At 47.1% G+C, this 70,422-nt stretch overlaps 3 protein-coding genes and 1 non-coding gene across 10 annotated transcripts in view; 1 reads left to right on the top strand and 3 right to left on the bottom strand.

Moving 5' to 3' along the window:
* Positions 1-2,215: 2,215 nt before the first annotated feature.
* On the bottom strand, positions 2,216-25,214 carry SNX5 (sorting nexin 5). 5 transcript variants are annotated; one of them, XM_067707307.1, is made up of 15 exons: positions 25,074-25,214; positions 24,753-24,834; positions 14,940-15,044; positions 13,713-13,823; positions 12,536-12,657; positions 11,351-11,474; positions 10,581-10,676; positions 9,263-9,368; positions 9,105-9,180; positions 8,050-8,097; positions 7,802-7,841; positions 7,626-7,712; positions 6,245-6,404; positions 3,650-3,735; positions 2,216-2,399 (listed from the first exon to the last, which is right to left on the bottom strand). In XM_067707307.1, the coding sequence occupies exons 2-15, from the start codon at positions 24,801-24,803 to the stop codon at positions 2,349-2,351; spliced, it is 1,263 nt and encodes a 420-aa protein (XP_067563408.1). In that variant the 5' UTR covers positions 24,804-24,834; positions 25,074-25,214; the 3' UTR covers positions 2,216-2,348. The 5 variants fall into 5 exon arrangements, with proteins under 5 accessions (XP_067563408.1, XP_067563409.1, XP_067563407.1 ...); XM_067707308.1 differs by lacking the exon at positions 25,074-25,214 and having other exon boundaries at positions 2,216-2,378; positions 24,753-24,973; XM_067707306.1 differs by lacking the exon at positions 25,074-25,214 and having other exon boundaries at positions 24,753-24,971.
* On the bottom strand, positions 19,597-19,833 carry LOC137208242 (small nucleolar RNA SNORD17). The gene has a single exon (XR_010935561.1). It is a non-coding gene; the product is annotated as a small nucleolar RNA SNORD17 (small nucleolar RNA).
* Positions 25,203-34,953, top strand: MGME1 (mitochondrial genome maintenance exonuclease 1). 2 transcript variants are annotated; one of them, XM_067707312.1, is made up of 5 exons: positions 25,203-25,337; positions 26,576-27,153; positions 30,289-30,508; positions 33,258-33,390; positions 33,778-34,953. In XM_067707312.1, exons 2-5 carry the CDS (start codon positions 26,643-26,645, stop codon positions 33,937-33,939), a joined length of 1,026 nt encoding a protein of 341 aa, XP_067563413.1. In that variant the 5' UTR covers positions 25,203-25,337; positions 26,576-26,642; the 3' UTR covers positions 33,940-34,953. The 2 variants fall into 2 exon arrangements, with proteins under 2 accessions (XP_067563413.1, XP_067563412.1); XM_067707311.1 differs by lacking the exon at positions 25,203-25,337 and adding an exon at positions 25,344-25,498.
* Positions 34,954-52,412: 17,459 nt separating this feature from the next.
* Positions 52,413-70,422, bottom strand: part of OVOL2 (ovo like zinc finger 2) — a 28,340-nt gene continuing 10,330 nt past the window's right edge. For both annotated transcript variants that reach the window (XM_067707314.1, XM_067707313.1), the window contains 2 exons: positions 67,031-67,223; positions 52,413-53,088 (listed from right to left, as the gene is read on the bottom strand). In XM_067707314.1, the coding sequence (XP_067563415.1) occupies positions 52,775-53,088; positions 67,031-67,145 (429 nt within the window). In that variant the 5' untranslated portion in view covers positions 67,146-67,223 and the 3' untranslated portion in view covers positions 52,413-52,774. The remainder of the gene's footprint in view (positions 53,089-67,030; positions 67,224-70,422) is intronic.

Consider the following 70,422-nt stretch of genomic DNA (forward strand, 5'->3'; position numbering starts at 1 on the left):
GAGGGCTGCTGCTCTGGGAAGAGACCATCGGAAACAACTCTGCAGACACCGGGCTGCCCCTCTGTCCCACAAGCTGAGGGCACGTGTGGGATCTGGGTGACTCTGCCCCTACAGGTGGAAGCTGACAGAGCAAGGTGACTTCCAAATGGGTCTAGGCATCACCTCAGATGAACCTCGAAGGCAGCACCTGACATGCGCTGTATGTGGTACAGAAGGGTCACTAGCTACCAGGTCTCTCAGAGCAATCCTCAACCCTACAGCACACTCACTGAAGCTTTTAGAACACCTCAACAAAAGTCTCCCACACATCACTCAGAAGTGGCCCCAATTCACCCATGGGCTTGAGGAAAAGCATTTTAGAGTGCTCTGTGCCCACCTGTGCCCCTGGAAGGTGCCTGGGCAGCTGTAAGTTTCCCACTTGGCTCTCCTCCTGCTGAGGCTGCACAAGGTAGTCCCTCCCTTGGGTCTGCACCCTCCGCCGCCCCCCAGGCGGCACATAGATGTCAGTACCCAGTCCCACACCGAGCCTTGCCTTCCTGCATCAGGGCGTTGGCTCCCTCGTAGCCAGGTTGCCTGGCTCCTCAGGAAGAGCCCAGGTTTGCAGAGGCAGCAATGGCTCCACTGGCCGACGTAGGCAGGGAAGGGGAGGACTAAAACACCCTCACCCACCCAGAACCCCGTGCAGTTTCACGAATGACCAGCAGGCCCATGAAGACTTTAGTGCAGAAGGTAAACACAAACACTCTGAGATCACTCGTATAAAATTAACTTGAGGGGCACCTAGTTTAAAGCACTGCTGCACCTTACAGATCTGTCTGGTTCAGAAGGGTGCCCCCTTAGCCACCAAGCAGGGCCGGGACTTGGACCCCAGCGTCCCAACCACCTGTTTCACATCCAGCAACAGACCTAGTCCAAAGTGGCCCCCAGTCAAGGGCTGAGGCAAGGTGAGCCATAGCCAGAACTCCTGGGACCAGCTGTGACCCAGGCACACTAGGCAGAGTCGCACACCCCAACGCCACATGACGCCTGTGTTACTGTGGGGGATCCGGGGTGACAGGTGTGCGGGAACCGAGATGTGGTTAGGAACCCAGACTGGAGCACAGCTTGTTTAAATGCACTCGCTTCCTGCACCACGCCTCCCTCCCAAACGCTTTACGTGAAGGGAGCAGGAATTACCCTGTCTAGGCTCGTTTAGTAAATTTCAGTCACTGTAACTGGCTGGGAGGGCAAGACTTCAGCATCAGTTTAACATCAGAAAAAGTCACCTATGGTGTCCAAAACCAGAGTTTTACAACCCTCACACCAGTTACAGCTGATTAAAACACAGGCTAAAAGAAGTGGGTAAACTTTTTACACAGTCTCAAAGTATCTTTCGAATAATTACAAAAGATAGACATAAACCTGGCAGGCACCACCTTAAGGCTCAGTCACACCGATGATGGGACAGATATACCCTTAAAAACAGGTCTGTAGTCTTCTAAACTGTTAAGATTAGAACAGAGGCTGGGACAACGCCTGGCAGATACCAAAGCCCTCACCACCCCCAAGGCTTAGCTGCAAGTGCAGTCTCAGGGCACACCTGGCCTTGTTTCCCACAAAAACACTCCATAGTAGAGCATGGATTATTTTATTGTACACTTTATAAAAAGTCCAAACACACATACCGCCCCCCCCATTAGGTAGGGGGTTCACATCTTTCTTAATGTAGATCTGGCCACCTTCTAAATTAGGCCTTATTACTTGTTCTTATACCCTTAAGATGCTTCTCTTCCCTCAAATATTTATCTCCCAACTACAAAAATGGAGTTGCAAAGGGTGTATATAAAGATATGAGATTTTTCTTGCTCTTGTTATAGTACAAACAACTCAAGGTGATTAAAGAACCAGGAGAGTAAGAAAGGGGGAAATTACCTAATGAAGAGATGGAATGTTCCTCATCTGTAACAAGCGGCTGACTCATCTGTTATAATTGGCACCTACCCTAAAGTAACCAGTTTGTAGGGGCATGGGCACAGGGAACAGTGAGGCAGTGTATGCCAGACCACTGCTTACACAGACTCCAGAAGGCGCAAGATTCCCGCACCCTTTCTTAATTACGAAAGACAAATTAGAGGAGAACCCAGTACTTAGATTCTACCCGCTCTGAGGTATTAAATGCATAAAGATTAGTTATGTCGAAGTAGCATGCAATAGAAATATTTTTGAACCAACATGGTTAAGTGTTAAGATCTTTAGAAATCAAAATATTTATTCACATAATTTTAAACTAAAGCCAAAGGTAATAAATCTTCCGTGGTAATGATCTGAGTGCAAGTGATGCGGGCTTTCTTCACATTCACGTCCTTCGTTCAGTTGTTCTTGAACAAGTCGATGCAGCTCTGCAGGAGGGAGACGTTGTTCTAGAAGACAGACGTCGGGGCACTGGTGAGGCATGGGCCTCAGACCTACCGACTTCACTTGTCACAAGACATCTGGCCGGGTACTTGTTTTTCATTCAATGACCCCTGAACCACAATTCCCCTCATCCCAATTTCACGTTGGGGATTTCCTCACCCTCAGAAGGGCTGGTCAGCACTTCAGCACCTCCACCCCACACCCCAGGTTTGCTCCCACTGCAATCATGCCAATCCCACTCATGTGACTTAACCTAAATGTGGTATTTGAAAGCCTTGGAAATACTGGATAAAAAGTTGTTAAAAAGTAGTTGTGGGTGAGATTATAAATGAGATTACAAATGATAAATATTCACATAGGACTTGGCAGGAAATACTGTACAAAGTACTCACTTTAAAGGAATTCAAAAAACCTAGAATACTCAGAACACTATCATAAATGACCCATAAATGATACTTTAAAACTCCAATTTAAAAGGTCATATATACAGCAGGACTTAAAAGAGGCAAGTGAGTAAGCATCTCTGTTGTGGTCAAAATAAAGAAATTCAAAATACATACAAACGTTCAGTCTTCCTGCTTTAACCAGCACAGATGGCCAGTGACAGTGACCTGACTGCCCTGGCTCAGACAGCACCCTGAGGCTCAGTATCTGCTGTACCCAGGAACCACCCAAAGAGCCCAGAAACCCTGAGTGAATGAGCCTGGGCACAAAAAAAAACAAAAACAAAAATTCCCTAAGAGCTCCCCAGTAGGATTCTAATATGCTCTAGCACTGAGAACCACTGTTCTCCATCTTTTCTGGGCTAAATTATGCTACAGACATTATGAGGAAGTTTTCCTCCCTTTTAAACCAAAAGGGAATTAATATCAGAAGACACTTAGCAAATTAGAAAACTATTTAAAAAAAAAATCTTCCATGAAAACTCCAGATAACGAAGAGCTTATAAATGCTATGATGGATGCTCACAAATTACTGGAAAAACTCCTTCAGGGTGTGGCCCGCAAGGACGTCAAGAGAGAAGCTGGGTAAACGCCACCAAGAATGCTCTTCTCAAAAAGCAGTATTTCATCAAGACATACGGAGTTTTGGTTTGCAGTGGAAAAAAATACTCTGACAAGTGGCTCCCATCCACACCTCAGGGGATTAAAACCACAAAGCAAATGCCATCTGCTTGATGACACTGGAATAGTGAATTGGTAAATAACTTGAAAAAGACCCCCCAAAGTTGACTTAGTTTGAAGATAACACTTACCCTGGCATGCTTTATTTCCAGTTCAGACATTTCAATCAGATTCTTCCTAAATGCTGCCACTCTCTTTCGTTTGAAATTGATTAGCTCTACAAAGCAAAGTTTACCAAGAAAAACAGAACAATCTTCATCTTTAACTTCCAAATACCATTTTTACAAATAAAATGATCTCCAAAGCTTTGGTACCCTACAACCACATTTTCTCATATTTTTGTTATCTCTGCCATTGGAACACACCCCCAGTCACCAAGAATGGCCCCTGAACACCTGGAGGTTTCTGAGTTGAGCTGCCTTGCCCTTTCCCTCTGGGAACCAGTGCTTGTGGAGGGTGGGCTAGGGAGGTAGTGGGCCACACATACTTGCACCAATGACCTTTTTTACGGATCATTTTTAAACTTTGAAAACTGCTTTTTTGTGGCTATTTCTACAGAACATGCCACCTTTGTGTCTATATCCATCATGAAAATTCAGGATCACTGTCCTATCAGACTCCCTCTGATTTCTTCCACACACTTGTGAACTCAGGCTCTACCCTGCAGCTCTCACCATCATTCCTGTAATCAAAATCCTCCCTTAGCTTAAGGTGGTGCTCAGAGTCCTGTATCTTGTCTACACAGCACCATCCAACAGAAATGTAATACAAGCAGCCACATTAAAAAATAAAAACTCAAAAAATGCATAGTGATGTTAACGATAGTAACTCGGATACATCAGGCTGGTTTTGTCAGATGTCAAAATAAGCTCTTCTCCTTCCCTCCAGGACCAGAACTCCAGACTGACCCATCTGTCTCCCAGGACACCTGCCCACTGCCCTGTGCTTCTGCAAGAGTTCCCATCAATTCAGCCACAACCTTAGAACCTCAACCTAAGACAAACAGGCTAGGAGCCATTTATCTCATTATTCTACAGAGTACTGCACTTTTAAATAGTGTACACCCAGGCTTACATTTTGAATGAGGAGGGTAAGATCAAACAACAAAGGGACAAACCTTGGGCAATAGAGACACGCCTAATCTGGCACCATTGTAAAGCTTTGTGGCTTCTCTTTAAAAAAATTCTCAAAGCCACTAAACTCTGGCCTATATAATAACCTAAGATTTCAACTCAGTAGTTTTGAAGTGTTCTTTTTCCTTATAAATTTAAATTAGCTGTTTTTTTTTTAAAAAAGCTAGAATTTTTATTTAAACTACAGTGCAGCGAGAAAGAGGTTCCTCTGAAAGAATACAAAGGGCAGCCATGGGAGCATGTCTGCAGGCCATTTGCAAAGACTGTACAGAGAAGTCCTGTCCCTCAGTGAGGGCACCGGAGTCCTGAACAGAGAGAAGCCGAGACAAAGGAGCAGAGCTCTTCCAGATACACCGGGACTGCAGCGCCAAAGAGGAGGGGGAAGTTCTGAGGAAACAGTCTTATAATGAGATACGGATTCCACATGGAAACCTGAGTTTTGAAGGGGGAGGGTGTTTTGAGGATGAATCAAGTGTCCACTCTAATTTACATTCACATTCTGGAGGACACAGTCTTTACTTTTTGCTCTGGCATGTTCCATGGCCCCTAAGAACTTCAGGGCAGGGAGATCCCCACTAAGGAAAAGACTACCTAGAGTACACTCATGTTCAATGGATATGGTACACCATCTCCCAATTTTATTTTATTTTTTTGGCCATGCTGCGTGGCATGCGGGATCTTAGTTCCCTGACCAGGGATTGAACCTGTGCCCCCTGCATTGGAAGCACAGGGTCTTAATCACTGGACCACCAGGGAATTCCTAAATTATATTTTAAAAGCCCCTTACTCTGGAATGGTAGAAGGCAAGAACCAACCCTGTGGAGATGGAATACAACTGAGTCATTATCACAGACTCATGATCCCTGAAGAGTATATACGTGTATGCACACATCCTGATATTTCCCCACTGTTGGCTGAAAGGTCTAGAAGCAGAGGCACCCCAGAAGAAATGAGCACACGTAGCACTCAATCTGGGCTCCTGGAAGAAATGGCGATTTTCATGGCTGGAGTAGAAAAGGTCTAAGATTAGCACAAAACATCTAATCCTCAAAAATACGGGGGTGTCATAAGGCCACGCCAGCTTTAAGGGCGCTCTCACTGGCTCAGTCTGGACAGTAGGAACACCAAAATAATTTCATATAGTCATGAATTTTAAAACTGTTTGAAAACAGGAATCCATGGGTCTAATGAAGATGATAAAAATAAAAATATGGGAGAGAAGGGAAGGCTTGTGTTAATAAAGGATAGACAGCACCAAGTGCTGACCTGGAGGAGTGGGGGAGAGGACAACTCTGTATTGTATCAAAGGTTACCAAAGTTGGTAACTGTACTGTAGGGATGTAAGAGAAACACAGCGAAGTTTTCAGGGATAAAACTACTAAGAAAGATACAACTTAATCTCAAATGGTTAAAAAAAAAAACCACCCAGATATGTTTATAAAATCACACAAGTAGGAGCACATGTACGTGTGCAAGTGACAAGGCAGAGGATGTATGGGTGTTCTCTGTACCATTTGTGCAACTTCTCTCTGTAAGCTTGAGATTATTTCCTAATAAAAAGCAAAAAGTAAATAAAAAGTGGCCCCACTCAACCTTCTTTTGCAGATTCAGAAAGCTGTTCAAATTTCTGGCAGCATTCCTGCTGGTGTGCCTCAGCCAGCTTGACATCTTTGCTTTTTAACCGGGCCTTATCCAACGCCTTGTTTGAATTCTCATAGTCAATGAGGGCTTTAGTGCGTCTGTATAAGAGATCCTGAGAAGAAAATTAACAGATATGATGCATGGTAGTTAAACCAATACCGAAAAACCTCTAGAACAGAACAGGAAGACTATCTGAAGTACTCTAAAAAACAGACAAGTACCTTGGGGCACTGCCTAAAATGTCAGACATCAACCACCTCCTGCACCGCCCCCGCTTTAAATCTCAACATTAGGCTGGTAATAGCAGTGCTTAATGCATTGCTGACAGCCTTTCCGGCATTCTTTATACGGATCAAGAGAAGGAACCAAACAGTGACAACTACAGGATTTTTTTTCTCTAAGAAAACATGTCACAAGACAAGTCACCTAAAATAAAACTAAACTATGGGGGAAAGAATGAACTTCTACTTCCTGATGACATTTTCCCATTAGGTATTTTCCCTACCTAATTTTATGCTGCCAGGTTTAGTATATTTCATATAAAAATAATTTAAACATTTTTCTTCAGGACAGTGTAGACAGTGAAGAATGCACGTTCCATTCCCAAAGGTCATTCTGCTGACCACTTCACCTTGCTTTTGGTTAAGTAATGCTCTATGACTCAAAGGCTGCAGTGACAACTGCAATTCAATAAAAGATCACAACCCCAAAGCCTTTTCTGCCTCAGAAATAGCCCCCTTGGCATGTATCCGGTTATCTCTGCATCCAACAGCATATTATCTCCCAAGCCATTACCTGTCTACTCGGCACCAGCCCTACTGCCCCTAAGTTCCTAAGCAATGCAAACTAAGGACACAATGTCACAAAAAAGGCACGGCACTGTGAGATGATTTCAATCTAAAACGGAACTGGAGGATACACACCCGCACCCTCAGAATATAACTATACAACTTAAGAACTGAGAGACTGATATACAGGAGACCCAGACTTACCTCCCGACCAGTGAACACCAGCCAATGAGCTTACTGCTGGGGACCAGCTCCCTCACGCCAACCATCTTACTGCCAAAGACTCTTCCTCTTTGCACTCCTTGCCCCAAAATACATCCCACCCCACACCCTCAATGGACTCTCCTGTGGCTTGCTACAGTGTTTCCCACACTGCATGCAACTCCTCTCCTACTCCTGAAGAAACTCGAGCTTGCCTCAGTTTACTTCTTTATTTAGGCTGACATCACTTACATGAACAATCCTGACAAATTCCCATCTTCTTTCATTTTTAACAAAGAGAATACATCGGTATCATCAGACCTCTTCTGGGAGAACTCCCTCACCTTAGCAGCCTCTATGTTGAGCATGTAGTATCGGAGGAGCTCTGTCAGCTTTAAGTCTTCATCTGAGGAGACTCGACTCTCTACTTTCTGTTAAGAAATCAAAGGCCACCATCATCTAAGCAGAAATCTACAGATTATAAAACACATACCTTGAAGACCAACATAAAAATCCTTACCCTAAGTTTTTCAAATAGCTCAGCCGCCTTCAATAGGTACCTGCAAATATACACGATTTTGGCTTACGGTCTTAAATCATGTATGAAATATGCTTATCAATGCTCTAAGACATGAATGGGCAAATTCAGGAGTCCTAGTCTGTGGCGCTTTAGAATTAACTTATCAAAGCAATGCTTTCATCACAAGTGGCCCAAACTAGCAGAGAAGATGGTTACGAAATCGAGCACATTTCCAGTGCTGCACTCACCGGCATTGGTCTCTCTTGCTGCCACTCAGCCACCTTGCTGTGCAGAACCTGTGTCCCCAAGTTTTTATCCGCTGTTAAACTTGTGTTAGTCAAGGTCAGGTTCTAAGCCATAAATACGCTACTAGTTTGTCTTGGTTCTGTCATCAGCCTGACTCCCATTTTCAAGTCTGAAATACTAACGCCCCCTAGACCAAGCCTAGGTGTAAGTAGAACACAGTCATTTGACAGTAACAGTGAGGGATGGTTCCAGGATACAGTGCCCACCCTGCACAGAGCTTAAAATCCACAGTTGATCAAGTCCCTTATCTATATGGTGTATTTGCATATAATGCACATACACACTCCTGTATATGTTAAATCATCTCTAGATTCCTTATCACGCATAAAATGTAAATACTATGTAAATAGTTGTAAGTACACCGTAAATGCTATGCAAATAGTTGCTGATGCACAGCAAATTCAAGTTTTGCTTTTCGGAACTTTCTGGAATTTAAAAACAAGTATTTTCGATCTGCAATTGTTTGAAGCTGTAGATGCAGAACCCACAGACATGGAAGGGGCCAACTATACCATCTCACACCAGAAATAACTAGAATGAAGAAACTGTGAAAAATTAATATAAAAAAATGCTCAAAATCAGACTGGGGTCATTACTTTACCCTTATGGCTACCTTAACCAAATCTCTTCAAGTCAGCCCAGGGCATTACCTAGTAAAGCGCAAGCACCATTTGCCAGAAAACACAAAGCAAACTTCTCTCAAAGACAATTCCAAAATCAAAAGAATCAACAACAGACACATGTAAGTTTGACAGAAATAAAGGCTTTGACAACAACTATCACGTTTGGTACAGAAGTGCCCTGAGTCCCCTACAAACGTCTTACAAGTTTTTATGTTCAGAGGGTGTATAGTATAAAGTGAGTGCTGGAGACTATGGTCCACCCGAGATGGGCTTGGCTCAAGAGCGGAACTGAACCTGTGTAGTCATTACCCATTTTACCACCCAACAGCTTTCAATTAGGGGATTAGAGAAAATGTTTTCCAACAAAAACTTACTTTTTGATGACCGTGGGCTCTTCTAAAGCCAGGCTATGCAAGCAGGCTGCGGTGTGGATGTAATCGTCTGCTACATCTGCAGGAATAAGGATAGCCGTTTTATGTGAGCAGAGCTGGCACATTAGCAGACTAAGGGGCTAATGGGCGAAAGTATTTACTTTTGTGAGCGCTGGTCATTCTGTCAGCCTTTGCACAGGAACCCTTGATCCTATCGTAATAGTTACTGAGGAAATGCTTCTCTTGCTCAAAGAAGTCATCTACTTCCTAAAGGGAAGGAAAAAAGAGGTCTAAGAAGCAAAACTTCTTACAAATATGTATTTTATATTAGAAAAAAACACTAAAGAAATAAGCTTATGCATAAGAAGTTTAACCTCTAAAGACTAGGGAAATAAAAATAATTTTTTTTTGAAATGCACTTTTTATACCTGGGATTAGGAAAAGCGAAATGCTAGCAGGAAATGTCAACAGAGAGAACCACTTTGAAGAGCCATTTAGCACAGCCCAGTAAAACTCAGCATCTTCTCTAACCTCCAGCAATTCCGCTAGAGCAGTGGTTCCGCCCAGTGGGTGGCTCCCTCGCCTCGGGATACCTGCACCTGCCAAATGTGTTCGGTTCCAGACTGGGAGGCAATGCTGGCATCTGGTGGGCACTGACCAGGGATGCCAAACGCCCCCGCAATGCGTGGGGACAGCACACCTTCAGCTGTGCCAGAGACAGCCCCAGAGCTTCCACATTTCTGACACCGCCCTGTCTTTCTCAGCACCTACACCCTGGGCTCCCTACTCAAGCCCTGAAGTGGCAAAGTCAGACACCAGACAGTAACTGTTATGGTAGAAGGGAGGGGCGCTGAGGAGTGAAGAAATAAACCACACCTACAAGGCTAGTGAGAAACTTGTACATTTATTTGATGTTCTAGAACAGCACTGTCCAATAGAAACATGTGAGCTACACGTGCCGCTTAAAACTTTTGTAGTAACCACATTATAAAAAGAAACAGGTAAAACCCATATTTTATGGTTCCTTCTCCCTATCAAGTCCTTGAAATCCAGCATGTAAACAAAACATAAAATTCAGTTCCTTTATTACACCAGCCAACTGCATCTGTCAAGTGCTCTACTGCCACCTGAGGCTGGGGCTACCAGGGGGCAGTGCAATTCTGGAGAATAGCATGAAATACTGGTCTTGTAGCTTATTTTTTTAAAAAAATAACTGAGTAACCTCTCCTTACAGAAAAGGAGAAAATGAAGATTTAAGTGTGGAAAGGTTCTTATCCCTTCTCCTGGGAAAGAACAGAGTATTTTTGGAAAATAAGTGAAAATTCAATGAGTAGATAAAAATAACCAAATTTGAAAAAAATTATTTACATTTTTGAGAAGCTAATACCATTTGTTTCACAAATATCTATTCTGAAGAAACAAAAGGTCACCTATTCACACAAAGAGAAGAATTTTCTCAAATAGCTAAAGGCCACTTACCTTAACTCCTGAAAAAAGAACTTCATCAGCACTTTTCACCACACTTTTGAAAAAGCCACCAAACATCTCTTTGGTATTTTTCCGCCTAACACTTAGCTAAGGAGAAATCCAAAACAGTTAACGGTACATATATTTCCCATCAAGTCCTGAACACATTCCAAGTAACTGTTTACTAGTATAAGTATACACTTAAGATACCTCTAATTCCATCGTTAACAACAGATCTAAAATATCAAATAAACAGCTAAATCTAAGCACAGGTTGTAATTCTAAAAGTGTGACTTAGGAGATATTGTGAAAAACTATCTAGGTATCAATATCAAGTCTTAGTGCCTTTAAATTCTTGATAGAATTACTGTGCTGTTATGCTGATTATTCACTGGTTAGAAGACCTGAGGAAATGTCTAGGTCAGGGCTTGCCTCATACATATTAAACAGCAAGAAATGTAACGTATTTTTGTAAAAAAGCAAGCATATGTCTCTCTTTCAATGAATAAAACAAATGTGGATCAACTTAAATTATTTTGAATAATCCCAAGCTTAACTGAGGGGAAAAAGGTCAAAATATTTACATGCAACATTTTATAAAAATGCCTTACACATTGGATCTATTGCCCTGGGGGAGGTAGGCAAGGGAAGGAGCATCTAAGAAAGGTTTCTGTTGTGTTGATAAGAAACTCAACCTTGAAAGTCAATTTTTCAGAAAATATATCAAGTATATTCTTTGTACATTTTAACTGGATCATGGAAATGGAATAAAAATGCCTTACATCTTGATCATATTCCAGGAAAATGTGAAAGTTGCGATCTTTACTGAGAACAGGGTGAGAGGAGAGCCGCTGAAGAAAGACTTCATGGGAAGACACAGTCTTCTTGAAGACCGCGAGATACTCACTGGAAGAGAAGCGCACAAGGCCTCAGCTCAGCTGACCACCCAACACTGCTCCCTGGGACCTCACTGTGCTGCTCCTGCAGCCATGCAGAACACCTCAACTGGACCCAAAGCAGCTTGGTATAATGTAGCATCCAACTAGGTAATAAGGCAGTTCTCGTTTTGGAATCTGTGGAACAGCCACCGAAAGGGGAAGCGATATAACCAGAGTTGATAGGGTACATCTGTGAAGCCCAAACCCACATGTACTTAAGCACAAAACACTGGCTTCTTTATAACCATGAAAACCCTTTAATTTTGCAGCCATGTACACAGCAGTGAGTCTAACAAAGCCTGGAACCATCAGAAACTACTAAGTGGCTTCATCTTAATCTACACACTAGAGATGACTCTAAACTTCCCAACAGTAGGAACTTGTCTGTTGTGTTCAGCGCTCTATCCTCAGAGCTGTCCACGGGGTACCAGGCTAATGGGCCTGTGGCAGCATGCTGAAGAGACTTGCTGAGATGGACCCCGAAGAAGGGAGGGAGCCAATAGAAAGAAGTGCAAGGAGGGCGTCATAAGAAACTGTATGCAAACCTCCAACTATGATACAGAATAAAGAATCCATTTTTCTTTGAAAGAATTACAACCAGATTAAAAGAGCCATAGCTGTGGCTATTCTTAGAATGCTTCTTTGTAGCAGCACTCACTGCCATCTAGTTTCAACCATACTTCCAGTAAACAAACTTCAGGGAAGAAAGTTTTGTACATTATCACAGCCTGAAGACTTGTTTATATATAAAGACAAACGTTTAGTTCTTCACTTTATGCCAGACCAACACTCCATGGCAAGCATGGTCTACAGATAGAACCACCATCTACTCAGCGTCAGCAGTCCCCAGGGAATCAATGTCTAAAGTACAAAGACCAGGCCCCTTCACCCACACTCTGCAAAATGTGGTTTGAGAAGACAATAGCCAGGTAACTAATTAACTGAAATTAGCTGTCAGATTCTCGTTTCTGCACACATCACCACTTTTATTCTCAAAGGGTAGAGCCCCCATCAAGAAAATGCACTTACGCTTCCAGCTCTTGCTTCATCTTGGCAAATTCTTCTTTGGTCATAGACCCTTCACCCTCTCCTAGTTTCTGCATCTTCTCTCGAGGGCCGTCGAAGTCAGGCTTTGCAGGCGCGGGCGGAATCTGCAGTCAAGGCAGTAACTCGTGAGGGTTCTTGCCCCCGATATGTGCAACTCAGTGCCTGTGCACAGGAGGCAGGGAGCCCAGTGGGGCTGCCTGAAAATCAACTTGCACTTTTCTCTTAACCTTATTCCTTTCGGCCATTTAAAAGAAGTGTCCCCTACAATGGGCACTCACTTTGACTGCAATCATTTGTTCGGTTAATCATTGGACAGTTGGTAGGTATGACAGTTTATCCTGCTTCAATTGTCAGTTTAATTTATATATTACAATCAATGCTAAAATGAAGCCAATGAAGTACGATGAAGATAATAATCTCTGGATTTATGAAGGAATTTATTCCAGAGGATAAAAGATTCTAATTTTGTGTGGACATTCTTAAACATAAGCTTCAGTACTGATTTTGTTTAACTATTTGGCCAGATTCTTCAGCTGGCCTGGCAGGAAAAGCCATGTTTCTCTCTCCTTTAAAATCGGCTAAGGGACTTCCCTGGCAGTCCAGCGGTTAGGACTCTGCGCTTTCACTGCCGAGGGCGCGGGTTCAATCCCTGGTTGGGGAACTAAGATCCTGCGAGCTGCACAGTGCAGCCAAAAAATAAAAATAAATAAAATCAGCTAAGTCTCTTCCCAGAGCCACGCATTAACTCTCAAGGGCCAAGCACAAAGACAACTGCCCCCTTTACGCCTTCAGCAGAACACACCTGAGAAACCCAGCACACACTACCACCAGCAGAGATCAATTCCACTTGATGGCTGAAAGGAAATGCCAGAGAAATGCTAAACCCAAAGGTAGACAAGACTTTACACCATGAAACTGCTTACTCTCTTTTATTGTACAGAATATAAGACTATGCTTCATCTTACAGCTAAAACGCTATTTTCACATACTTTAGATTTTACCAGTAATAGCTAACACATACTCTAGTTGACAAATGAAATCAGACTATTTTCACAATCTATTATAAATAAAAGTGGGTAAAAGTCTCTCAAAACAAAATGAACAGCAAGGTAGAAGAAATTGGCTTCAGTAATTATCTGATTACCCAAAATGTACTTACAATAAGCCCAGCGTAGTCTGTAGTTTCAATAAGAGTGTCATGTAGCCACACAAAGTCTTCATGTTGCCTTGTAACAGAAAACTCTGGGCTCTGAAACGTGGGCAGCGTGGTCTGTAAGGAAAAAAGAAGTGACTGTTAACTACTATTTTCAGATAAAGTGGCTTGGGTTTCATGCAGTGCACTATGGGAAAATTCTGCATAATAGAACATCCAGTTTTTTAATGAGATCCAATAAAGAACAAAGCTAAGATTCAACACGTTCTTTACGGAATTCTAGTCACAAAACTCCACCTTTCAGGTCAACTCAAACAGATATAATCACGTAGGCCTCACGCTGCCTGAGTGACAGGTATGTTAATACCACCAAGCCACCAAGGTACACAGAGAAAACCTCATGGGAGAGGACCTCATAGACAACATATTACCAATATTATGCTGGAGATGGCATAAACCAAGAGCTCTAGCTTCAAACTTCCTGACTCAAATTGTGCCTCAGCCATTTACTTCATTTAAACCTGTACCTCAGTTCCTCACCTGTAAGATGGGGATAACAGAATACCATAAGATTGTTAGAAAGAGAAAATTAAGCCCATGTAAACCCTTTACAAAAGTGCCTGGCATAAGACAAGCACTCAATATATTTTAACTAGTATGGAAGGAGAAAGGAGGCTAAAAATGTTCCTGAAAAGATCCCAAGGAATTAAACTTTCTATATTTTTCACAGATTGGCATATTGCTTTTGTCAAATGAAAAATCTGGAGAAAAATTAACACAACATTATAAATCAGTTATACTTCAAAGTAAATTTTTTAAAAAATCTGGAAGAAAAAAACCTCTTCTGAATCATAATAGGTGGGGTGACGGCCAAGAACTTAGTAAATATGGGAAAAGCAAGCACTTCCCACGCACGCAAATTACAAACAAAGGTGGAGTTCTGTGGCAGGTGGCTCCAGCTCTGTCGCTCTGCCTGGTTTGCTTCCCCACGGAGCAGAGCACAAGCCACACTAAACACCAGCAAAGCCCACAGCCCCAGGGCTCCACCACAGTAGAAAATGCTGTAAGAAGAGCACTCATCTGATGCTTACTAGGAGCAAGTGGAGGGAGGGGCCTCACTTAGCAGGAGTGCCACACTGCACTCAGGTCACTAGGTCTCTTCTCACACCCACTGTGAATAACAAGGCTGCAACCTGGCACTGTTTTTATTACTGAAGTCATTCTGTCACTTACCTTGGTGTGCACCGTAAATTTGACTTTATCCCTCTCACTGAGTGCATCAGGTATGTCAATCTGAAGCGAGGGATCAACATTCAGGTCCACTGACACAGATCTCAGCTGAAATACATTTTTTGGCTATTAGTCTCAAGTTCATTTTAGTCCTAAAAAGTATCCTTCCAAAAATGGGGAGCTAGTAATTAAAAAGCAGTCTATACAAGACTTCTATTGTTCTATTTTAGAACAAAGTTGAGATAGTATTTGAAACTGTGGGGAAACCTGCTCTTAAATGCATGGGTGGGTCCAGTGAATTCCTGTAATCTAAACAAAGCAACTATATAATTCTAATATCATGTACATTACATACTTTATGTGTACATGAAAAATACATTTAACCAAATAATTGAAGAACTGTACTAAGAATAAGAAGGCTTCAACTGGATAAAACGAAATCTTGAACTTCTTACATAAATGCCCAAATTACAAGAATATTCAAGAGGCGTTAACAGACTGTACGTATATCTGAAAGTTAGAGGCTGGGAAAACTTGGAAGTACAGAGAACAGTCAGGTGGTATGGGATCTTGCGTGGAGAGATAAAAACCCAACTCAAGAGTGGACCTATTGATATTCAGGGACTGCAAGGAGATGCGAAATCTAGACACAAGAAGTGAATTGTAAAAACCAACAAAGGCCTTAATTATCAGAATTCTACTGCGATTACACATAAGGAAGAAGTGTGAGCACTGCCCTGGAAACAAAAGTAAATGATTTTTGTTAGTTGGAAACTCAGAGGAAAATAATATCCAACTCCAGTTTTGACTGTTTAAAAAGAATTCTTGGAAGAAGTGGACTGTTAGGAAAACGTGGTTAAAATGGTCTTGCTTAAAAAAAAAGCTTTCCTACTGAGTCTAAAATATGATAATTTCTTTCATTCTTAAGACAGACAAGCTGACAGTGGATCTGAAGGCCTGACACAAATAAGAGATTGCAGGGATTAAACATCTCATCCTTCCCCCAGCCCCCAACTGTAAACTAGTGCTAAAGTTGCCAGAACCCTCTAGACTATTAAGGAAAATGCCAAGTGAAGACTGGAGTTAAGAGGATGAGAGAACAGGGAATCCTGAGTATTTCCCTTTAAATTTCCCTTTGAATTCCTTTCTTCAAAATAAAAAGACCAAAGACTGATGAACTTCTGAAAATAGAAAAACTGGTTCTATTAGGTATGAAAAGATTAAACATATTCTCTAAGAACACATGGATTACTTCTCTCTCCTTTGTAGTATCTCAGAAACTGTCAGTACTTCCCTTTTTCCTTCAGCACTGTGACCAAGAAAAAAATTTTAATTGCAAAAACCAGAGTGAGCCCTTAGAACAATGGCTTTCCTCTAAGAACTAAGGCTCACGTTCTTGCCACCAGAACTTGATTTTTAACATCAAGTATTTTAAGATCACAATATACTTAACAGTTCCTTACATATCAACCTAAATACATCTTCCAAGTGAACTCGTGATGACTCCTATGAAATATTTGCTTGTTTGGCTTAATTTTCACATGTCCATTTATGAAATCTCTGCAAAGAAAGATAAAGCTTCAAGGTCAGGGATACTTCATTTTATCACAGCTGTGACTCTCTGACATATTTCTGATAAAAGCTTCCTTCCTTCTGATAATTTACCACTGGGCAAATGCAGCATTCAAAAAGACCTCAAAATATACACTAAATTTGACTGCAGAGAATACTGGCCACCCCACTGATCTCATGTTTGTACGCGTCAAGAGTCAGTACACGAATAAAGTAGGTCAGGTTACTGGTGGAAAGATGGGGCCGGCCCAGGGACCGTGTCTAAGGTGCATTTCCCTGAGTTCAGCAACAACAGCCATGATTCCTGAGATTCCATTTCCCAACGAGGTCACAAATCCTGGTTTCCAGCAGTCTCTCAATTTCTGAACATACCGTCAATTCCATTTTAGCTCACTCCCAGCCCAGTGAGCCTGCGAGCACCACAAGGACTGCCTTGGGAATTAGGGTTAGAAGACCCAAGGGGAATGTAATCTAGTAAACGGGGCTCATTGAAGCACCAGTCAAAGCAGCAATGGACTTCACCAGCGAACATCAGATGCCACCTCTTTCCCACACCTCCAACCATACAGAAGTAACAGCCCAGGTTATTCACTGTGTTACTATCTTCTTGTCAGCAAAGATATTTTGTTTTTTAGTCTAAGAGTGTGATGAGAACACAAAATAACAAAAACCACTAGAGGTTTGGAAAGACTGTGCACTATAACAAGATGCCAAGCACCCAGCTTCTCCAGCAGTAATCACTTTTGCCTAAATATACCACCCTAGGAAGGGACTCAACAATCCCACCACCTGACATGATAAACACTCCCACCCCACCACGAAAACAAAACAATTAAAAAAAAAAAAAAGAAACCCACAACAGATAACACGAAAAAGTCTGCGTTTGGGCCTCAAAGAATTGTCTGAAAAAGGATGGTGGCAAAATTCTGAGTATGCAGACCATCACCAACTCAAATGATCCCTATTCACAAGTCAAAGGAACTTTCTTGTATTGTAGCAAGATAACCCTCCAGATAATGAAGCCCATAAATCACCAAGGAGTAAAAAGTTGTGAAACGTTTAAACCTTCTAAGTCAGCACTGTCTCCTCACTCCGGAAGCATCAACTGTGATTAAAAGCTCAGCATTCCTTTTTCTGCTTGGTCAACAGAACCAACACTCCATAGCCCCACGGCACAGTACTTGCTAAATAATCAACAGGGTGGAGGGTACAGCAAGTGAGTGACACGCCTCCATACACTTTCGCCCACTCACCATCTCTGCCCCCTAGCCTAAGTAAGTGCCCAGAGTGCTGCCTTAGCCCTGTTGGCCAACACTGTCTGACCTGGGCCACAGGTGTCAAAACGACTGGGACAGCTGTTTAAAGCAGCGAGGAGAGGCAGGCAGGAGAGGCAGGCTTCAGAACAGTCTAACCTTAGGCACGTTAACTTTCCCTTTCCCATTCCCTTAGGTCACTGGTGAGAATCAAATTTAAAACACATTTATTCTCCAATGCGCAATGTTGTTTTAAAAGAGACTTTCTTTTGTAGATTTCCACAGAAACCACTACATCACATACTCCAACTTTTAGATGGAGTTTCAGTCCCCAATATACTTCCTTATCAGACTAATCCTTACAGTAAGGATTACAGTGATCTTTGTGAGAAGAAAAGGGGGTAAACAAGCATCGCTTCATTTAGAAAACAAAATTTTAACTGTTTTAAGAAATCTGAAGGCTTGGTAAGAGAGCTGAAAAGGAGAAAAACTAAATCAATCCCTGTGCATTCCCTCACTTGTTCATCAGCCTCCCAGCTGGGGCACCTGACACTGGCCACAGGACAGATGTGCAAAGCTCTGAGCTGCTAAGGACCACTTTTGGTCCAGATCTCACTTATGACTCACTTTGGTACACAACTTTAATTTAACGCCATTGCAAAGCCTCCTCTTCAAAAGGTTAAGTGGCACACAGATGGCAAAGAGCACCTCTGTGGCTGGACGACACAGAAAGCCAGATTCAGAAATTCAGAACCCACAGAAGAAGATACGTAAAGTATAAAAAATGTTATGGCAGCTGCAGACTCCAGTTTACATTACTGCCATATAGCCAAATGACAAACACAATGGGAAGAAATCATCTCCACAGTCACTCCGATCTGCTAGAATGGCGTCTAGTTGAATAGCCACTTAAGTCTAACCAGTTTTGTATACATGCAAGAAATTGAATATGCCAGCCCCTATATTTCCATCTTAATTTGAATGTTGCAAGGAAACTACTGCAGATAGAAGAAAAGCCTGCATGTATACACTGAAATGACTTTCCATTCTCCAGTACCGAAGCAGAAATGTACTTAACCAGCACATGCTACATCAGTGTGCCTCTCCTTCAAACTGTTTCTCTCCTAAGGATTCTGCTTTGCTTTCCCTTCACCCAATGGCTAAGGTAAAAGACCCCTACCAGGGAGAGGGCCAATATGACAAATAATCTTTGAATGGTCTGTAAACAGCATGGAGTCAGAACAGGCAAGAAACAACCAGGCCATATTTCAGCTAGACAGGTACGGATACCTTGCCTAATCCAATACTCACTAGTGAGGAAATAAAACCAAAAATGCTCTGCAGCAGACACACTGGATTTGCAGTAATTTCTGAAAACTGACTCACATGATACATACTTACGAAACATATATTACTTTGTTACTGTTTCAGCTCACAGGAAGGAAGTGCTCTGTAAGAAATTCTCATACTGTATCTTTCTCCGAACCCCTCCTTATGGCTCAAATACTGTAATGGTACTGAATTATTTCTCACTATTTTCTCCCACCCTGAAGGTAACCAAAACTTGTCTGTGTTCTATCCCACTTATCCCTGAGGCACTGGTGCATGAAAAACAATTGAACTGACTGTGCAATACATGAGCTGCTTTTACAGGTATGTGTTCATCTCCCCCCCCACCACTGGCTCCCCCCTTCCTATAATTCAGGCCTGCCAGTATCATATCATAGTCCTCAAGGACAACAGAACCAAAGACTTCTAGATCTCAGTCTACTAACATAGATAATAGTTATGGAAACTAGCCACAAGCTTAACAACTAGATAAAGAGCTGCAGCAAGTGATCAGATTTCCACCACTCATCTTGGTGAGATGAGACCCACAGGGACCCATCCCTGCTGACACCAACCATTCTTACCGGCAGTCCACCAACACACAAGCTGTCCACAGTAGAACACTGCAGACTGCAGGGCATTTGGAGGCTACGCAGCCCAGAGCTCCTAGAACAGAAATCCAGGCTTCGAAGAAGGTCAGTGCAGCGCACTCAGCGAATGGATAAACTGAATCATCATTTCACAAGGCTGCAAGCCCACGAGCCAGTGGAATCCCAACGTGGAACCAGAAAGAGATTAAGTTGAATTATTGGCTAAAACAAAATTCATTGTGAAATTCATCTAATTACAATCCATCTAATTGCAAGATACCTGGATTATTTTCAGGAGTTCACAAAGTGAAACGCTTAACCACATGATCTATAATGACCTAGCACAGAAATTCTATTGGGAATCAACATACCACTGCTACAGAGGAAGAAGCTGCCACAGACAAAAAACTAATTTCCTCCATTCAAAGCTAAAGCCCTTCACCTACTACTAGATTTCATCAAGTCTCCCAAAAATTCCTGGTCTATCAAGTCCACGGCTCCTTACTACAAAGCAGTCTTACTTTATGATCAACCCAAGATGAAATAGAAAAAGATTTGAGAATAAAATTTACCTTCACCAACAAGGATGATTCAGCAACGTGGATGGAGCTGAGCTTGAGCTTGTGTCATGAGTTAAAGATACAAATGGCAGCGTGGAGAGAAGAAAAGCTTGCCTGCTTCCTGGTGGGATTCCTTGTACGCTAGTCAGAGGCACCACACATTTCGCAGATCTTTCAGATATAAATATTTCAGCCCTTCATCCCTCACCAGATACCTGGTCCCCACTAGCACAACATGTAAGCTTTGTACTGCTCTTCATTAAAGATCAGGTGAAAGCCTTAAGGCTGGTGACATTTGCATTTGTGCTCCTCACCATTTACACTAACTAGACCCAAAGGCTTAGGGACCTGCCCCTCAAAAACAAGTAAACCATAAACTCTTCTGGCAGAAAACGCATACCACAGACTAACATAAGCAACTATTTTGAGAAAACTACACTTTTCTCTCCAGACCATATAGCAGTGCCTGAAAAAGTTACACCAAATTTCTAAAAGGAAGCGGGGGAGTCAAGCCAAGAACCCAATCTCTAAACTAAAGTTCAGTCTCTCCTGAACCTCAAACTACAACTTCACTCCTCCCTGTGTATTTACGGTTTGCCTTTGGGGTATGAAACAGTTGAGAAATTCCATATCCCCCTTTCAGGGGGAAATCTCTCTTCTTAAGAGTTAACTCAATGGCCAATCAGAAAATATACAGGTGTTGGAGGTGAAGTATCTTTTTTTTTCTTTTGGGGGGGGGAGCTAGTTTCTCATGTAAAGATGTAGAGAACCTTCTCAATTTGAACCTGTAAAAAACAAATTTGCTATTCATGCAAGACAAGATTTCCCACTATCCCTTCACTATTTCAAAAATAAAAGGCAGAACTTATAAAGCGCAAAAATACTTTTCTCTGAATAACTGGGTTCATTAAAAGGTTGTTTCCCTAAATACAACCTAACTTCACTATATGTGCCTTTCACCACTGGCCAGTGGTACTACTGACCTACAGAAGTACATCCTAATATCCTCAAGCAATCAGGACAACAGAGCAAAAAAGCAGGATTTTTAAACCAAGTTCCACCCTGTAGCACATTTCTCAGTGATCTTCAATTCTGCACCACAATGCTTTGTGAGTACTGTGGCATCCGAGCCTCAGGTTTCCACTGTCCAAAGGGGGCAGTGAACTCCAACATGGTAAACACAGCAGAGTTTGTAACTCTCAACTGCCCAGAACCCTTTACCATTTTTTGGTAAGGCTCCTCAGTACTGGGGGGAAGGCTAATTCTACCAAAGATAGTCAACGATCTGACCCACCCATATCACACCATTTTAGAAAGTTTAAATTGGTGATTCTCAACCAAGGGACATTTGACAGTGTCTGCATTTATTTTTGACTGTCACTGATGAAGGGAAGAGAGCTACAGGCACCCAATAAAGGCCAGGAATACTGCTACAATATGCAGGAAGGACAATTCCCCACAACAAAAAATTATCAAGCCCAGAATGTCAATCGGTAATGCTCAGGTTAAGAAACCCTGGTTTAAACTGAAGCTCTACATTAGATGTTAGTCACTTACTACGTCTCATAGCAAATGAGAATTTGGATCTCAGAATCCAGAAAATTCTCTCATAGTTGCCCTAAGCCATTTCTTCCTACAGCCAAAAAAAAAGTGGGCAGATCATGACCTGCTATAGTAGTATTCACAAATGGGGATCTTAAGACACTGTCTGCAAGTTACTGATCCAGAACTAAGGCTTGGGCAGCTTTGAGAAGCCACACTTCCCAAATTTAAGAAGTCAAGCCATAAACATAGTACAAAACTTCAGTCCACAAGAATCAGTTACTCTGGACTTGCTGCAGTATTGGTGAAAATTCAGGACTGTTCCTATACTAACATAAATTTTAACACTCTTCATCTAAGCTGGTGGAGAGTGGTGTCCCTAGAGACAACTTCCACACCAGTTAACAATCTGCAAACCAGAGCAGCAGCATAAATGTAAAACATTAATGACTGGCTCTGGGAAGGAAACACTGTCTACCCAAAGCCCATGTAACCAACTAGTGAAAGTTAAGGTGAAAGTAACAGCACTAGGCTGGGGAGGGCCCTTACAGATTCTCCTGTGTGATCATTTGCTTCAGTCCACTAACAAGTTAAGAATAATAAAAATCCCAGGAGACAATCAGGACTCGCACTCCATTTGCCGTAGGTTGGCAAGACTAACAGGACCAAGACTCATCACAATAGACATACACTGAGTCTGTGAGTGGGAGCCTAAACGCGCTGCCCACTGTTTAAAGGACCTTTTGGCAAACAGGAAGCCTGGGTCAATATCTTATGGGAACAAGGTTCTGCATAATCTCCATTTCTCCCCCCAACCTTTAAAAACTCCAGACACCTTAGAATGTTGATGCAGCCAGTGCGCGAGGCAGGGCGGGGACTGCACTACACCAGTTTCTTTATCGTGAAGATGCGGCCTAATGGTGTTAAAGGTTCAGTTAAATTTCTCAGGGGCTCGACTTAGCAAAACCTTACTTTTCTAAATTTAAAGACCAGAACACCATCTTTCCCATCAGTAGAGGACTAGTTAAAGAACAAATTAATCGGGTTTCCCTGGTGGCGCAGTGGTTGGGAGTCCGCCTGCCAATGCAGGGGACACGGGTTCGTGCCCCGGTCCGGGAAGATCCCACGTGCCGCGGAGCGGCTGGGCCCGTGAGCCATGGCCGCTGAGCCTGCGCGTCCGGAGGCTGTGCTCCGCAACGGTGAGAGGCCCGCGTACCGCAAAAAAAACAAACAAACAAACAAACAAAAAAAAACAAAAAAAAGAACAAATTAATCATGCAACTGCTTTCTGGGAAAGGAGACAAATCAACACCTTCAGCTCAAAAGGATATGACTAAATGGAAGTGCCAGGCTACCGGATATAGGCCAGTACTCCTGTTTTGCTGAACTAGCCAAAAGTTCTGCAGGAGCACTCAAAATCCTCAAGAATTAATTATGTTCCCTGCCTTATTAGCAGGTCTAAACCTCAAGAACCCCTATCCTCATGGAAATTCCAAAGCAATCAGAAAGTTTAAACTTACATTTTCAGCAAAAATGTAAAATATTTGTTAACTAACAAAGTTGAATTACAGCAAGAGAACAGTTTGCCCAAGATTTGCCCTCCTGTTATTCCACTCTTGTCCCAAACTCCCCTTTGGTGAACAGTAAAAATCATCTAGACTTGATCCACATGCCAGGACTAGTATCGGATACCAGGAAGTAAAATGAAGCCACGTGTTACAGTAATATTTTATTAAGTTTACTATTTCCTTATTTCTGCAATTAAAAGAAAACCAGGAAGAAAATTCTATATAATCCTTTCCTGTAGTCCCTAAAACCAGGAGGCAGGAAACAGCCTTCAGAATCCTCTTTTGCTCAAGGATCAGAATGGTGGGGAAGTTACTTTAAAAACCAACCATAGGTATACTATACTAACAAATAGGAAGGTCGGTTGAAGTTTTAAACAGCTGTCTAAAATAAATTCTGGACCAAGAAAGAAGATGGAAGGTAGGGGATGGGGAGGGGAATCCATCTACCCAAATTTCTATTCAGCCATCTAAACGTCTAGTGAGAAAACTACCTTTGGAATGTTCTAGAAAGATGGTTCTCAAGTTCCCACTTCCGGCTTTAGGGAAGGAAAAAAAAATTACTTCTTTCCACTTTGAAATAAAAATACCCCAACCAAGACCCTATCCTCACGTTTCATTTCAGTAACTAATACAGCAGTGACCCCCTTGCTGAACAATCCCGCAGCCGTGTGCGACCTTTGGCACCACTAGATGAAAAGCTCTCTCCAAAGAGCTGTGGATCAAAAATGCCTTTGATTTCTTAAGAGATGCCTTCCACGTTACTTAAATGTCAGAGCGCCTCGAATTTCTAGATTAGTTATTTTGATTTTCTGTTAGAAAAACGTTTCTGTTGACGATTCTGCACAAAACGTTGCGGCTCATACCAACCCCTGTATATTTCAAACTAACTTATAAGTAAAGGACGAATCAAAGTGGAGGCTTACCTCAATCTTCAATTGGTTATGGTGACATAAATTGACTGCATTAGTCACCTTTTAGACCTCAAGATCCAAGCGGCATGGGGGTACCTGACATCAACACGCAAATCTTAAGAGCGAAACTTAAGTTCAACTATTTGAGCACCTCCTAAAAATGACAGCACTCCCTCCCGGAGCGGCGCACTGAGCGCTTATGAAGTTGCAAGAGACACTCTCGATACCTGACTGGACTGAATCTCCCCAGTATTTTGGAGGGGCTGGGGTGCGGTTTCGAGCTCCGTCGTTTGCTGCAAAGCGGGTCACGCGTGCACCGCGCGGTCTCCCCCGAGAAGTTTTAGCAACTTTCCACGCCGAGCGCGCGCTCCCGCGTCTCCGGCCCCTGCCCCGCGAGGCCCCCCCCCCGGGAACCACGGCAAAGAGCGTGGGAGTCTGGGTGACCGCCGGGGCCTCCCGGCCCGGGGGGCCGAGGGCGGCCAGGGCCTCACCTTGCTGCGGTCCTCCTCCTGCTGCTGCAGCAACTCGGGAACCGCGGCCATGGCGACGCGGGCCTCGAGCGTGGCCGCCTGGCTGTGCGAGGAGAGAAGAGGCTGGGCCGCCGCCGCCGCCAGGGCTCGTCTCGAGGGCGGCCGCGGCCCCGCCTCCGCCAGCCTCTCTGCCCGACGGCGGCGGGAGGCCTCACGACTCCTCCACCGTCCCAGCAGCCCCAGGAAAGGCGAGCGGCGCCCCACGTGCTCCCCCAGGGCGGCCTCCCCCGTCCCCGCTGCCGTCCATCTTGGAGCCGGGCAAAGAAGCTACGGGGGGCCTACCCTCGCTCCGAGCCACGCAGAAGCCGCCGACCACCGGCCGCCACGGGGACGCGGTGCCCCTGACACTCTCCCAACGAGGCGCTTCTCAAGAAAGGCTGCGCGCTCTTGGAGGGACGGAATTTATTATTCAGTCAGAGTCCAAGATGGCGACGAGCTCTGACGTAAACGAAATCTCGTGAGAGAGAGAGAAGGCGAGATTTGGAGGCGCCCGCGCTTCTGCGTGCGGGGAGGGTCTCCCCACGGATCGCTCGAGTGTCCACTGAGGTGCACGAGGGGCTAGGGGTGGGGCGTGAGCACCGCAGTGTATGCTGGGGCCGCCGTGCCTGGGGCGGGGCCTAAGTCTGGAGCAAAGCGCGGGACTGACGAAAGTACCTGCTCGCGGGATTGTCGCGCCCTGGAGCTAGCAGAGCGCGCCGGCTTCCGAGGTACCTCCCCTGCCGGCCCTCCCTAACTCTGACGCCCGCCCGAGGGGCCGCCGCCGTCCTGTCCCCGCTGGGGCTGCGCCTCCGCCGGAGCGGAGATTGGGCGGTGGGCCTTGCTGATGGCCTCTAGCCGGCAGGTCAATGGGGACCCTTCAGGAGCGCGAGTGCCGCGTCTTGAGCGGGCCGGGTCGCAGTGGTGCCCACCTTGGAGGGTGTGAGGGGTTAGATGAGAACTCTCCACGCAGGATACGTAGCAGAGAATCTGGTGTTTAGGGATGAGTGGAGGCACTGTTAACTGTCGCCGCTCCTCGAGCGTCCTGTGTTTCTTTGTCTCACACACGCCTACCTTCGTGGCCGGCACATGGCTCCATAGCTGGGGACATGTGGCCCCAAGCTGTCTAGTTCACGTTTAACAGGTGCCGGTCCTTTAGAAATAGTTTTGTCCGAGTATTACTGAGTCCAAGCTCGGCTGCAGGACAAGCCAATAAATTGACAGATGAGCTGTTAGGGTAAAGTATAGAGACCTTATTCAGAAAGCCAGCAGCCAGAGAAGATGGTGGACTTATGTCCCAAAGAACTATCTTCCCCAGTTAGAGTTAAGGCTTCTTTTATACTAAAAGGGGAGGGGGTGTGGCTGCTTGTTGCCCACTTCTTGGTGCCAGAATCCTTTGTTCTTACAGCTGTCCACGCAGGTCTGGTCACAGTGTTCCTATATACCTGCAACAAGATCGTTATTTTCTGTTCTGCAACTTTTTAATCTCTATATGATTGGAAAAGTGTTAATACCTTTAAAGGTCAGAGCCTTGAGAATGGGTTCTCCTGTGTATTTCAGGCTATAGGCAACGTACTTTTCCAAAAGGTGCAGAGCCGAAAAGACTAAGCCCCCTGCAACAGGGCACAAAGGTTAGAGCTAAAGTAATAGATTCAGTATGGAGTTAGGTTTGTTTTCCTCTGATAAACATGTCGAAAAAGCGTACCGAATACAATTTTAATGTGCAATATCATACTGTTGCAGCTTTCGCTTTGATGGTTCAAATATTTAACACATTTGATATCTAACACCACTTTTCTCTTTGATAGGAAAGCGAAAATTAAAAAGGTCCTCGACATTACAAGTAGACTAGAGGGAAGTGAAAAAAATCTGAAGATGAAGGTATTTCAGACCATCTGCAGGCAGCTTAAAAGTTCAAAGGGGTTTTCTGTAGAACCAGCCCCCCGTGTGGTCTTCTCCACTTCCTCTTATTTGTGTGGCCGGAAGAAAAAAGTGAACCCTTACGAAGAAGTGGACCAAGAAAAGTACTCTGATTTAGTAAGGTCTGTCTTGTCATTCAGAGGCCATGCTCAGGCGCCACAGTCTTTGTTTGAGGAAGATGCTTTACTCTACGGACCTGTGAGGAAGTGTAAGGCCCCAAAGCAAGAAGAAGCAGGAGTTCCACGAAACTGGTGTCCTCTCTTCAATCCAGAGAAAAGCGGAAAACCAAATGCAACAAATGATCCTACAATTCCTTTGAAAATCCCTTTGCAAAGGAATACGATACCAAGTGTGACCCGAATCCTTCAGCAGACCATGACCTCAGAACAGATTTCCTGTTTGGAGAGGTGGAAACGTCGGATGATTCTGGAACTGGGAGAGGATGGCTTTGCAGAATATACTTCAAGTAATTTTCTTAATCCTGATTCTGTATGGTTATTATGTTTTCCAGAATACAGAGCACCAGTGTCAAAAGGATGAGTTGTTCTTTTTCTAACGTTAACTAGTGAGGAACTACTTTCAAATGATAATTAGTATTAACAGCATTTTTTATATATTAACTCATTTAATCCTCATGACAACTCTATGAAGCACAGATACTATTATCCCCATTTCACAGATAAAATTGAAGCACAGAGATCAAGTACTTTGACTAAAGATGTATGAAATTCATTTATTTTATAAGGTACAAACTTAAGTATTAGAATTGCCTGTTTCGTTTGATTATGGGACAATCGCTTCATAATGGAATTCTAGTTGTTTGCTAGGCATTCTGTTCAGAATCTAGTAAATACCCCCTTGCTCTGCTTATCAGCAGAGACTGACTCATAAATTTAAAGATGGGCAAAAAGCCAGAACATGTGATCTGTATTTAGGTCTTAGTAAATTGAGATTATCGGATGTTCTTCATTAGGAACTGAATTGATAAACTTCAGCCTTCAACTCCTAACTCACTAACTTCTTAGACAAGTGAAGAGAATAGCTTTCTTAAAATAGATTCCATTCAAAAGCAAGATGAAAGAAAAGACCAATGGTACAGGAGAATTAGCTGGTCCCCCATCAGGATTATAGTTGTTGAAGCTAAGTTTTACACTGAGCATTCCTTAGGCCATGCTTCCCAGAGAGCAGTACATGTACCCCTCGTGGTACACAAGAACTTTAATTTTTAATTTAAGAGCAATGCACTTATTTTGAGGCATCTTAGAAAAAACCTGTGTGTATGCATAACACATTAAACCTGTGGTCACGTGTTTTAAAGAAAAAAGTATTTAGGTGGCACTTGGACATGGCAAAAATGGTCAAGGCCGGAGCCCCATGTAAATTCCTTGGCTCCCTGGGGCAAGGACTATATGCAGGAGCTAATTGCCTTTTATTTTTATAAAAATTTATTTTATTTACTTTTGGCTGCGTTGGGTCTTCATTGCTGCGCGCGGGCTTTCTCTAGTTGCGGTGTGCGGGGGCTACTCTTCATTGCGGTGCGCGGGCTTCTCATTGCAGTGGCTTCTCTTGTTGTGAATCACGGGCTCTAGGCACACAGGCTTCAGTAGTTGTAGCACGTGGGCTCAGTAGTTGTGGCTTGAGGGCTCTAGAGCAAAGGCTCAGTAGTTGTGGCGCACGGGCTTCGTTGCTCCACAGCATGTGGGATCTTCCCCGGCCAGGGCTCGAACCTATGTTCCCTGCGTTGGCAGGCGAATTCTTAACCACTGCGCCACCAGGGAAGTCCTACACTGACTTTAAATTCTAAAATATCCACGCTGTCAGTCAGAATATAGGAAACTCATGTGTTTTTTTTTTTAATACGTTTTATTTACTGGGACTTGAAAACATTTCACTTTTATTCCTTTAATTGAGTGAATTACTCTGACTTGATGCTATCTGCGATAACTCTTGAATCTTTTAAGATTTATTTTCACAAGTTTAATCACGTTTAACGTTCTCAGCTTTACAATCCTAAGGGATTCTGTAACCCAGATCCCATGTTTGTTGCCCCTTAAATATGAAGACCTCCCTGGGGTTAAGACTGCAGTGGGGAATGAGTTGTCTATTTGCTTGACTGTTGATAAACAAATTTTTTTCCTTCATGTTTTTAATATGTTTGTGTTCTGCTTCAGTAAAACTAGTCTGTAGATAAATACTGCTCTTCTTTTCCCTAGGTTTTAATTCCATAAGGCTTAAATTTGTAGGCCTTTTATGTGCTAATAAGTCCAATTAAGCCAAGTAAATTTGGAGTAGAATAACTTATTTCCTCAGTTGAATTTCACTTCACTTTCCAAGTAATCTCCCTGAAGCAATTCCACTTTTTGCCAATGGTAGAACTGACCTTTCAAAATCTTTGTAAAAAATACTTGACAAAGGTAATATGGTTTGACATTACCTCATTAGATGAGATGGTTTTCCTCATTTTCTGTGGGTCTGTCTCCAAGCATGTATATTTCCTGCTCTGTTTCTGTGTGTATCTTCCTGATTTTTCATCTCTCACTCTGCTGTGTCAGGGACCAGAATGACCTTAGGCTCTGGTGCCAGGCCCCAGGCCAGCATTTTGCTTTGAGGCAAATTAACAGCACTGCCTAGGCCTTCTTCATTAAAATGGGGGTGATGATCTTATCTTGCCAGGTTGTTGTGTTTGAAAGTTAACAGTTTGAAAGCGCCAAGGCCACTGCTTAGCACAGCAATACCCTGTTTTTCTTTCTTTCTCTCCTTCCCTTATCAAAATTCAAGTGAATATGTAGTGTTTCTTGCATTTGTTGAATATGTTTGTGTCCTCTTTTCTTAAAAGTGTATGAGAAGGGACTTCCCTGGTGGTCCAGTGGTTAAGACTCCACACTTCCATTGCAAGGAGCACGGGTTTGATCGCTGGTCAGGGAACCAAGAACCCACATGCTACATGGAGGCCAAAAAAAAAAAGTGTACGAGGAAAAAAAATTCAGGACAGAGCCACTGTCGTAGGCTGTTCTTGCCCTAAAAGAAAGTGCAGGAGAAAAATGTCATATATTTTCCTCCTCTCTGCCCCAAATCCCACAACATTAATTTGTGTGTGCCTTGATTTTCACTCTTTGCCAGTCACTAAGCCTGTTGGTAAAAGGATGCCTCCACCTATGTTCATAATTAAGATTTGGTTGTAAAAAGAACTGTAAACAAGCACAGTTCCCTAATATTTATCACAGCTAGTTAACTTACTGGTTACCTAACTTAAACGGACACTTAAATTCACACTTAAATTCTGTGTGAATTCACTAGGTTTGGTCCTGTAAGCCCAGATCTTCAATTCTAGATTTGACCTAATGCTACTAGAAATACTTCATTTTAATCTATTTTATTATCTAAGCTCTACTAGTCCCTTTTGTTTTCAAAGTGCATTCTTAGTGTATTTCACAAGAGGCTGAAATATGGTGTCTTAGGGGTTGTCACTTAAAGGTAACTCATGTAATTTTTAATTTGATTGTTGAGAGTTTTACAGAGTATCTGTTCGTTAGTATTAGCTTTGTTTGGGGGTTTTTTTGTTATTGCTGTTGTTTTCCTTTTCCCCTGATTTTCTTTTCAGACATGTTTTTACAAGGGAAACAGTTTCATGAAGCCTTGGAAAGCATACTGTCACCCCAGGGGAACTTAAAAGAGCCTGATGAAAATCTTCTCAAATCCGGCTACATCCAAAGTATCCAGCATGTTCTGAGAGATGTCAGTGGAGTGCAGGCTCTGGAAAGCGCTGTTAAACATGAGACCCTAAAGTATGTAGGTCTGCTGGACTGTGTAGCTGATTATCAGTAAGTATTCAATTTTTTACATCAAGTGTGGAGGTGAATTCATTCTGGGTGGGACACATGGTTCCCTTCCAATGCTAGTTTTTCCTTTTAATTCCTGCTTCAAGGTGTGGCCTCTGTAAAGTCACATCAGGTAAGAGCCATCTCATACTTGTAAATCTATCTACATTCCGAAGTCAAAGTGTTTCGTGGAGAAAAGGTACAACTTTCCAGTATCCCTAAGATGGCCTTTTTTCCAGCATGTTCCCCTCCCCTCCCCCCACCCACCCCTAGCAAAGTACCAGCCGTGAGATCCAATTTGATTCCTGCATTTTCTTTCCTGTTTCCCTAAAAATAGCACCTTGATCTGTTGGCCCTGAAAGTCAACTCTTTGCCTGGCTTCCAGGCTGTGTTTGACATGGATAGGAACTCTGAGCTTAATAAAGCTTCCCGTGGCTTTTAAATTGCTGCTTTGTTCCTGTTTTCACCACTTACTCCTGATTTCAAGGGTAGATATAACCTGCAGATACCCCTATTCCCAAAAAAAAAAAAAAAGGAAAGAAAAAAGCATATGAGCGATACAGTAGGATAAGGGGAAAATCTGTGAGTGAAACCCTTGGAACTCTAGTTAAAAGTTACTGGGCTCTGGAGACAGGCTGCCTGAGTTTGGTTTCTGGCTTTTCTTCTTAACCCTGGGCTACTTACTTGGCTTTGGCTTCTCTGTACCTCAATTTGTTTATCTGTAAAATAGGGCAAATAATAGTACCTACCTCATAGGTTTGTTATAGACGTTAAATGAGACATTCCCTGTACGGTACTTAAAATGCACACTATCTACTCAGTAAATGTTAGCAACATTATTTTGATCCTATTCTCTCTTGATCCTATTCTCTTTTTAACTGCTGTTGGGTATGAATGAACCATATCCAGTTCCCTGTTGGGAGCACTCAGGTTATTCTAGTTTTTCAGTTACAAACTACAGCAATGACCGTGTCTCCTCCTATTCTGTCGTGAGTTTCTCTTGGCAGGCGCACGGGTTCGTTGGTTTGTTTGTTTTGGTGAATGATATGTGAGGTTTGGATAAATTCCGTTGATCTGAAGTAGGCCTGGGCGTGAATACTTCTTAAATTTTCCAGGCATGTGTCACTTGCACCCAGGATAGCAAACCGTTGCTCTATGGTACAGACCTAAAAGGGAAATTGCGGGGCCACAGGGAACATGCGTTTTAACACTGTTTTGTCATTTCAGCCTGCATTTCAAAATAAATTAGGCTGAGCAAAATAAATTAGCTCTTTTTATTTGTTAAAGAGCTATTTGTGGACTGTCTCATTACAATTTTAATTTGGGTTTATACTACTAAGTTTTTTTCCATGTTATTAAGTTCTACAAGTTATAGTACATTGCTAGAAACAGTGGTACGTGGCAGAAGTCTTTACTGTAGGGTGTTTTGATTTTTTTCAAGAGAGAGAACTGGGAATGGTAGTGCCCTGGGGATGCTGGGGCCCTCTCTTCATTTGCATAGATTGTCAAGCTCTACAGCAATAGAAAACAGTTATAAAGATGACATGTTACCTCTGTACCTGCACAGTCCAGTAGAGTAGCCTTTAGCCATAAAAGACCATCATTAAGCACGTGACTGTGGCCAGTCCAAACAGAGGTATGCTGTAAATGTACAAACTAGATTTCAATGACTTTGTACAAAAGAGAATGTAAAATATCTCATTAATAACTTTTTAATATTAATTATATATTGAAATGATATTTTGGATACGTTGGGGTAAATAAAATATTAAAATTTCATCTTTTTTTTTTCTTTTTGGATGTAGCTACTAGAAAATTTTAAATAATGTGTGTAGCTCGCATTTTATTTCTTTAGACGGTGCTATTCTAGACTTTATAGATTTTATAAATACCTTGCATAAGTTGTAATCTAGTGCTACGGTGACAGGAAGGTAGCTCTGTGCAGATCTCCCTCTACACTGCTGGTTTTGAAGCTGAAGTGAGCAGATAGAGCCCTTTGAGAATCACCGGTTCTCAGTGCACCCACCCTGCAGCCCTTTTGACATCTGTGCTTGGCAAGTGTAAAAGTCCACCGGGATGGGGTGGGGGTGGGGGATGTACTGGTTATTTAACTTAAAAAAAGTGGCAGGAATTTTTCTATTTTCCCAATATCCCTAATAGTAATATCCCTACCCTGTGTGTAAACTTTTAGGACAGGGACCAGGTCTTCTTATTTATATTTCTGCATATAGTTGGTGCCTGTTAAGTGTTGATGGATTTGAGCTCCAGCTTTGGTTTCTGAGGCACCACGATGCTTAGTCCTTTACGATGGGGACTTTGCTACTGGTCTGTTGTGGTTCATTCTGATAGACGTTTGAAGCCAAATCAACTAAGATAATAATAGTTTCAATTCCCTTGTCAACTGTTAAACCATGGAGGTCCAAAGGAACGTCTAGAAAGTTTAGAAGCTTGTGCTGGAGGAGTTGTTTCCCAGCACTCGCACCTGGGCCCGCACCTGCAGCTCCCATGGGTGCACTTAGGAAGCATCTTCCGTCATACCTTGTGGCTGACCTGAATGAGGGGCTCAAAGGAAAGAGAACGTCACACCTCTTCAACCCTAAGTAAAGCTCAGGAGAGCCGACTTCTTGGAATGTGGGGAATAGAAGCAACAGTCATTGGGTGACAAGTAGCAAACTGTGTAAGAAGAGGCTTAGCCTAATAACGTTTTAGTGTGCACTATTACCTTCAAGGGCTTCCTTTGGTTTCTCTTTAGGGGCAAGCTGTGTGTGATTGATTGGAAGACATCGGAGAAGCGAAAGCCTTTCATCCAAAATACATTTGACAACCCGCTGCAAGTCGTGGCGTATGTTGGTGCCATAAACCATGACATCAACTACAGCTTTCAGGTCAGGACGCGGAGCCTCCGCTTACTTAAAGCTTTGCTCGATGCTGGGTTATAGCTCCTTCCCTCCTTAGGGTTTTATTCTGTTTGTAACCCACTGCTTACTCTGTTGCTGTCCTTCTACCACTTCAGAAAGCACTTTCCCCCTCTTCCTGGGCTTTTTGTTGTTGTTAATCTTTAACGATCACAGTCCATTCTTCAGCATCTTAACTGTCATCTTTGTGTTCTTGTGTATCCTGGGGCAGTCTTTCATCCACCCGCCTTAGAAATTGAGTTGGGAGCTGTTACTGTAGATTGTTCTGTTCTGAGTGTGCCCTGGAGTAAGAAGGAAATGGACCTCAACTCTGTTGCTACTGTGGAGATGCTGGAATTGCCCTGTGTTCCTTCCTAGGTTCAGTGCGGCTTGATCGTGGTTGCCTACAAAGACGGGTCCCCTGCCCACCCACATTTCATGGACGCAGAGCTCTGCTCCCAGTACTGGGCAAAGTGGCTTCTTCGACTAGAAGAATATACAAAGAAGGAAAAGAACCAGAATATTCAGAAACTAGATTAAAGGGCAGGAAGCTGTGTGGGAACGTTCAGAGCTTTCTCAAAGTTTGGGAACATGTATCGCTGTTTCCTGTGATCTGGAACGAGGTGCCACAGGGTCTGAGAGCTGCAGTAACACAAGCAGAACTAGTAATTTGTTGAAATTTATTGCAACCAAAAAGGCAAAGCCAGAAAAGTTAAATTTAAAGAGCTGGACTTAAGCACATAAAAGACCAGCTCTGCTACCTCTGACTAGCATTTACCCGAAAAAAAGGCAAGCAACACTGGCACAGTGTTGGTGGCTCTTGGACCCCCATAGACCTTTCTGTGTCCCAGGCAGGGCGCCCAGTCTTTGAACTGAGAGATTCAGGGCGGTGAGGCTTGGTGTGCCGAGCATTTCCCCTGGGTACACCGGGGGGAGGGCTGTGCGCACCCCAGGGTATGTGTGCAGTGAGAATTCCTATCAGCCAACCACTGCTGCCAGTGCCGGCTCCTAAAACTTGTTTTATGTATGTGGTTCCCTGTATTTCATTTGGGGGAAAAAGCTTCCATTTGACATTTTTGAAAAATAAACATGATTCCTTAGCCTCAAGTAGACATTGCTCTCTGGACAGATGGAGCACACTCACCTTATTGTGGGCAGTGCCCCTTGGCATCCCACCAGATAACCCTCAGAAGCAGCCAGGCTCTAGTCTGAGAATCGTAATTGTAGGTATTTTGGTAGCTAGCTTCTGGTTTGAGTCAAGGGATTGTGTACATGGAGAAAATGTATTGTTTGTGGAATTTTCCAGCTATGGGAAACAATAATAACATGTAATTTTTTCCTATGTTTGGTAAGTAATAAAACTGACTAGTTGCCCCTGGGTTCGGGAGACTTAATAAACGCCCACTACAGCCCTGGGGGAAGGCTCCCTGTTTTATGGAGTAGATTAGCATTTAAGTTACAGTTGCTGTCTTAAAATAGTAGGATGCTACAAACACTTTTTTCCTTCATTAGCCATTAATTATAAGAAATAAAATACAAGATGTGATTAAGGAATGAGGCTTTTGGTTTTGCTTTTTATTTAAATTTGTGCATTTATAGAGTGATTTCACAAACCTGGAATTGTTTAGATTTTGTTTCTAAATTCAGAATTTTACCATTGACCCAGTACCTCTGGGGCATGTTGTATGTACATGCACACACGAAGGAGATGCCCTTGACGATGGTCACCTCACACAGAAAGTAAGCTTCGGGTAGGAGGGGGGAGGATTGAGGGAGACCTGGTGTTGACTCCACACACGTCACATATTTTTCAAGCAGCGTATATTCCTGTAACCTGTAATTTCCAAAGTCAGAAACCAAGTGAGAGCATTCGGAGTTGTCCCAGCAGGTGTGGCCACTGCTCCACCAAGCCTCACCCTAGAGGTGGGGAGCCCAGACCCAGCAGGTTCTCTCGGCTTAAGATAAACACACCTCGGACCTGTTACTCTGTCCCAAGTCTCCCAAGCTGAGGTGGCACGAATTGTTCCATGAAAGACCCTCAGTCCAACCGGGAAGGCGTGGTGAGAGTGAAAACAGTTAAGGCCCCCGGAACTGCACCGGTTCCTCCCTGCATCCGCCACACGCCTCAGGCTCACCAGTGAAGGAGGCTCTCAGTCCCCTGAGCCGGGGAGGTCAACTGAAAAGAGCTTGTCTCACTACTACGGCAGAAGAGGAAGTTTCTCACGGAGTCACAGCTCTTCCAGAACTACCGTGGGTGTTCCTAATATTTGGAACCACTTGTTCCCTTAAGCGATGTGGCATGTTAAACTCCAGGGAAGGGAAACAGGATTTGCAACAGGATAATTAAAGTATTTGTGAAAGGAAGTAGAGATTGCTCTTCTGAGGAGGCCTCCTCACAGAAGTGCAGAACAGAGCCGTACCGTCCTGAGCTTTGAGGCAATCCCAATCCGTTAGAGTCAAAGCTAATCTGCACGCCAACCTATTCCACCTTTCCTCTGCAATTCTACACTTCTTCCCCGCCCCCTCCACCCCCCCCCCCCCCCCCCCGGCTGTGTGGCTTGTGGGATCTTAGTTCCCCGACTAGGGTTTGAACCCAGGCCCCGGCAGTGAAAGTGCAAAGTCCTAACCACTGGACCACCAGAGAATTCCCTACACATTCTTATTAATGCATTTGGCAGCTGGCAAAAGCTCCATGCTGGCACTAAAAACCAGTTTTCGATTTTTTTCCCCTCAGACCTGGCTTCTTGCTCAGAGCCATTAGCCCCCGTTAATCTTGGAACATTAACCTCTATAAACCTTTCAGAGTTCTAGGGAAACTTGTCAACGAATGACCTATGGTTTCATATGTGTTGACCCTGGTCAATACAGGAGGCCGGTTAGTCATAAGTCATTGTGTTTCTAGGTAACCAATTTGCCTACAGCTTTAGAAGAACTTGGAGGGGGGAAATTTGTTTTAATCACTGACCTTTCCACCTGAGCAATTAAACATTTGATTTAACCTACCCTACCCTCCTCCTACACACAAAAAGCGAAGCAAGGGAACAGTTGGAACTTTTATGTTTAAAGAAACACCTCAGTTGTTTGGAGCTGGTGTCCTAAAGAGAAGCACTGTCTTAAGGCAAACCAATTACTAAGTAAAAGGCAGAACTGACTCTCCCGGGCTCCCTTCCTTTCCCTCCATCCTTCTTTTCCAGGTTAACGAAGATGTGCTGTGGCTGGAGTTCTAACCTGCTGAACTCATGAGCTATTTACACCCCAGGAGGGAGCCTGGGGGAATCTCTGGGGAGATACCCTGCCTGAGCAAAGGCTCACCTGTTGCCTTGACAGTCACAGCTGTCAGGTGTAAGAATTGCGTTCGTGGGGACTTCCCTGCGGTCCAGTGAGTAAGACTCCACGCTCCCAGTGCAGGGGGCCCGGGTTAAATCCCTGGTCGAGGAACTAGATCCCACATGCCTTAACTAAGATCCTGCATGCCACAACTAAGATCCTGCATGCCGCAACTAAGATCCTGCATGCCGCAGTTAAGACGCGGCGCAGCCAAATAAATATTTTAAAAAAGAAATGTGTTTGTGAAGATCAATCATAAAATGCTTTTCTGAGTTAGAGTAGGGTTTGAGTTTTTTCCTTTTTGCTCAAGAGGGAGGGAGGAAGAGAGAGAGAAAAAAGATAATAGACACTACAGATAAAAGCTATTTTCCCTAATCCCACTTGCCTCTCCCCTGAGACAAACACCATCATAAATGGGGTGCACTATTTTGAGCGTATCCTTTTATAGTCTTACTACTTATACCTGTGCTGGTTGTCATGAATAACACAGTTCTAATTTCTGTGTTTGGTTTTTACTGCTGTCTCAACATCAGTCTCTGAGATCATCCAGGTTGACCACCACTAAATCTAGCGCACGGCTCCCAAGCGCCCTGCCTTGTCCCCTTGTGCTTTACGGTCTCGCCCGTGGGCTGTTAGACCAACAGTGTTTCTCTGCTGCAGACAGTGCTTCAGTGAGCACCCCCAGGTGTACCTGTTTCCTGGAACACGAGCCGTGTGCAGCGCAGGGGAAGCAGGGTGTGGATTGTGGCTCTGCCACTTGCGAGCTCTGTGACCTTGGGCGAGTTACCTGACCTTTCTGCGGCTGACTTCCTCATTTGTAAATTGAGAGGAAATAATAGTACTTCTTAGAGTTGTGGGGATTAAATGAGGCTTCGTGCCTGGCACACAGCAGGAACACAGTACATGTTGGCCATCCTCGTCCTTATCAAGGGTGAGACCTGCCATGTCTGCCGGGTCCCAGGACGTGCAGGGCGTGAGCATCACTGCCCAGTCCCCGGACAACTGCGATGTCAGCTCACGCGCCCACCAGTGGCTGCTGAAACGTCCTGCTTTCCCTCATCTTCACTCACAAAAGGGTTTAAGACTTATTCCAACATAATGGGGTGAAAACAGTTATTTTTTACTTTTTAACTTCAACAGTGTTATTGCTTGAATAAAATCTGCTTTAAAACACGATTGCCGATGGGCTTCCCTGGTGGCGCAGTGGTTGGGAGTCCGCCTGCCGATGCAGGGGACACAGGTTCGTGCGACGCTCCGGGAAGATCCCACATGCCATGGAGCGGCTAGGCCCGTGAACCATGACTGCTGAGCCTGCGCGTCCGGAGCCTGCGCTCCGCAACGGGAGAGGCCACAACAGTGAGAGGCCCGCGTACCGCAAAAACAAAAACAAAACCAAAAAAAAAAAAAAAAAACACGATTTCCGGGCTTCCCTGGTGGCGCAGTGGTTAAGAACCCGCCTGCCAATGCAGGAGACACGGGTTCGAGCCCTGGTCCGGGAAGATCCCACATGCTGCGGAGCAACTAAGCCCGTGTACCACAACTACTGAGCCTGCGTGCCACAACTACTGAAGCCTGCACACCTGGAGCCCGTGCTCTGCAACGAGAAGCCACTGCAATGAGAAGCCCGCGCACCGCAACGAAGAGCAGCCCCCGCTGGACGCAATTAAAGAAGGCCTGCACGCAGCAGCGAAGACCCAACGCAGCCAAAAATAAATACATAAATTAATTAATTAATTTTAAAAAACGGGATTGCCATCTAGTGGTGGGAGAAGTGGAGTGCAGTTAGGGGCCTAGAGCCAAATGTGAGTGGACCCACGTATACCTCGGGATAAACTGGGCATTTTAGTCACTCACAGCTGGTATGAATTGAAGCAACTGCGTGAGAGTTCTTCTCTTCTCCCCTTTTGAGGCAGCTTGTGATTCTGTCCTCACTTTTCCTGGTGCATCGGCATGGAGACCCGTCTGCACAGTTCTGGACAGAATCTTCCAGCCAGTGGACTGGGTCGCTGGCTCAGAAAGGAGCAGGGAGGTAGATTAGGAACGAGGCTGTTTATAAAGTGGCGGGATTCTGTGGCTCCAGCCGGGCAGGCTTTCCTTGAGCGACCCTCATCCTCCAGGGGAGGAGGCTCAGGAGCAGGTGGGCGTCAGGGCTGTGCCCGCAAACTGCCTCCGAGGGCTGATCTGAGCCCCAGTGAAACGTCCTTCCAAGCCAGGGTCTTGGACTGTCTGCTGTGAAGAGTTCTAAGATCACAGCTGAGGAAGATGAGTGCACGAAAATGTTAGATACTGTTCATCAAAGACAGAGATACCTGTTAATGGATCTGTACAAAAATGTTCCACGGAAGATAAGGGTGTCAAAAAAGCAGTGTTGCTGAAATGTCATATAACATGTCTTTAAGTCAGTACTGTCACTAAATGAATGGGATAGTGAAAGTTAAAAATAGAAAACAAACTCTAGGACTTCCCTGGTGGTCCAGTGGTTAAGAATCCACCTGCCAATGCAAGGAACATGGGTTCGATCCCTGGTCTGGGAAGATCCCACATGCTGCGGAGCAATGAAGCCTGTGTGCCACAACTACTGAGCCCGCACGCACTCTAGAGCCCACGCTCCACAACTACTGAGCCCACACGCCACAACTACTGAAGCCCGCGTGCCTAGAGCCCATGCTCTGCAACAAGAGAAGCCACCACAATGAGAAGCCTGCGCACTGCAACGAAGAGTAGCCCCCACTTGCTGCAACTAGAAGAAGCCTACGCTCAGCAACAAAGACCCAATGCAGCCAAAAAATAAAATAAATTAAAAAAAGAAAAGTAAAAGATTATTCTAAAAAATAACTACTTCATAGGGTTTTTATAAAGATTAGAAATAACAAATTTAAAGTCCCTGGCATATAACCGATACTCAGTAGTAGCTGTTTTATTGTTATGAATAATGAAGATGTTTAATCTCTATTGGATACGAGTATTTCCTAAACTTCAGTCACTCCTGTGCCACCACCAGGTCTTTTACCATATGAGAGGGCCATTAGACAATTTTTTTAAAATAAATTTATTTATTGTATTTATTTATCTTTGGCTGCGTTGGGTCTTTGGCGCTGTGCGCGGCCTTTCTCTAGTTGCAGCGAGCGGGGGCTACTCTTCATTGCGGTGCACAGGCTTAGTTGCTCCGCAGCATGTGGGATCTTTCAGGGCCAGGGCTCGAACCCGTGTCCCCTGCATTGGCAGGCGGACTCTTAACCACTGTGCCACCAGGGAGGTCCCCACTTAGACAATTATTTACACGATGTTTTTCTTTCAACAGGTTCACTCTTCTTATTTAAAGAAATTTATTTCAAAAGCAAACTGTATCTCACTACCACCTTGAAAAACAGCTATGACTTGCTGTAAACAGAAGGCAGCTGTATAATAAATACAAGAAAAACAAAACAGTGCTATTCATTCTAACTCAGTTCCCTTGCTTTCCGAAGGCCAAATCTGAGGCCTGCTTTCTCTTGGTTAAAGAGGGTATTCGAGCAAAAGAAGGGCCAAAAGGTACAGCCTACAGCGGTTTTCTTCTCAATACGGAGAGAAAAGAGGCCTTTTTCACTGCGTGCTCGTGTTATTTAGAGCAGCACATGGGCAGCACACAATATGGTCTCAAGCCATCTGGGAAATGCTGAGGCCGGACCAGAGACCAGAGGGAGAGAATGGCCTGTTTAGCCCCCTCCCACCCTCGTGACGGCCCTTGGGCCTCTGGGGGGCTCTAAAACGAGGGAGACACATGGGACAAGGACCCGGGTGTGCCTCCTGGACCTGCCACGTCCTGGCTACGTCACCTCGGGCCCATCCGTTGGCATTTGGGAAACCTTGGTTTCCCAAAGCTAATAACTTCTTACCTGCCTTACAGAGTGGCTGTAAGAACCAATCATGAGCATGTATGTCACTTTGCTTCTTAATCTGTAAGCTACTGTGTAAACAGAGCAGGTCATAAGGATATTCCCTGAGGCCAGGCATGAAGAAGTGGGCGCAAGGAAGGGATGGTCTGCTCCTTAATCACTGGCACAGGTGACAAAGCGTGGGCACACTCCCCACCCGTGTGGTCTTAAAAGCAAGGAGCTAGCCAGACACGACTTGGGCAAGGAGGCAGGGCCAGGGGCCTCTCCGACCACTTCCAATGCCAGGACCCTCTGATTGGTCACCAGGGCCACTGGGCTGCTGTCCCTCCCCACCTGGCACCAAAGGTGTCACCCTGGGATGTGGGGCTGCCTGAGCCCAGCCCCCTTTGCTGAATGCCTGGGGGAGCAAGTATCCCAGCCGTCCAGCCTCACAGAAGGCAGCCGCCACGTGAGGCAGAGACGCTGTGAGCGGCTGACCACGCGCACATGACCCTGAACTTCATGCGGCTGTCAAGAGGTGGCTCACGTCCCCGGCCCTGCGAAGCTCCCCGCTGCCCTCAGTGTGGTCTGCCTCCCGTGGCGTCTGAGCCAGGCCTCTGCGTTAGTGTCCACCTCATCTGCTCATACAGCCACTGCCCCCACTAGACGGTTTGTGTTTCTTCTACCCCCCAGGTCTGGCACCACACCTCACCCGCAGCGGACGCGCAGGCAGTGCTGGTCGGTGTAGCAAACCCCGCCTCACCCTGTCCGCGTCCCCTCAGCGCTCGCTGTTCGAAACCACGGTGCAGTGGGCCGTGTCCCCTCAAACTCGTCTGTTGAAGCCTCAATCCCAAAGCGATGTTGTTTGGAAGTGGGGCCTTTGGCAGGTGATTAGGTCATGAGGGTGGAGCCCTCGTGACGGAATTAGCGGCCTTACAGGAAGAAGAGCTGGCTTGCTCTCTTCCTGCCGCGTGAGGACACGAGAATTTGGGGAGCATTTGTCTGCAACCCGGAAAAGGACCCTCACTGGAACCCAACCATGCTACCACGCTGATCTTGGACGTGCAGCCTCCAGAACTGTGAGAAATACATCTCTGTTGTTTCTAAGCTACCCTATTTATGGTACTTTGTTGTACCAGCCCAAGCTGACTAAGGCATCTTAGTAAGAACCTGAGAACTTCTGCCTGGAGGTTTCGTTGGGCTGCAGGCAGACCGAATTCCACGAGGGTAACGCCCGGGGGTCCACCCTCAGCCAGTGGAGCATAGGAGGTGGTGGGTGAAGAGCCCAGCTTCCCCACCCCTTGGGGTGCCCTGAGTCCCGCAGTGGGGCTGAGGCCCGGTTGCCCACAGCGGTAACCTGCTCCCGGTTAACCCCGGGCTTTCTCATGTTTCACTTCCCCACAACCACCTCACACTTCCTGGGGGCAAATAAGCCACTGTCTCAGGCGTGCTGCTGGCTCAGTCCGTAAGTTAGCTGGTCGACTGGATGAATGGAGCATGCCTAGCAGCACGGGACATGGAGGCAGCTCGCACGGCGTCCCCAGCACAGGCTGCTGCTCCCAAGGCACGTCCAGACTCCAATGGGCACGTGCACAGCCAACAGCTCGGGCACAGGAGAAGCACTTCCCAGCTGTCCTCACCAGCCTGCTAGCTGTCATCCCATCCATCTGCTGTCCCCACGAAACACTCCCCCACGTCAGCTAAAATGGTGCACTGGGCTTGGAATCCGATGAGAAAACGTCAGGCGGATGGAACCAAGGAGAGACCCGAAATAGCAACTGTGTGGACCGTGGTGGCAGTCGCAGGACTCGGGCCCTCTGCAGAGGAGGCCGGACTCTGGGGCCCGAGAGGCCTCTCCGGGGGATTATTCCGTGGCGGGGTGTGCAGGGCGGGCCCTGCGAGGCATGAGCAGCCCTCCATGCATCTCCTACCTGGTACCTGGTGCCTGGTACCTCCGCCCCTTCCTCTGGCTGGCTTCCCATCACCTACTGCTTCTTGCCCCCTCTTTGGGAACACAGGGGATTCTCCAAACACGCAACTGGATTCGTTTAAAGTTGCTGTTTTATTTTTAAATGTTTATCTGTTAGCTTTCCAAGCAGTCTTCCATGTAGCAGGAGTTCAATAAAAATGTGCAGATTCTCATGCCTAAGGTCAGTTACAGGAGGTACTCACAGAACAGCGTGTGCCCTTATGAGCTGGGGATTGGATTTTTTTTCTTAGAGGACAAGGGTCATTCTAAAACCAAGGCCATTTTGATCTCAGAAGAGGGGATAGTAATCCACTCATCCATTCAGTAAGTATGTATGGAGGGCTTGTTATGAACCAGCCACTGTCCTCAGCTCCAGGGATAAAGCCGTGAGCAGAACGAACAAATTCCCACCTCATGGAGATTGCAGGGCAGTGGGAGAGATGGATAGTAAACAGATGCATGTATAAATGTCAGGAAATTTAAGGGCTGTGAAGAAAAATAATGCAGAAGAAAGGAAATAGAGACAGAGGCTGCAATTTGAGTGGGTGGCCAGGGGCAGGGTTCCAGTTATTTGCAGCCTCATCAAAACTAAGTGATGAAAACAATCAATTTATTATCATTCAAGATTCTGTGGACTCAGGGATTTCAGCTCGGTCCTTTGTGACCACCTGGAGGGGTGGGATAGGGAGGGTGGGAGGGAGGGAGACGCAAGAGGGAAGAGATATGGGAACATATGTATATGTATAACTGATTCACTTTGTTATAAAGCAGAAACTAACACACCATTGTAAAGCAATTATACCCCAATAAAGATGTTAAAAAAAAAAAAAAAGATTCTGTGGACTGACTAGGCTCAGCTGGGTGGTTCTTCTGCCCCCTCCCCACCCCCACCCCGTGGAGTTTCGCTGGGGCTACAGTCATCTGAGGCTTCCCTGGGTGGGAACGACCAAGGTGATTCATTCACACATCTGTGTCCTGGCAGGATGGCGAGAAGCCAGGGCTCTGCTGGGATGTTAGGAGAACTGGGCCCCTCTCTCCATGCAGTCTCAGGGCTGTTCCCTCTCTGGGTGGCCTGTCCATGTGGCCTTTCCCACAGCCTTTCCAGCAGGGTAGTCGGACTTCTTACGTGGCATCTCAAGGCTCCCCAAATTCAAAAGCAGAAGCTGCCAGGCCATCTTTAGGCTTAGGCCTGGAGTAGCACAGCATCACGTCTGACACGCAGTGTTGGTTAGTGTCACAGGGCCAACACAGATTCGGCGTGGGAGGGGGCTGCACAGGGGGCAGAGCACTGGGGGCCGGCCACCCAGAAGGCCTCATCGATTGTGCAACATTCGAGCAGAGACCAGAATAAAGTGAAGGCGAGAGACATGTTGCAGTCAAGGGCGTGCAAATGTCCTGAGGCAGGACTGTGCCTGGGGTGTGAGAGGAAAGCAGAGTCACCGAGGCTGGAGCTGAGCGCTGGGCCACGGGGTCAGGGGGAGGCCTGCGGGCCACAGAAGCGGAGCAGGGAGTTGACCTCGGCGTGACGGGAAGCACCAGACATGCCGTGACCCACAACAGTCATGTGATCTCAATGCTACTGGATCCCAAGCTTTTGGGTGCAGACTCCCCGTCACCTTCCCACCAAGGCCCAGGACCACCTGTTTCACCCACAGCCCCCCAGCACCCGGCTCTCGCAGGCACCTTCTCTGCTGTGTGACTCCACAGCACTGAGCGCCCCCTACACGCTCCATGTTTCACTAATTTATCTATGTCCTACCTTCTGTAAATCAAAATGTACTGTAAACAGGCAGGGTTTTTTGCCTGCTTTGTCTGTAGGCCCACGACTAATACTTGTACGAGTGAACTAATGGGTCACTCCCTGCAGTCCCCGACCCCGGGTCTAACACGACATTTGAGACATGTGGGGTGGGGCTGCCTAGTAAACAGTGAACAACATAATTAAGTTGGCAGCAGAATAACTTTTTTTTAACATCGTTATTGAGGTATAATTGCTTTACACTGTTGTGTTAGTTGCTGCTGTATAACCAGGTGAATCAGAATAACTTTTACAGTTCACTCCGCTTATCCAAAAGTCACCTTCCAGGAAGCAATTATCCAGGGAAAATGAAGAGGTAAGGAAAGCAGCCTAAACAGGGACCAAAGGTCACAGGACAGCCCCCGCGTCACCTGTGATTCCAGGGTGCCCAGCGAGCCGGTCATCAGACAAGTCCTGGATGAAAGCAGGAGGCGCGGTGAGAGGACAAGGAGAAAGTGACGGCCGGGGGAGGGCAGATGCTTCGTGCAGCGGCAGATGGGACGGCCTGGGCTGCAGGGCGCGGGAACAAGCAGCCGGTGGGCCACGGCGCCTCGCCAAGGCTTGCACACAAACGGTGTGACCGCAAGCAACGTTTATAAAGTGACCAGGTCACTCGTAACAGATCGGATTGTGTTCACAGTCCTTCGTTGAAGATGAGGAAATACACACAACTGAGAAAGATTTTCGTTCAAAGGGATGAGCAGGTGCCCACCGGTGACGGAAAACACCCGTGAAGGTGCACCCGCCCCATTGCCTCCACCGCGTCCCTCCTGTCCGATGACAGCTCCTTTTTAGTCCCCATCACTGGGTCCCCAGTGAGGTGGGAGGCCTCCCCACCTCCACCCAGGCCTCCCACCTCCAAATCTGTTCCCACAGCAGCCACAGCCAGTCCGCTCAAACCTAAGTGAGATCTTGTTACTCTTCAGCTCAAAGCTCTCAATGGTTTCCTGATTCATTCAGAAGAAAAGCTGATGTCTTCAGACCACCTGCAGTGGCCGCCTGCTGCCCCCAACCTCCCTGACCTGTCAACACTCGCCCCAGCTCTCCTCACCCCCTGCTCTCAGGCAGGCCGCACACGCTCCTGCTTCCCGGCCTCGGTCGGCCTTTGCTCTTCCCTCTGTCCTCACTTCTTCCAGGCCACACGTCCCTGCCCCCCAAAAACAAAACACCAACACTCCCCACCAACATCGCCTGTCCATCCTGGTCCCAGCCTCCTTGCTGTAGGTGGCAGGTTCCATTTTCTAAAAAGGGCCGTAGCAACGTGGATGGTTCCCATAAGCTCTTCTAGAACCACTCCTCCCATCAAAAGGGAGACTCATTTCCCTCCCCTCAATGTGAACCAGCCTTAGGGACTCGCTTCTGACATAAAATGCGGCAGAAGTGACCCAGCAGGACTCCGGAAGCTTCAGAACACGCCCCTGGGAACCCACCACGTTGGAGGAAACCCACAGAGAGACCCTGTAAGGAGAGGCCCACAGCGAGGGGAATCCAGACCCCAGGTGACAGCCAGCATCGGCCCCCAGATGCACGAGTGAACAAGCCCTCAGACAGTCCACGGGCCCAGACACCCTGGAGCAGAGGAGAGCCACCCCCTCTGCCCCTGTGCTGTACCCCGTCCCAATGCCTGCCCCAGAGAGCCCCGAAGTTTTGACACAGCTTTTATAGCCATAGTAACTGGAACACCAAATTTTATTTTTTCTATACTAGTTAACATAGGGGAATTCCCTGGCTGTCCAGTGGTTAGGACTTGGTGCTTTCACTGCCCTGGGCCTGGATTCAACCCCTGGTCGGGGAACTAAGATCCCACAAGCTGCACAGTGCAGCCAAAAAAACCAAAAAAACCAGAAAACAAACAAAATAACACAGTCTATATTTGCTTATTTCTTATCTGTCTCCCCCCAGTAGAATGGGCGCACCCGGAGAGCAAGGACTTGGGTCCATTTCTTCCAGCCTCAGTATTTAGAAAAGTACCGAACACACAGTGGGCACTCAGTTAATACTCGCTGAACAAATGAATCTCTGCTAATTAAAGAAAACTGCTCCTCACTATAATTTGCAATACCTTCTGCTGAGGCATGAGACCTTTTCCTGAAGACAGTGTTTTCTGGTGTGTTTTGGACCAGCTCCCTGTTAAAAAATATCTCTTGTCAGCCATCTGGAAAATGATAAAGTTGGATCCATACCTCCCACTATACGCCAGGAAATAGTCCAAATGGATCAAAGATTTATACGTGATAAAATGAAACCATTAAAGTCCTAGAAAAAAGCATGACAGGATTCCGGTACAACCTTGGAGTGGGAAGGCCTTTCTAAGTATGACTCGGTCTCCAGCAGCCATAAATGAAAAAGATGGATCAATTCAAACTACATAAACATCACAAAACTTCTGCTTGGCCCAAAAACAAAAAAACAAAACAAAAAAAACAGCATGAGCAAAATTGAAGAATAAATGACAACGATCTGGGAGAAAACCAGCAACTTCGACCACAAAGAACAAAACTTCCCGATATATTCAAAACAAACAAATTCCTACAGGTTGGGCAGAAAAAAAGACCAACCACCCCACAGAAAACTGGGCATTCGGGCAGCTCCCAGGAAAAGGAACTACAAACAGCCCTTAATCATGTGAAAAGCTATGTAACCTCTTTCACACAGAATAAGAAAAACGTAAAACAAAATTCACTGAGAAACTATTTCTCCCTATCAGATTGGTCCAAATCCCAAACCATGGCAATATAAGGTCAGCAGGGTGGTGGGGAGAAGGGCCGTCTCACACTTTGTTGGTGGGACTGCTAATCAAATTGGTACGTCTCCATGCTAGGCAATTGGGCCATATTGATCAATGTTATGGCAGGTCCACCCTTAGCCCTAACAATTGCATTTCTGGGAATTTATCCCACAGATATGTCTGCACATATGTGAAATCACAAATGTAGAGAGTTACTCACTGTAGCATTCTTCGTAGTAGCAAAACTTTGGAAACAACATAAATGTCCATCAGTAGAAGACAGATTAAGTTATGGTACATCCATACAATACAATAACAGATAGCTATAAAGAAGAATGAGATCACTTTTTTGTACTACTATGGAAAGAGCTACTAGATGTATTATTAAAAGAAAAATGGAGGGGAGAAGGATAAATTAGGAGCTTGGGATTAGCAGATACAAACTACTATATATAAAATAGATAAACAACAAGGTCCTATTGTATAGCACAGGGAACTATATTCAATATCTTTTAATGAACTGTAATGGAAAAGAATATGAAAAAGAATATATATGTATAACTGAATCACTTTGCTGTACACCAGAAACCAACACAACACTGTAAATGAACTATACTTCAATAAAAAATAAATAAAATTCAAAAAAGAAAAATGCAAGGTTCCAAAGAGTATGCATAACGCTATACGTTAATTTTAAAAACAGCAGTGGGGAACAAGGATACATACGTTCCTATTTGCTTCTATATGAGTAAAGAAACTCAAGAAAGGTACACAAGAAGCTAAGAGCGGCTGATGATGACAGTAGAGGAGGTTTGGCAGATGAGAAACGAATCTGGGGGGAAGACACTTCTCTGCATACGTTTAAAAACATTTTTTATTCCCCCCCCAAACACCACATAATTTGCAATAAGTGATTCACTCCTTTAGCTCCCAAAAAGGGCCCTTATCAAAGTATAGCTATTGGACCTCGAATCTCCTTCACCCCTAAGAATCCACTCCTGTGATTTCTCCCTCCCTCACCCTGGAAACCTCCGCGTGAACCACCCCCAGGTTCCAAAAGGGCTGGCTGCTGAACAGCCGGTGGGCCTGCCTTCCCCCTCCCCTGCCCAGGGATAAGTCAATGGCCGGCCCCTGGCCTCGCGGTGGGACAGTCTATGGCACCTCACACTCCAGAGCTCCCCCTGGGATCGGGCTGAGGCTAGACTCCAGCGGAACCCACAGCCTTGTCTGGTTTCTCTCTGTTGTAACTTGCATCCCTCACTTCCTTATTGGTTTCTCCTGAGAGCCTCCCCCACTAAATCACGTACCCTAGATTCCCTGTCTCAGGCTGCTTCAAGGAACCCAGCCTAAGACATCAACCAAATAGAGCACATAGGTTGATAACAGATCCCTCTCTCTGAAACAAAGCACCAGGGGCACTTCTGATGAGCCCAAGAATCCGTTTCCGTACTAGGTGCTGACCTAACACCAACCAAAAGCAAAGACGTTGCCGGGTGGACTTCATACAGGCTAGTAGATGGTTTCCAATGAGGGACAGAAGATATTGACAACAGCTCATCCATCTCCACCCTCACCACTTACAGACTAAAGGTCCCAGGGCTGCCAACCTGAGAACCAGTGCCCTAAATCATGACCCTGGACACTGTAGCTGGATTTTCTGACAACTGGCTGAGAGCAGGACAAACAGACAGGGTTGGGAGGAGGAGGGGGTCAGAGGCTCGGGTGGTCGTCAGCTGGCTTTGCCTGCCACGCCAGAGACCGCGAGTTGCTCCCATAATCCATCCCCCGCTCTGGCATACAAGAGCCTGTGGCTGAGAAGCTGCATTTTTCTGTCCGCCAGGTAACATGGCAAAATCCTCACCCTGGAATGTGAGTGGAAGGCCTGTGTGCCACGTCCGGGCAGCAGCTTCAGAGGGTGGGTGTGACGCGTCCACACCTGTACCAGACCCAGGGCTGCCCCACCCACGTCCCCTCAGCATCTGCTGTATGTGGTTGGTATATAAGATTGCTCATGGCCAAGCCCTTGAACTCTGCCTGAGGGCTTTTCCTGGCACGGGAAGCATGCCTGGCCAGTGCACAGGGCAGGCTGGAAGCGCCCAGAAATGAATGCCTCCAGTGCCAGCACCCTCAACCAAACCCCCAGGCATGGGGAGCTAGTGGACCATGGCTTGCTGTGCCCCTCCTGTGGGGGAACAGTCTCCCAGCAATCCCCTCTTGGATTAAGCTCCAACTGCCCACATCAGTAACTTCTCCAGTTACAGCCCTTGCATTCGTTGTCTTTCTTTTCCTGTCCCACTTCCCCACCTCCCTCCATCTGTTGCTTTCTGGGATCACCTGCTAAGCCAGCAACTTGAACTTGAACTCTTGACTCAGAAGCAGCTTCTGAAGGAAACCAAACCAGAACAATTCTCTTACTGGCTGAAAACCAGAACCCCAGCTCCAACCATGCACATGTTCACAAGGTCCCAGGGCAACAGATGAAAGAGGTTCCAGGACTTCCCTGGTGGCGCAGTGGTTAAGCATCTGCCTGCCAACGTAGGGCACATGGGTTCGAGCCCTGGTTCAGGAAGATCCCACATACCGTGAAGCAACTAAGCCCGTGCGCCACAACTACTGAGCCTGCACTCTAGAGCCCACGAGCCACAACTACTGAAGCCCGCATGCCTAGAGCCTGTGCTCCCCAACAAGAGAAGCCACCGCCATGAGAAGCCCGTGCACCGCAACAAAGAGTAGCCCCCGCTCACCGCAACTAGAGAGAGCCCGCGTGCAGCAACGAAGACCCAAAGCAGCCAAAAATAAATAAATAAATACATTTATTAAAAAAAAAAAAAGACGTCCCAGTCCCTGAGTGATTGTATGGAGGAGAACCACCTGCCAACCCAGAGCCGCTAGGTGAGGAAGAAACACCCGTCTCGCTCCTTTAAGCCATACCACATGCTGGGAATCTTTGTTCCAGCAGCTGTGCCTTGTCTTAGCTGGTACACCTACCCAACCTCCATTTCCTCCCTGGGTACTGCACCCTGCTTTCTGCCAGGGAAGCACTTTCCCACCCCTCCCAAGCCAGAGGTGTAGCCAGCCTGCTCTCTCCAGCCCTGCTTCGGAGGAGGCAGGAGCCCACGGCTCAGGCCTGGGCCAGCAGAGCACAGTGATTGGCTAGGGTTGGAGGGGAGAGGTGATGACAAGAGACAGACGGGGCCAGTCAGACACAGGAAGCATCAGCCCAGGATCTTTGGCTAAAAGATAAACCCCCCTTCTGCTGGGCTGCTGCACAGATGTCCAGAGCAGTGGATGGACATCCAGCCCCCACTTGAATCTGCCTGAGAAAGAAGCCACCTGGAGGAAAACTGGATAAAAGACAGAAAGATAAAGGATATGATTTAAGCACCTAGATCCAGCCACCCCTGAAGCTGGAAAAACCCTAGACATTACAACTAATACATTCTTTTCTTCTGTTAAAGTCATTTTAAACCGAGTTTCTGTCATGTGCCACCAGAAGAGTTCTGTTTAATAAAAATCTGACCCTAAAGAGAACACCACGTCAGCTAGTTCACAATTCCCTGCGCAAAACCGGCCACAGGCCAGCTGGCCCAGCCAGTCATTGAGATATTCCTTTACAGGAATGCCAGGTAACTGAGGAAGGCAAATCAGCCACCTTCTAGCCCCTCTCCCCTGTAACAACTGCTGAGACACAACCCAGTTTGCCCACTGGACCAGGGCTGAGCCCTCAGCACTGGCTGTGTCCCTTGAGGCTGCACTGGGCAACCACCACACCCCACATGCCACTGTGGGTCCCAAGGGCAACCCTGCCACCGCTGATGCTCGAACGTGGCCATTTAGGCCATGTGGCACTGCAGCCTCGGCCCAAACACCCAGACCTTCAGATGCAGCAGAGCAGGACCCATGGTGGCCCCTCAGGCTGGCCCGCAGCACTGAGTCTTACCTTCAGAGAAGCCGGGGGGTGACGATCCCCCAAAGCCTGCCCTAGTCTCACGTTTGCCTCTTGTGTAGCCAACGTTGGACCTGAGGCCTTGTCTTTCCTTTTTGAAGGGAGGGTGGGGAGAGGGAGGGAAAAAGGAGTTCTGACCAGATTTAGGGGCCCAGGACCCTTCCTCCAGCGGCCAGCCCGGCCGATGGCCTCTGTGGTTGCCTCCCCTGCCCCCCACCACCTGGCACAGGGATGCTGACCCCCCCAGGAGTGCTCTAGAGGACGTCATGCAGCGAGGGGTGCCTGGTTCAGTGCCCGGTGCATCGTAGGTGCTCGGAAAGAGGGTTTATTTCCTCCCTCTCTCCCTTCCTTCCTTCCGAAAGAAAAGTGCTGACTCACCAAAGAAACGTTGAGTTATACGGGATGTACCATTTAAACTGCCCGGATCCTGACATGAGGCCCTGCCCACAGTGGTGGCAGGGGAGGGGGCAGGGGGGAGAAGTAGGGAGAGAAGGTGGGAGGGAAGGGGGTAGGGAAGGAGAGGAGCAAGGGAGGATAACGAATGGGAGGGAGGAAATAAGAAAGAAAATGGCCTCACCATCCAAACGTTCCCAAAGAAAGACTTCCTTGACTTTCAGAGTGGAAATGAGCCTGCGCGCTCCGCCCCGGCAGCGCCCAGGCACAGCTGATCCGCACCTCCTATAAGTCAATCCCTCCCGGCCACAGGGGCTCCTGAGAGTTCTAGGTCCTTTCTCCAGCCCCTGCAGGCAAAGAAGGACCCTGGAGACCACCTCACACACTCACCCCCCCCACCACCATCAGCTTTATTGTTAACCTCCCACGTGAGGAGGTGCAGGTGGCCAAAGGTCACCTCGCGCAGCAGTCACATGCCCGGAAGGAGATGCTGACGCCGCCATCACCTCCCCCCCACCCCGCCCCCTGCAGGGGCACTGAGGGCCCCCAGGGTCTCCTCATGCTCCAGCCTCGGCCCCGCGATGTCCACGATGTCCCTGGTGCTGGACTCACGGAGGGGGGATGGCCTTCAGCCAGCAGGCCCGGTCCTGGAGGCCAGAGCATCTCTGCAGCAACACCCTGGCCCAAAGAACATCTGTGAGCCACCTGCCAAGCTGAGCCCAGCACCTCTGCCTGGCAGCCACGTGTGGGGCTGTCTTGTCACCAGCTGTCTACCTTTACCCAACGCTCACGATGCCCTTCTTCAAACCCACCCACTAGTACAAAACAAATAACCGGAAGTCGAAGGTCCCACGATATGCCCTGGACAGGGAGCTACAGGTCAACGCTCTCCTGTTTCATTCTGATCAGGAAAATGTCACCAGGACGTTTCCTTTATTAAAATAATTCCTGCTAACTCTTTCAGAATAATAGGATTCATTTTCCCTGCTGGAGGAGCATTTCAAGTGGAAGTACTTTTATTTCAAGGCACCATATCAATCTCTCCAAGGGGTGTCTCTTAAGAACACCCCTGCCTCCATGTGTGAAAATCCTAAAAAAAAAAAAAAAAACCCAAACCCCAGACGGTGATCATAGCCATCCAGAAGCTTTCATTCATGTGACAGTGTTCCTGAGGATACGGGTTACGGGGGCCTGAAGCCACTGTTACCACTGACAGCCTTGGAACGGAGCCCCCCATCGAGGCTCCCAGAGGACAGAGAGATGGATGGAACACTTGGACTTAGAAAGAGCCCGTGGGTCAGGGGGCCCTCAAGACCGGGAATCTGTGGACACGTGGCAGCGTTGGCATCCACGCCCTCTCCTACTTCTCCTCCTCCTCGCTCAGGTTGGCATTGCCCTGGAGCGTGGATGTCAGCTTGTTTTGCAAGAGGGCTGCCAGTTTCTTGGATGTCTTTTTGAGGAATGCGCTGCCCGGGTGGGCACTATTCACATGCAGGTACAGGTCCTCCTGGGTGGGGCCCGTGTAGCCACAGTCTTCACAGACATACAGCTTGTCCCGGCGCTGCTTGTAGGCATACTGCTGCTGCACCCCGTGGATCTTCTTCAGGTGGGATTCCAAGGAGCAACGCTGGGTGAAGGCTTTGTGGCAGACGTCACATTTGTAGGGGCGAATGCCTGCAGGGTGAGGGGCAGACACAGCACCGGTCGGTCACAGCCCAGCCAGAGCCTCCCACTATGAAGCCATTAAAAGTCATCCTGCACCACCCAACGGCAAAAAACCAACAACACAATTCGAAAACGGGCAGAGGAACCGAACAGGCATTTTTCCAAAGACGTACAAAGGGCCGACAGACACATGAGATGTTCACTATCACCAATCATCAGAAAAATGCAAATCACAACCACATAGAGAGGAGAGATCACCTCACACCTGTCAGAATGGCCATTATTAAATAGACAAAAGGTAACAAATGCTGGTGAGGGTGTGGAGAAAAGGGGACCCTTGTGCACTGTTGGTGGGAATGTAAATTGGTGCAGCCACTGTGGCAAACAGTATGGAGGTTCCTCGAAAACTTAAAGACAGACCTTTCTATATGATCGAGCAATCCCACTGTGAGTACTTATCCAAAGGAAATAAAAACAGGATCTCAGAGAGATATCTCCACAGCCATGTCCACTGTAGCACTATTCACAATAGCCAGGACATGGAAACAACTTAAGTGTCCACCAATAAATGAATGGATAAAAGAGGTGTGGTGTATATCTACAATGGATTATTATCCAGCCAGGAGAAAGAGGAAATCCTACCATTTGCAACAACATGGATGGACCTTGAGGACATTATGTTCCGTGAGATAAGCCAGACAGAGAAAGACGAATAGTGCGTGGTGTCACTTAGATACAGAAAAGTCAAACTCTCAGAAACAATAGAAAAATCGTTGCCAGGGGCTGAGGGAAAAAAAAAAATCATCATGACCAAGGATGAGAAACATGAGGAAAATGATTAAGGCAGGAGACAAAACTGTCCACAGAGCAAACATAATAAAAAAGGATGCACACAGCAAAACACCACCACTTGCCTGCCTTAATGTCTGGGTTTCAAAGTGGGCAGAGTAAACCTTGTTTTCATTTTAGTTTGGGTTTCACTGGAAAAGGAGTTATTTGGGAGGTTGCCCTCAGGAGCGGTGACCCCATGAAAAGTGGGAGGTGACTCCCCACCTGCAGGGGAGGGAAGATGATGATGACAAGGGGGAGAGGGGTCATCCAGCCAGTCACCACTGTGGGCAACCAGAGTCCACATGGCCAGACGAGGTGCGGGACAGAGCAGAACACACACCTCAGAGTTACCCTGGCCCTCGGGAGCTGGAGTCTTTGTTCGCCTGCTCCAGTAGCACCGCGGAGAGCACCCTGGGTGGGACAGGTTCTCTCTCCCCAGCATGTACAGCCTGCCTTGGGGTAGAGTGGCCTCCAGCAAGGACATCCTCAGGCTGGGCTGCAGGTGTGGGCAGCCACGACATGGACGGGTGTGCCCAGAAATGGCAGGGGTCACAGGACACTGATGGCGTCGGCTACAGTTAGGAAACCATTTCCAACCTAGACCTCCTGCTGGCTTTAAAAGTGAGCTACTATGAGTGGAGCCTGCCTTCCAGATGGAGGCCACAGGTACCATATGAGCAGGGAGCTCAGCCAATCAAACCACAGTCATGCCCATGCCCACCGTGGGCACCCGACAGGGTGAGATGGGAACTTAGGTAAGGAGACCTCAGTAGGTGTATCTCAGGCTCTAAAGTCGGGGGGGATTCAAGGAAGCATATAGTGACCCATGAGCACGGAAGCCCAGAGAGGGTGAATGCTGTGCTCGGGGTCTGTGGAACAGAGTGGGCTGCCAGCTCTCAGAGCATCTCAGAGCCCAGAGGCCAGGAGGACCACTGCCCGCAGTAATCCCCAAAGCTTTAGGCTCAAAATTTAAGAGTATGTGAAAACATCAATCAAGATAAATATTTTCAAAATTAAAATACATACAAAAAAATCCATGATGAACAAGTTATCAAAAATTTAAGTAAGGACAGGATCCACCAGGGCTGCATGGAGTCATGTTGGAGCTTGAGGCGAAAGGGAAAATGTGCATCCCCATGTAGACGTTTGTATTTGTTTTTTTAATGGTTAATTTTTTTTCCCCAAGAATGTTCGAGTTGCTGAAAGAATAGTGAAAAATTGAAAAACAGGTGTATTAAAATTCACATTCTAAAATGCTTAAATAGTTTATTTATGCAATAATGGGTTTTATCATGATTTTACTATCCTGGCTTTAACGGAAGCAAGCTATTATCAAAAGATATTTTCAAAATCTACTTTTCTCGCTTAACAATATTCCTGGTGCACCGCAACACACTGACCAGAATGGCCATCATTTAAAAGTCTACAAACAATAAATGCCAGAAAGGGTGTGGAGAAAACGGAACCTCCTGCACTGTTGGTGGGAATGTAAGTTGGTGCAGCCACTGTGGAGAACAGTATGGAGGTTCCTCAGGAAACGAAAAATAGAATTACCCAGCAATCCCACTCTTGGGCATACATCCAGACAAAACTATAATTTAAAAAGATACATGTACCCCTATGTTCATAGTAGAATTATTCACAATAGCCAAGACATGGAAGCAGCCTAAATGTCCATCAACAGATGAATGGGTAAAGAAGATGTGGTACATATATACAATGGGATATCACGCAGGCATAAAAAAGAATGAAATGATGCCATTTGCAGCAACATGGATGGACCTAGAGATTATCATACGAAGTGAAGCAAGCCAGACAGAGAAAGACAAATACCATATGATATCACTTATATGTGGAATCTAAAATATGACACAAATGAACCTATCCATGAAACAGAAACAGAATCACAGACATAGAGAACAGACTAGTGGTTGCCAAGGGGGAGGGGCTTGGGGGAGGGATGGAGTGGGAGGTTGGGGTCAGCAGATGTAAGCTATTATATATAAGATGGGTAAAAAACAAGGTCCTACTGTATAGCACAGAGAACTATATTCAATACCCTATGATAAACCATAATGGAAAAGAATATTAAAAAAAAGAATGTATATATATATATATATATATATATATATATATATATATATATAAAACTGAATCACTTTGCTGTACAACAGAAATTAACACAACATTGTAAATCAACTATACTTCAAGAAATAAATAAACATTCCTGGAGATTTTCCCATATTGGTGCTTACAGCTTGGTCTCATTCCTTTTTAAGAGCACCGTGGTGTTTTGTTGTACAGCTGCACCCAAATCCCATCTTTTAAAAACTGTAGAGACTGAGGAAGCCCTGCTCCAGCCCACACCCTCCCATCACATGATGCTGCCTTGTACAACCTGGTACTATGGTGTAGTCCACCTCACATCACATCACCTAGGAGCTCGTTGGAAGTGCAGAGCCTCGGGCCCCACTCCAGACGTCCTGATCCAAGCGAAAGCAGTGTTTCTCAAATGTGAGCCCGAAACAGAACCACCTAGAGGGCTTGTCAAAACACAGATTCCGGGCCCCCCTGCTGGTGGATCTGGTTCTGGGGTGGGGATGAGAATCTGCATTTCTCACAGGTTCCCAGGTGCTGCTGAGGCTGCTTATGCTGGAGTTACAGGTCTGAAGCAACGCGTGGTGAAGCCTTAGGACGGCACTTGGGGTGTCTGAGGCAGCCGGCTCCCCCAAGTCCTCTCTTCAAAGTTAAATGTCCCCAGTTCCTCACTGGTGGCGCGTGGTGGGGGGCCGGGAGAGCTATGTCTGTTCATGAAGTTTTTTAAGTACACAGATGACAAAGGAAGTCAAAATGGAAAAAAATACTCCCCCCACCCTCGTTCAACCACCTGAAAAAATCGAGTCGCTTCCACTTTTCTTCCTGTCCACATCCAGAAGCTCCCATCCTTTCCTCTAACGTTCATGTGAAAAGAATTGTGTTAGCTCAATGCCGTGGTGGGGTGTTCCTCCAGCCCACCCACACAGAAAGCAGGCCTGTATTATATTCCACATGTTTCAGAAAAACTGCTAAAAGAAACTCCTTTATAATCCTCAGCACTTGGCACATAATAGGTGCTCAGTAAATCATTTTTATTTTTTATTTTATTATTTTGTTTTTGCCCGCACCACGTGGCTCGTGGGATCTTAGTTCTCTGACCAGGGATCGAACCTGGGCGCTCGGCAGTGGAAGCGTGGAGCCTTAACCACTGGACCAGCAGAGAATTCCTAATAGGTGCTCAGGAAATAATTTTTGAACGAATGAATGAATGAATCCTACTGGCCCAGGTAAAAGAGAGGTCACATCTTGGGGCTAGTTTTCTACAAACGCAGGGGCCGTGAGGCCTCTCCAAAGGAATACACCACGTAGGTTGCATGTCTGGGCCACAAGGGGCTTTGTGTTAACCAGGCCTCTGCGCCCACGTGGCAGCTGGTTCCCACCACCTCTGGCTGATCAAGCAGCAACCTGACTTCAGACCCAAAGCTCATCAACACAGAAATTCACCCAGAGGCCAGCTGCTCCTTTCAAGGGTGACTGGAAACAGCCCTCGACTATTTTAAAACATCCAAACTCAACCGGTGGGGAAACCAGCACACTGACACCAGGCTTTAACCTGGATTCTGGAAGTGGACGCTTCCAATCCTACTCCTGGGGGTCCCCACTCCCAACGGTGACCTGAGAAGGTGATGCGGACGGGGCTGCATGGCTTTGCCTGAGCCCTGCCCCTTGCCGAGGGCATCGGGCCAGGGCCAAGTCCACTCGCACGGTCACGTCTCCTTCCTCTCTTCATTCCCAGCTCAGCCGAATCCTACGGGCACAGCACCCAGCAGAGCCTGGATAGCCAGGGCTAGAGGATTTCAAAGCCCTGCGCCGTGCAGATGACGGCTAGGATGAGGATGACTGCGGGGGGTGGAGCGGGGTAGACAGGAGGTCCCCACACCTCTAGTTATGGCAGTTAATTCTGACTTTTGCAAACCTACCCTCCCCACCCCGCTCTGCAAACACCACATTCATCCCTCGCTCACTGGTGCAGGCAGACATGGTCACCCAGCAGCTGCCTCTTGGTGACTCTTTCTGGGCTGGGGAACAAGTCCCTCCCTCCTGGAGTCCTCCTCTCCCCCAAACTCGGGGGCCAGGGAGGAGCCCCAGATGAGGGGGACAGATACCAAGGCCTCCCTGACATTGGGCCTCACCTGTCCTGGACGTGGGCGCTCTCGAGCAAAGGCCAATCTTGTCCGAGCCTGGAGTGGGATCCCGGAACCATCCCCGCACCAGGCATCATTAACCTACTGACACCTACACAGTAACAGAGTCCAAGGCCACTGGAAACCCAGGCACCACCCATCAGCCACGCATTAACTGAGTCCACACCTCAGTTTCATCACCTGTAAAATGGGGATAATAATTGATACCCCTTGTAAGGCTGCTCTGAGGATTAACCAAGATCTCACAAGCAAAGGATGCAGCACACACTGAATATTCAACGGGATGCAGCTTCAACAGCTTACAGTCCAGGTCAACAGGATGCAAACACGCTCTATTCAGAAGCTGGCTGGCTGGTGGGTATGTGAATATCTAGTATCTGTCTTTAAACTGTATCTATATGTACACCTTTTTGTTCATTATCTATTTTACAATAAAAAAGGATAATTTTTTCCTATAATAAATCATAATGGAAAAGAGTATGGAAAAGAATATATATACACATATGTATAACTGAATCACTTTGCTGTACGCCAGAAACTAACACAACACTGTAAATCAACTATCCTTCAATTTAAAAAAATAATTTTTTTAAAGGCTAATTTTTTTAAATGTCGTTCCTAGGCAGCTGGTGGAGAGAGGAGGGGACAGACGTCCTTCCCCGTCCACCCTCCAGACTACTGTGCTGCGGGTCTGTATCACCTCGAGCAGAAAATACTGTGTGTTGGGTTATCACAAAGGGTCTCTTCTTTTCAGATGTTCTATTCCTACTACCAAATCAAGCTTCATGTCACTCATCCCCAAAGAAAAGTCTTTGTCGCTGGCGCTCTCTGCTTGCTGTAGCTACGTCTCCTTTACTGGACTTTATCCAAACATGGACTTCAGCAAGGAGCTCTCTGCAGGCCTCCTTGTGGGACTGGGCATTTAGGACAAACTCTTCGGGAGGCAATGTGACCACCCCACAAACATCATAATGGGTCTGCCCTTTGGCCCACTTCAGGGAAATTATCTACAGAAGACTCACACAAGTAGGCAAAGGATTTACAAGAATATCTGTGGTAGTCCTGTCTAAAATTAAAAGAGAGAGACAGAGAAAGAGAGGAAGGAAGGAAGGAAGGGAGGGAGGGAAGGAGGGAAGGAGGAAAGAAAAAACCGACCCTGAGAATGTAAATAAGTGTCATCATTTGGGACAAGAGAAAAAAATGACAGCGCCTCCACATTTGAAATTACGTCATAATCTCATATTAAGAAACGCTCTGACAACTATTCAAAAGAGTGATGTATGTCTACCTCTGCAGATGGGAAACAATCTCCAGGATAGATAGTGCACGAAAAAAGCAATGTGTGTTAAAAACTTCTGGGGAAAAAAAAATTAAGTGGTGGCTTGCTTTCAGGAGTGGAACTAGGGCTTGGCGTGGAGAGGAGGCTTCTTTTTTTCTTTCTTTCATTCTTCCCTTTCAATATTATTTTTTGTAGCTAAAAAGTCAGTCAAAATAAAAGAGGGGAGAGTTTGGTGAGTGAAGGAGGCCACCCTACAAGGCAGCATTCAGCTCCCTCGGGGTGGAGGTAACTCTATTCTTTACTCCCACCCGCCCCGCTCCAAACTTCTCCCAGCCTGCATTTTTCCCAGTCCAATCAACCCTTCCCCGTAGGCTCCAAACAGACACCATTGTTTCCTCTTCTTCAATCAAGATGGGATTTGTTTGCCTTCTCCTCCTTCTCAATGTGGCCCAGATGGAAGATAAGGCCTGAGATAAGGCCCCACCAAGGGGGGCAGGGCAGACCCTGCGCTCCGGCCAGAGCCCCCTCCCCACTGCCCGGACCTCAGATCTGAATTCCTCAGCCTCCCTCCGTGGAACTCAGTAGGAATGGCAGGCGCACCTCGAACCAACTCCTTTACTCTAGTCAGGGTCGTAAAGTTATCACCAACCCGAGTTATGCCCCCCTGGAGCCCTCACAAACTGAGCGGGGGACCCCGCACATGTGTTTGCCCTTTTCGACTGGTTACAGCAGCGCAGGTTTTCTCCTCTGTAGTCTGTATACTGACTGAAGTCTTTTACAAAGTAAGTAGTCACTTTACATACGAGAAAAATAAAATGCATTCAATGCAAGCTGTACTTGTCTGATGAGCCTGGCACACCTGGTCACGGTGGCGAACAACGCCCAGACCACAACTGACACCTCAGTAAACATTCACCACGCCCCCAGGCGCCACTGGCACCGGGGTCCCTGGGCAGCGAGGGGGGAGACGCTCAGTGCTCAGTTTGGCACCTGCTGGTTGTTGGAATCTAAATGACAGATTTCCCCCACCCACACCCTGCCCCCAGCAAACTCTCTCCTTCCCTGGATGGCCAGCTGGCTCAACCTAAAACACGTGAACAAATCCAGAAGAATATTCTGTAAAACCAGGCCCCTGACGTTTTTCACGGGCTATGAACTGAATACACAATCCTGTCTTGAAAGCTCATCCCTCCCACCCGCCGTCTCTACTTTGTCCTGAGGTGGGTCAACAGCCGTAATTTCACACGTTGGCCTCAGTGACCCTGTCAACTCCACTTAAATAGAGCAATTCCCTCTATTATGCGTGCAGTGGACCCTCTTGGTCCCCCATCAGGACCCCCTTTTCTGGGCCAGTACTTCACTCCCCAGCTGTCACCTATGTTGGCAGCTGACAGTTCCTGGATGTCCCCTTCTCCAAGGAACGGGCACTGGGCAAGTGACCTGCCCACCCAGGGGAAAGGCAGCCTCTGACTCACATGGGCACAGAAATGTCCCCCACTTGCCTGGGGACAGGACAGGCCTGTAGCGCCAGTCACACCCCAGGGCCCTGGTGGGATCAAGCTGGGGCCACATCCCTGCTACCCTGTCCTGCTCTCCCCTCCCTCACAGGTTTCTCCCAAGAGCTCTCCCTCAATAAATCGGTTTATAAGAATCGCCATCTCAGAATCTGCTTCTAGGGAACCCAACCTAAGTCAATTTGGATTGAAAAGAGCCACTCGTTTGCAGACGTATTTTCACAAAATGTTAACCGAGTTTCTTCTGTTCCAGTTTCTCTCTTCCAATCTGGACTCAGATGTCATTTGCTGCTCCCCCTCCCCCATCACACACACACACACACACACACACACACACACACACACACACACACACACCTCTGATCTACTCTTTCCTTGGTGAAGTCATATCCAGAAAAGAAGTCTTAATCTTTTCTTTCATCTGCTTGGATATTAAGGTAAGACATTTCCAGGCTCCGGTTTCCCTGGACCTTTTCCAAGAAGTTTCCTCGTGTTCTGAGTCTTAGAGGCCCCGCTCTCTCAGGAGGAGACGTGGGGGAGGGGATTAATCCCGATCCCCGGTCCCACCGTCTTTGCCCACCTCATCAACACTGTGGCTGCAGTTCTCAAAAGAAGGGTCCTGGGATCCCAGGTAAGTCTTCAAATTAGTCATGGTCTGGCCCAACCGGACTGGGAGCAACCATAACCTTCACTCGTCTGCCTACTGTAGTTGTGAGAACACTGTCCACATCTTTGCTTCTGGTCCAAACACAACATTTACTTGTAATTGTCAAGAGCCAAAATCCAACATTCACGTCTCCATCAAAGGCAAAACCGAATTCCCAGAATTCTGGTGAGACCTTTTGGAGCCAGTGAGGTGGTACACATGAACTACAGAAAGGTCTGAGGAGCCCAGATTTTTGCTCTTTTTACTGATTATCCCTTTTGCACAGAGCTCAGAGCTTGCAGGGCAGGCCTCTGGCGCCAGGAGGCCAGGCCTGTCCCTCCAGCCCCCGCAGAGGGGCATCCCCAGAGCTGGGACCCCTTTATTCCGTTTGCCACCAGCCAGTTTGTCAGCAATGTTTTGACTCCTCTTCCTGGTCATTATTACCTGGAGGCACATCTCCATCAGAAAATAAACCAGGGAATTCGTCCCACCCTCCCCTTCCTCCCATGTCCACATCTCCGTTCTCTACATCTGCATCTCTATTCCTGCCCTGCAAATAGGTTCATCTGTACCATTTTTCCAGATTCCACATATCTGCATTAATATACATATTTGTTTCTCTTTCCGGCTCACTTCACTCTGTATGACAGACTCTAGGCCCATCCACATCTCTACAGTTGGGAGATTATAATTGACTTATATACACTACCAACGTGTAGAATAGATAGCCAGTGGGAACCTGCTATAAAGCACAGAGAGCTCAGCTCGGTGTTCTGTGACGACCTAGATGGGTGGGATGGGGGGTGGTGGGAGGGAGGTCCAAGAGGGAGAGGATATAGGTATACATAGAGCTGATTCACCTCATTGTACAGCAGAAACTAACACAACATTGTAAAGCAATTATACTCCAAAAAAACCAAACCAAAACAAAAAAGAAACAGAGAATTCCCTGACTGTCCAATTGTTAGGGCTCCGCGCTTCCACTGCAGGGGGCACGGGTTCGATCCTTGGTCGGGGAACTAAGATCCCATGTGCCTGGAGGCACGGCCAATTAAATAAATAAAATGAACCAGAGGGAAAATAGGTTCAAGACATTTCCATAATGCTATTTGTTGGTCACTTTAAGAGTCAAAATTATAATAAAAAATTTTTTAAATCATTAACTGTAGATTCAATGACCTTAGAGCTATCCAACAGAGATTAAAATGCAAGCCATTTTGTAATTTTAAAATGTCCAGTAGCCTCATTAAAATAAGTAGAAACAGGTGAAATTATTTTAAGGATACCTTTTGTTTAACCCAATATATTCAAAATATTACCACTTCAACATGAAATCAACATTAAAAATTGATATACATTACGTTCTTATTTTGCATTAAGCCTTTGCAATCTAGTGTCTGTTTTACACGTAACCACACATCTCAATCGGACCAGCCACCTTCCGCGGACCCAGAGCTCCCCGTGCGCAGAGAGGCTGCAGGGTTCCAGTCCTAAATGCCTCCTGAGTGCCAGCCTCGCCCCTCGTGGGATAAAGTACATGACGTCCTTTGGGGAAGCATCAGGTGGAAGGCGCTTTCATTCAGCAACCCGGTGATTTTCAGCCCCTCCTTTAGGAGTCACTAGAAGTCTCATCTTTGAGGAGTAGGAGATGAAGGAGCCCAGGGCCCTGGGGGTGGGGGTGGGGGTGGGGCGGGGTGCAGGCCACCCCCTTTCTGCCCACTCGGTGGCCAGAGGACATGCTGGCACCACTGAACACATGCTCAGACGCCTCAGCAACCCACTGTAAAGCCCAGGCTGGAGGGTGCGGTTTGTGCCCGGCCCGAGTTCCTCTCTATCTCGCCTCTTGCAGAGCAAGCTGGCTTCTAGAAACTGAACCGGGGCGGCTGATAAGGCCCAGCCTCGGGAAGGACGCTGAGTGAGCACAGTACTGAGGGGCGGAGACAGAGAAGGGGCCTGTGGAAAGCGGGGGACCTGGACTCAGGAAGACCAGCCGTCCCCAGCTCCTCACCTGTGAACTGCGGGTAACAAGGGCTCGGGGCTCCTCGGGGCTGTTGGACACAACAGGATAAAGCTGAGGGCCTGGCCTGCAGAAGAGCCACCATTCTGAGCTCGCTACCACCTGAGGAAGCTGTGCAAGCCTCCACAGGCTCTCCCGCCTCTGCCAACGCCCCCCCGTGCCCCCCGGCCGCTAAGCCTCGTTCTCCCTGGCAGACACTGCTCCCGCCCCCCCCCCACCGAACCCCTCAGCCTCCCACCAGGCCGGCTCGGACAGTCCCAGGAGGCCAGTGGCTTCCTGCCGCTCCTGCCCGATGATGCTCCCCGGAAACGTGAGGTCTGCAAGGGGCTTCGGGGAGGAAGTGCCTAGGAGCAGAGGGTCCCAGGATGGACCCCCAAACAAGGAAGGATGGGAGTTGATGGATAAATACCCCACTTCCTGCCCCTGGAGCAATTCTGGGGTGCATTGTGTGCATTCAGAGGACCCCCAGGGGGCTTGAGCCCCAGTTGCTCCCAGTGGTAACCCACTCAGTAAGTAACTAGCTCTCACTGAGTCTCCTTCCCTCTGTCTCCTCTCCTCATCCCCTCACTGTGCCCCCGGGACCATCTCCCAAATAAACGGCTTCACCCAAATCCTCGTGTCAGGGTCTGTTTCTGGGGGAACCCAAACTAAGACATTCCCCATCTGCAATGCCCCTCCCTCCCCGTCCAACTGTGAAAATCCTGCTCACTCTTCAAGGCTCAGCCAAAAGGACACCTCCTCTGAGAAGCCTCCCTGGTGCCCCTGCCAGCAACAATGCACCTTCCGGGCCTCCCCACCAGCATTCGCCACTTTTTCTTCTGTCTGGCACACCTGCTGGTTTCCTTGGGTCACAGTCAGGGGTTTGGGTTCTTTCTCCCTATGTTGGCTGAGCTCTCCACAAGCACAGAGGTGAGTCTTCGAGCCTGCCACCCCGCAGGGCCCCAGGAAAATTCTGCCAACTATTTCAACATTTACCACCACTAATAGCTCATAATTACTAAGTGCTTACAATTTGTGAAGCACTTTATATGCCATTATTGCCCTGAAACCTCGCAGCCATCACTTAGGTGATAGGTAATAAATCCATGCCCATTTTAGAGATGGACATACTAAGGCAAAAAGATAAGTAATTTCCACAAGGTTGCAGAATCAGCTAGCTCAGATCCAGAGTGCTTAACCACTGTGTGACCAACTCAGTGCAAACTCTTACAAACTCTTCCCTGAGAGCAGTCAGTCCCTAATATTTCTACTAATGGAGAATTAACTCAGTCACAGATGAGGCAGCTCCATGTTTACTCCAACTGAAGGTACCAACAGCCCACAATGCTCCCCAAGCCCCCTTCACTCTGTGGGGGCGTGACCACAGAGCCCACCAGGTGAGGAGTTGCAGAAGAAATAGGCCATGCCCTCAAGGACACCCTCAGATAGAGAGGAAAAGCTGAGAAACTCTCCAGGACAACCAACGACAAATGACGGCATGAGTGGTCCCCAATTTCCTCCAGCTCCTTGGGTCAGTTGCCTATAAGCCCAGCTTTGCAGTCACGTAATGGGTCCATTGATAACCAGGGGTCCCCCCGTCACCCACAGGACCCCCACCCTTCACAGGACCCTCTACTACCCACAGGACCCTCCACCACCTACAGGACCCTTCACCCTCTATAGGACCCTCCCTAATCACACAGGACCATCAATCTCCCTAAGCATTCTCCCTGCCCCAACCCAGGTGTCAGCCTGGCCACACAGAAGTCAAACTTTTACTGAAGTCAGGCTACTGGTGCCTCTTGGAGGGAAGGTGACAGTGACCAGAGGGGGCAGGAGGGAGGGGGCAGTGTCTTATGGGGGCTGGAAATACTCCAGCCAGTTATATGCTTGTGTTCGCTTTGTAAAAAGTCCTGCATTCTCAAACTATGCACTTATGGTTTGTGTGCTTTGCTGGATGTATGTTACATTTAAATGAAAATTTCACTTTAGAAAAGTTTTTTTTAAAGGAAAAAGAAAAACCTTTTAGTAGGCCAGCCCACTCTGTAGGGTGGAGGACACCCTTCTGAGGCCAGGGAGGAAGCTCATGGCCAGTACTCTAAGAACAAAAAAGTGTGATAAGGGCTTAAAGGAAATCTGAATACAGAGGATCTGAGAAGGGCCCTGTGTGGCGGCTGGGGACCTGAGAGGCCCCCTGGGAGAGAGGAGTGGTCATTTTCCCACCCCACCCCCAAAATGCTGAGGGAAACCCTAAACCCTGAAAGAGCTTGATGGGATCAGCGGGACTATAATTAGTAAATTCTATGAGGTTGTAGGGAGAGTACGTGGCACCAGGGCAAGACTGAATGGTTAGGATGGGATGGATTTAGATGAGATGAAATGGGTGGGATGAAAAGATGAAAAAAAAAAAAGAAAGAAAAGAAAAGATGGAGTGGGATGGGGTGGGAGGGGCTGGGACAGGATGGGGATTTGAAGATGGGACCCAGACTGTGAGGGGCTTGACATGGAGCCCATCAAGATGGGGAGTTTGGATTCTGTCCTGCCCAGAGCTGGAGAAGGTTTTTTTGTTTTGTTTTGTTTTGTTTTTGCGGTATGCGGGCCTCTCACTGTTGTGGCCTCTCCCGTTGCGGGAACGCGCAGGCTCAGCGGCCATGGCTCACGGGCCCAGCCGCTCCGTGGCATGTGGGATCTTCCCGGACTGGGGCACGAACCTATGTCCCCTGCATCTGCAGGCAGACTCTTAACCACTGCGCCACCAGGGAAGCCCTGGAGAAGGTTTTTTTAGCAAGGAGATGGCATCTTCGAATTCTCCTCCAGGGATCGCTCTGGCACAGGTGTGGCCCTCAAGGAGCAGCCTGGAGGCCAGGTGTTTCCTAGACAAAACTACCGAGGCTACGAACAGCCAGAGGGGGCGGGAGGGCGGCCAACCGGCACCCCAGGGCTGTCTGTGGAAGGGAGCTGGTGAGGACCCAGACCCGCGCTGAGTAAAGCTCAGGGTGGGGGTGACACTTGCCCACCCGCCCCCACAGGAGGCTCGGGCAGCGCTAAGTCAGCTGCGTGTTCTCTTTCTGAGCTCTCAGGAGGAAGCCACGTGATGCTATTTTGAGACAGACTCACTTCCCGAGAAAGGAGCACAAAATACCAGCAGAGGGACCAGGGGGACCACATTCCATCCCTCAGCCCGGCCCGAGGGCTGCACCGAGTGGGCATCACAGCTCCCAGGACACTTCCGGCCAGTGATGCGCCGCCCATCTCACCGAGGCGAGAACAGGCTGAGAGCGGCGCGCGGGCCCCAGGGGACACCAATGGCAGGTGGCAGAGCCGGGCGGCCCACCCCAAACACCCCGCCCCACGATTCTTCCGGAAACATAACTCTGCCCCAGGCTCCCGACTGGGTTCCTTGCGGGGAAAGTCCAGGGGCTCTTGGCCGCGTCCCTCCCTCACCTGTGTGCGTGCGCACGTGCCTCTTGAGGTCGAAGGTGTCGTTGAAGCCCTTGCCGCAGAAACTGCACAGGTGCCTCTTCACCTGGCTGTGGCACTTGAGGTGCCGGTTGAGCATGCGCTGCAGGCGAAAGGCCTTGCCGCACAGGTCGCAGGTGTGAATCGCCGCGTCGCCGCCGCAGGTGCCTGTGGTGAACTGGGACAGAGAGAGGGGTGAAGACCCGTGTGGGGCGGCCCGCCCACCGCCTGGTGCGTCTGGGCTGGACCTGACTCGGGCTCCTGCACCCCCCCCACACACCCATGCTCCCCTTGGTCCTCGGGACAGACCTCTGATTACCAGCTGGGCGCCCCGCCCCCAGCTACGCGCCTACGTTTCCCAGCCTCACAGCAAGTCCTGCGGGCGGGACCACCTGGCTGGTGAGATACACTCTCTAAGGGGAAGGATGGTGCCCTCTCCCCTGATTTACTCCTTCCTGCTCGGGAGAGCAACAGCCACCTCGGACCCAAGGCGGAAGCCAGTGCTGAGGATGGAAGAGCAGAAAGGAAAGAGGAGTCTAGGTCTGATAACATCACAGAGCCCGCAAAGACAGCCACAGTCAATTCCTTCCTCCCGGCCAGCATCCACCAAGAGACTGTCTCCTCTCCCCCTGGATCTGGGCAGGGCCTGTGTCAGTTCCAGATCTTAAGAAACAGTGCAGCTTTTCTGCATCCTCCCTCTTGGAAGCCAGCAGCCATGAGGAAGCCTGAGCCCACCATACTGTGGGGAAGCCCAAGCAGCCATGCAGAGGAGCAATGAGGTGCCAGGTATGAATAATGACTCACTGGACCTTCCAGCCCAGCCAGGGCTGCCACCAGCTGAGTGAACAAACCCGGCCCAGAGGAAAACTGCCTAGCCCAGCCGTGCCCCAGTTCCTGACCCAGAATCATGAACAAATAAGACGGTCATCTTGGGAAGTGACTTGGTCAGGATCCCACAGTTTTGTTATCAGAAAAACTATAACCAAATCCCAGGTTCTGGACTGCCTGGTTCATTCTCTCAACCGTGTTTGCTGCCTCAAAGGAAGAAAACAGAATCTCTAACTGTGTGAAGAAAAACACGAGATCTGATACATTCATTAAAGGTTTCCTAGTTATCAGATCCTTTAGAAGATGGATCCAACCGTTCTGCCAAAATTCTATTCATAAAAGGACCTAAAAAACTTAATTTTCAGACAAACATTATTAGCGAGAAGAGCTGGTCTTTTCCTGGCTTAACACCTTCCTTGTCTCAAACACCCTCCTTTCATCCACTGGGGTACTGCCTCCTGCCAAGCCTCAGCTCACCTGTTCCCTCCACGATGAGCTTCTACAGCCACTGCAGCCCCTGCCCAAACTGGTCTGCGTACCCCTAAGACCAGTGCCTCTCAAACCTCAGTGCACACACGAATCCTCTGGGGGTCTTGTTAAAATGCAGGTTCTCTCTTGCACTGTTGGTGGGAATGTAAATTGATACAACCACTATGGAGAAAAGTATGGAGGTTCCTTAAAAATAGAACTACCATACCACCCAGCAATACCACTACTGGGCATATATACCCAGAGAAAACCATAATTCAAAAAGACACATGCACCCCAATGTTCATTGCAGCACTGTTTACAATAGCCAGGTCATGGAAGCAACCTAAATGCCCGTCGACAGACGAATGGATAAAGAAGATGTGGTACATATATACAATGGAATATTACTCAGCCATAAAAAGGAAAGAAATTGGGTCATTTGTAGAGACGTGGATGGATCTAGAGACTGTCATACAGAGTGAAGTCAGTCAGAAAGAGAAAAACAAATATCATATATTAACGCATATATGTGGAACCTAGAAAAATGGTACAGATGAACCGGTTTGCAAGGCAGAAATAGAGACACAGATGTAGAGAACAAACGTATGGACACCAAGGGGGGAAAGCGGTGGGGGTGGTGGTGTGATGAATTGGGCGATGGGGATTGACATGTATACACTGATGTGTATAAAATGGATGACTAATAAGGACCTGCTGTATAAAAATAAATAAAATAAAATTCAAAAATAAATAAAATTTTTTTTAAAAAGTGCAGATTCTGATTCAGGAGGTCTTGTGGAGTCTGGATGCTGCATTGCTAGACAGCTCCCAGGAGATGCCACCGTGCAGTCCATGGACCACACCTGAGATGTGAGGGGCTGGCCCTCACAGGGTTCAGGACTTTATTCCAACTCATTCCAGAGGCTTCCATCAGGCACGAACGTTTCCTCAACTAAACGCCTTGCGGAAGCCAGCAAGCATTCGCGCAGGCTCCTGCCCACCCCCCACCCATGCCCCAAGCGCACATGAGGGCCCTGCACAGTCAGAAAGTGTTGGTGGGCAATGGCTCACAGGCGGCAGGAGGTGAAGACCCCAGCACAGGGCTTTCCAGTCAGCCCCCTCCACCAGTTCATTCTCACTGCTCCACCTTAGTCTCGGCCGACACTGACGTGTGCCTGATCCGAGACGGGGCCTGTGCTCAGAGCACCAGGATGGCTTGTCCCCAGGAAGCTGCCAGTCTAGTCGGAGAGCAGACCGGGCAACAGGCCACTGCCATCTGGGAAGCCCCAGCTGCAAGGGGTGGCTGGGAGGGGAGCCTAGCCCAGACAGTGGGCGCACGGGAAAGTGTACCCAGAGAGGTGAACACCTCAGCCAGGCCACGATGAAGAAGATGGGGGAAGGGCAAGGAATATCCCAGAGAGGGCGCTGGGAAAAGGGGGACTGTGTGTAGTCCAGCCTGGCCAGCCTGAGCCCTGGAGAGTAGCTGACGCACAGAGCTGAGGGAGGAGAGAAGGGCAGGGCCCCCAACGACTGTCAAAGGGCGGGGGGAGGGTGGGCACATTGGAAGATACAGGAGGACAACCGCAGGGCTTGAGTCTGATGACCCTCCTGCCTCATACCCCACCTCTGCCCCCCAAAGGGGTGGGGCCTGGCAGGGCCTGAGGGAGACCCAGCTGTGCCCAAGGCTCTCCTATCACAGGACAGGTCATGGTCTCCTGCAAATCCACAGTCCCCATTCTAGTCACCGCCTCCCTTGAAGGGATGTGAAGAGACTAAATATGGCCCAGGTCTTGGCAAACAAAATGCCGTGAGCTTCTGAAGGCCAAGTCTACACAGGATAAAGGTCATTTGAGAGGTAGTGCGGCTAATGAAATAGGACAGAGGCACATGAACCTGGTAATTCTGATGAAAAACGTGAAGAAAGCTAGAACTGTCTTCTGAAAGTCCTGCACCATGTGCCCGAGGACTCGCCACCTATGGTTCCAACCTGAACCCTTGTTTACTTTAATCCTTTTGGTAAACTCCTATTTTTAAAATGCTCAGCATGTAACATGAATACCTCCTATTACAGTCCAGGA

This window comes from Pseudorca crassidens, chromosome 15 (genome assembly GCF_039906515.1).
Source record: "Pseudorca crassidens isolate mPseCra1 chromosome 15, mPseCra1.hap1, whole genome shotgun sequence".
NCBI lineage: Eukaryota > Metazoa > Chordata > Mammalia > Artiodactyla > Delphinidae > Pseudorca > Pseudorca crassidens.

Excerpts from the sequence above, each read along its gene's own strand:
- SNX5 (XM_067707307.1), bottom strand. The coding sequence starts at position 24,803 with ATGGCCGCGGTTCCCGAGTTGCTGCAGCAGCAGGAGGAGGACCGCAGC. Across the intron at positions 9,181-9,262 it reads AATGACCAGCGCTCACAAAA|ATGTAGCAGACGATTACATC; the intron begins GTAAATACTTTC and ends TTATTCCTGCAG. Across the intron at positions 2,400-3,649 it reads TGGAAATAAAGCATGCCAGG|AACAACGTCTCCCTCCTGCA; the intron begins GTAAGTGTTATC and ends TCTGTCTTCTAG.
- MGME1 (XM_067707312.1), top strand. The coding sequence starts at position 26,643 with ATGAAGGTATTTCAGACCATCTGCAGGCAGCTTAAAAGTTCAAAGGGG. Across the intron at positions 27,154-30,288 it reads CTTTGCAGAATATACTTCAA|ACATGTTTTTACAAGGGAAA; the intron begins GTAATTTTCTTA and ends TTTTCTTTTCAG. Across the intron at positions 33,391-33,777 it reads ACATCAACTACAGCTTTCAG|GTTCAGTGCGGCTTGATCGT; the intron begins GTCAGGACGCGG and ends GTTCCTTCCTAG.